The 65,330-nt window shown below is 54.5% G+C and overlaps 1 protein-coding gene across 9 annotated transcripts; it reads right to left on the reverse strand.

Annotated features, from left to right (window-relative positions):
* Window positions 1–14,646: 14,646 nt before the first annotated feature.
* dnai1 (dynein, axonemal, intermediate chain 1) lies at window positions 14,647–60,570 on the reverse strand. Of its 9 annotated transcripts, none has more exons than XM_031894402.1 (21): window positions 60,538–60,570; window positions 58,193–58,265; window positions 56,463–56,534; window positions 55,647–55,745; window positions 54,579–54,659; window positions 50,800–50,926; window positions 49,925–50,004; window positions 49,481–49,597; window positions 49,339–49,398; window positions 47,809–47,940; window positions 47,589–47,673; window positions 46,614–46,731; window positions 44,154–44,197; window positions 43,255–43,502; window positions 42,615–42,704; window positions 42,340–42,427; window positions 40,575–40,654; window positions 40,251–40,399; window positions 39,978–40,077; window positions 19,029–19,214; window positions 14,647–14,988 (listed from the first exon to the last, which is right to left on the reverse strand). In XM_031894402.1, the coding sequence occupies exons 2-21, from the start codon at window positions 58,211–58,213 to the stop codon at window positions 14,854–14,856; spliced, it is 2,112 nt and encodes a 703-aa protein (XP_031750262.1). In that variant the 5' UTR covers window positions 58,214–58,265; window positions 60,538–60,570; the 3' UTR covers window positions 14,647–14,853.
* Window positions 60,571–65,330: the final 4,760 nt, after the last annotated feature.

The following is a 65,330-nucleotide window of genomic DNA, read 5'->3' on the forward strand; positions in this document are numbered from 1 at the left end:
GGGGGGGGATCCCACAACTTCCCAGCCCCCCTGTAACTCCCCTTCCTTGTACCTATCTAATGTATCTGCCAGTACCACTGATTCAGGGGGGGATCCCACAACTTCCCAGCCCCCCCTGTAACTCCCCTTCCTTGTACCTATCTAATGTATCTGCCAGTACCACTGATTCAGGGGGGGGTCCCACAACTTCCCAGCCCCCCTGTAACTCCCCTTCCTTGTACCTATCTAATGTATCTGCCAGTACCACTGATTCAGGGGGGGTCCCACAACTTCCCAGCCCCCCTGTAACTCCCCTTCCTTGTTCCTATCTAATGTATCTGCCAGTACCACTGATTCAGGGGGGGATCCCACAACTTCCCAGCCCCCCTGTAACTCCCCTTCCTTGTACCTATCTAATGTATCTGCCAGTACCACTGATTCAGGGGGGGGTCCCACAACTTCCCAGCCCCCCTGTAACTCCCCTTCCTTGTACCTATCTAATGTATCTGCCAGTACCACTGATTCAGGGGGGGGTCCCACAACTTCCCAGCCCCCCTGTAACTCCCCTTCCTTGTTCCTATCTAATGTATCTGCCAGTACCACTGATTCAGGGGGGATCCCACAACTTCCCAGCCCCCCTGTAACTCCCCTTCCTTGTACCTATCTAATGTATCTGCCAGTACCACTGATTCAGGGGGGTCCCACAACTTCCCAGCCCCCCTGTAACTCCCCTTCCTTGTACCTATCTAATGTATCTGCCAGTACCACTGATTCAGGGGGGGGGGATCCCACAACTTCCCAGCCCCCCTGTAACTCCCCTTCCTTGTACCTATCTAATGTATCTGCCAGTACCACTGATTCGGGGGGGGGGTATCCCACAACTTCCCAGCCCCCCTGTAACTCCCCTTCCTTGTACCTATCTAATGTATCTGCCAGTACCACTGATTCAGGGGGGGGGATCCCACAACTTCCCAGCCCCCCTGTAACTCCCCTTCCTTGTACCTATCTAATGTATCTGCCAGTACCACTGATTCAGGGGGGGGATCCCACAACTTCCCAGCCCCCCCTGTAACTCCCCTTCCTTGTACCTATCTAATGTATCTGCCAGTACCACTGATTCAGGGGGGGGGGGGATCCCACAACTTCCCAGCCCCCCTGTAACTCCCCTTCCTTGTACCTATCTAATGTATCTGCCAGTACCACTGATTCAGGGGGGGGATCCCACAACTTCCCAGCCCCCCTGTAACTCCCCTTCCTTGTACCTATCTAATGTATCTGCCAGTACCACTGATTCAGGGGGGGGGGGATCCCACAACTTCCCAGCCCCCCCCCCTGTAACTCCCCTTCCTTGTACCTATCTAATGTATCTGCCAGTACCACTGATTCAGGGGGGGGATCCCACAACTTCCCAGCCCCCCCCCCTGTAACTCCCCTTCCTTGTACCTATCTAATGTATCTACCAGTACCACTGATTCAGGGGGGGGGATCCCACAACTTCCCAGCCCCCCCTGTAACTCCCCTTCCTTGTACCTATCTAATGTATCTGCCAGTACCACTGATTCAGGGGGGGGGATCCCACAACTTCCCAGCCCCCCCCCTGTAACTCCCCTTCCTTGTACCTATCTAATGTATCTGCCAGTACCACTGATTCAGGGGGGGGGTCCCACAACTTCCCAGCCCCCCCTGTAACTCCCCTTCCTTGTACCTATCTAATGTATCTGCCAGTACCACTGATTCAGGGGGGGATCCCACAACTTCCCAGCCCCCCCTGTAACTCCCCTTCCTTGTACCTATCTAATGTATCTGCCAGTACCACTGATTCAGGGGGGGGGGGTCCCACAACTTCCCAGCCCCCCCTGTAACTCCCCTTCCTTGTACCTATCTAATGTATCTGCCAGTACCACTGATTCAGGGGGGGGGGTCCCACAACTTCCCAGCCCCCCCTGTAACTCCCCTTCCTTGTACCTATCTAATGTATCTGCCAGTACCACTGATTCAGGGGGGGATCCCACAACTTCCCAGCCCCCCCTGTAACTCCCCTTCCTTGTACCTATCTAATGTATCTGCCAGTACCACTGATTCAGGGGGGGGGTCCCACAACTTCCCAGCCCCCCCTGTAACTCCCCTTCCTTGTACCTATCTAATGTATCTGCCAGTACCACTGATTCAGGGGGGGATCCCACAACTTCCCAGCCCCCCCTGTAACTCCCCTTCCTTGTACCTATCTAATGTATCTGCCAGTACCACTGATTCAGGGGGGGGTCCCACAACTTCCCAGCCCCCCTGTAACTCCCCTTCCTTGTACCTATCTAATGTATCTGCCAGTACCACTGATTCAGGGGGGGGATCCCACAACTTCCCAGCCCCCCTGTAACTCCCCTTCCTTGTACCTATCTAATGTATCTGCCAGTACCACTGATTCAGGGGGGGGGGATCCCACAACTTCCCAGCCCCCCCTGTAACCCCCCTTTCCCTCCTTAATATGGAACCTCCTTTCCTCTAATCTAATTGGCTCCCTTATGTCTGCTGGGAGGGGCTACTGGGGAATAAAGCATCAGAGAGGTTATTGGATGGCCCCCTTATATATTTATATATAGTGACCCCCCCCCCTTAACTGCCCCCCCCCAGTGTAACCAATCCCAACTGGGCCAGCCTTTCCCCATAACTGAGCCCATTCCCTTTATCAGCTTAGTCGCTCTTCCCTGTACTTTCTCTATTTCATTACTGCCCCCCCTTATATATTTATATATAGTGACCCCCCCTAACTGCCCCCCCCCCCCCCCCCAGTGTAACCAATCCCAACTGGGCCAGCCTTTCCCCATAACTGAGCCCATTCCCTTTATCAGCTTAGTCGCTCTTCCCTGTACTTTCTCTATTTCATTACTGCCCCCCCTTATATATTTATATATAGTGACCCCCCCTTAACTGCCCCCCCCCCCCCAGTGTAACCAATCCCAACTGGGCCAGCCTTTCCCCATAACTGAGCCCATTCCCTTTATCAGCTTAGTCGCTCTTCCCTGTACTTTCTCTATTTCATTACTGCCCCCCCTTATATATTTATATATAGTGACCCCCCCTTAACTGCCCCCCCCCCCCCCAGTGTAACCAATCCCAACTGGGCCAGCCTTTCCCCATAACTGAGCCCATTCCCTTTATCAGCTTAGTCGCTCTTCCCTGTACTTTCTCTATTTCATTACTGCCCCCCCTTATATATTTATATATAGTGACCCCCCCCTTAACTGCCCCCCCCCAGTGTAACCAATCCCAACTGGGCCAGCCTTTCCCCATAACTGAGCCCATTCCCTTTATCAGCTTAGTCGCTCTTCCCTGTACTTTCTCTATTTCATTACTGCCCCCCCCTTATATATTTATATATAGTGCCCCCCCTTAACTGCCCCCCCCCCAGTGTAACCAATCCCAACTGGGCCAGCCTTTCCCCATAACTGATTGATTGGGGGATGGGAGGGGGAGGAGTTATGTCTCTAAATCGCCTTTGGGGCCTCAGATTTGGGGCTGATTGGGGGGCCCTTAATTCCCCTCCCCCCCATTACAGATCAGTAACTTCCTATTGGCATCCGTAGAGCATGCACCCCCCCCCCGGCACTACGGTGCCCCGTTGGGCCAATTTCTGTGCATCGGGTTCCTTGCAAACAAGCAGGTTATGGGCAGAGGTGGCGCTGATTGTTTCGTTGTAGACCCCTGGGGGTCAGTACCAGGGGGGTCAGTACCAGGGGGGTCAGTACCAGGGGGGTCAGTACCAAGGGGTCAGTACCAGGGGGGTCAGTACCAAGGGGGTCAGTACCAGGGGGGTCAGTACCAGGGGGGTCAGTACCAGGGGGGTCAGTACCAAGGGAGTCAGTACCAGGGGGGTCAGTACCAAGGGGTCAGTACCAAGGGGGGTCAGTACCAAGGAGGGTCAGTACCAAGGGGGTCAGTACCAAGGGGGGTCAGTACCAAGGGGTCAGTACCAGGGGGGTCAGTACCAGGGGGGTCAGTACCAGGGGGGTCAGTACCAAGGGGTCAGTACCAGGGGGGTCAGTACCAGGGGGGTCAGTACCAGGGGGGGTCAGTACCAGGGGGGTCAGTAACAAGGGGGTCAGTAACAAGGGGGTCAGTAACAAGGGGGTCAGTACCAGGGGGGTCAGTACCAGGGGGGTCAGTAACAAGGGGGTCAGTAACAAGGGGGTCAGTAACAAGGGGGTCAGTAACAAGGGGGTCAGTACCAGGGGGGTCAGTACCAGGGGGGTCAGTAACAAGGGGGTCAGTACCAGGGGGGTCAGTACCAAGGGGTCAGTACCAAGGGGGTCAGTACCAGGGGGGTCAGTACCAAGGGGGTCAGTACCAGGGGGGTCAGTCCCAGGGGGGTCAGTACCAGGGGGGTCAGTACCAGGGGGGTCAGTACCAAGGGGTCAGTACCAAGGGGGTCAGTACCAGGGGGGTCAGTCCCAAGGGGGTCAGTACCAGGGGGTCAGTACCAGTACCAAGGGGTCAGTACCAAGGGGGTCAGTACCAAGGGGGTCAGTACCAGGGGGGTCAGTACCAGGGGGGTCAGTAACAAGGGCGTCAGTACCAGGTGGGTCAGTACCAAGGGGTCAGTACCAGGGGTGTCAGTACCAAGGGGTCAGTACCAAGGGGTCAGTACCAGGGGGGTCAGTACCAGGGGGTGTCAGTACCAGGGGGTGTCAGTACCAGGGGTGTCAGTACCAGGGGGGTCAGTACCAAGGGGGGGTCAGTACCAGGGGGGTCAGTACCAAGGTTGTCAGTACCTGGGGGTCAGTACCAAGGGGTCAGTACCAGGGGTCCGTACCAAGGGGTCAGTACCAGGTGGGTCAGTACCAGCCGGTCAGTACCAGGGGTCCGTACCAAGGGGTCAGTACCAGGTGGGTCAGTACCAGCCGGTCAGTACCAGGGGTCCCTACCAAGGGGTCCGTACCAAGGGGTCAGTACCAGGGGGGTCAGTACCAGGGGGGTCAGTACCAAGGGGGTCAGTAGCAGGGGTCCGTACCAAGGGGTCAGTACCAGGGGGGTCAGTACCAGGGGGGTCAGTACCAAGGGGTGTCAGTACCAGGGGGGTCAGTACCAAGGGGTCAGTACCAGGGGTGTCAGTACCAAGGGGTCAGTACCAGGGGGGTCAGTACCAAGGGGTCAGTACCTAGGGGTCAGTACCTAGGGGTCCGTACCAAGGGGTCCGTACCAGGGGTCCGTACCAGGGGGGTCAGTACCAAGGGGTCAGTACCTAGGGGTCAGTACCAAGGGGTCAGTACCTAGGGGTCAGTACCAGGGGGGTCAGTACCAGGGGGGTCAGTACCAAGGGGTCAGTACCAGGGGGGTCAGTACCAAGGGGTCAGTACCTAGGGGTTAGTACCAGGGGTCAGTACCAAGGGGTCAGTACCAAGGGGTCAGTACCTAGGGGTCAGTACCAGGGGTCAGTAACAAGGGGTCAGTACCAAGGGGTCAGTACCAGGGGGGTCAGTACCAAGGGGTCAGTACCAAGGGGTCAGTACCAGGGGGGTCAGTACCAAGGGGTCAGTACCAGGGGGTCAGTACCAGGGGGTCAGTACCAAGGGGTCAGTACCAAGGGGTCAGTACCAGGGGGGTCAGTACCAGGGGGGTCAGTACCTAGGGGTCAGTACCAGGGGTCAGTACCAAGGGGTCAGTACCAAGGGGGTCAGTACCAAGGGGTCAGTACCAGGGGGGTCAGTACCAAGGGGTCAGTACCTAGGGGTCAGTACCAGGGGTCAGTACCAGGGGGTCAGTACCAGGGGGTCAGTACCAGGGGGTCAGTACCTAGGCATCAGACCATAATAACCATAAAGCTATGAGTGTGCCCGCTGGGGTATGATGGTACCATCCTGGCACCAGTGACCCATGTTGCTCAGATTGGGGCAGGTAAGTGCCCCCCATTATAATCTAATTACCATTGGGTTCCATCTGTTCTGCCTTTATCTTATTCATGTCATTGCCCCGTTAGTACTGGTTCTGTTCCGGTAACAATGCCACTCTCTCTTGCAGGGTGTCCCAGGCTCCCCCCGGGGGTAATAATGGAGAGATTGTACTGACCGACCCAAAAGAACCAGCAACCCACCCCCCGTGCACTTACCTTTCATTCCCACCAAGACGAAAGGGAGATCAGAGCAAGAAGTAGGTGATACCCCATCTGCCCGAGGTACTGATACCCCATCTGCCCCAGGATACCGATACCCCATCTGCCCCAGGATACCGATACCCCATCTGCCCCAGGATACCGATACCCCATCTGCCCCAGGATACCGATACCCCATCTGCCCCAGGATACCGATACCCCATCTGCCCCAGGATACCGATACCCCATCTGCCCCAGGATACCGATACCCCATCTGCCCCAGGATACCGATACCCCATCTGCCCCAGGATACCGATACCCCATCTGCCCGAGGATACCGATACCTCATCTGCCCCAGGATACCGATACCTCATCTGCCCCAGGATACCGATACCCCATCTGCCCCAGGATACCGATACCCCATCTGCCCCAGGATACCGATACCCCATCTGCCCCAGGATACCGATACCCCATCTGCCCGAGGATACCGATACCCCATCTGCCCGAGACTACTGATACCCCATCTGCCCCAGGATACTGATACCCCACCTGCCCGAGGTACTGATACCCAATCTGCCCCAGGATACTGCCCGAGGATACTGATACCCCATCTGCCCCAGGTACTGATACCCGAAGAGTGCTGCGGCACAGGAATCCCCACTGGGGGGGTAACAATGTTCTAGTGCCCCTGCACTGTCGGACCCCTGGTTCTGCAATGGGTTCTGGGCTGTCGACCGGAGCGGTTGTGGCCATTTCCTTTAACTGCCTAATTGCCCTCCTGATAGTGATCCTGTTCCTGATCCTGTGCCGGGCGTGTCAGACCCCCTCGTGCCCCGGCTCCTTGCCCTGCTCAGGGGCAGATCACGCGAATGAGGAGAGGTATCTGTTACAGCCATAGGGGCAGGAACCCCATCATTTGCACTAAATCCACTCACTGTACCCCACTTACCCCGGCACCAAATTCACTTTCCAGCCACAGGGGGCGCCATGTTTAGCCGCACAAAGGGCCACAGAACCGAGTCTCCCCTTCTGCACTGGGTCGGCCCTGGCAATGAGATGTGGTGGGTGGGGGACGGGCCCTTGGGTACGGGGAAGGGTGCTGCCCACCTAGGGGCCCCGGCTCCCACACTAAGGAGCACTGGGGAGCAGGGGGACGCGGGGGCAACATTCCTGCAGCAGGAGGGCCCCGGGGCCTGGGTTCCTGAGAGAGGGAGGGGGAGGGGACACTGTTGCCCCAATGGTGCTCACATTTATTTAGTGCTGGGTTATTAGGGCATCAGGGCAGATGGAGAGGGGCTCATTTACAGACATGCAGTTGTCAGTAGCAACCAATCAGGTCTCTGCTTTCACTTTCTAACAGCATTGTCCCTCCCAGTTATACCCCTGTATAATTAACTGCCCCCTATCTGTAAGCCTGAGGCACAGTGGCACCGAGGGGCATTGTCCCTCCCAGTTATACCCCTGTATAATTAACTGCCCCCTATCTGTAAGCTCTGGGCACAGTGGCACCGAGGGGCATTCTCCGTCCCAGTTATACCCCTGTATAATTAACTGCCCCCTATCTGTAAGCCTGAGGCACAGTGGCACCGAGGGGCATTCTCCCTCCCAGTTATACCCCTGTATAATTAACTGCCCCCTATCTGTAAGCTCTGGGCACAGTGGCACCGAGGGGCATTCTCCGTCCCAGTTATACCCCTGTATAATTAACTGCCCCTATCTGTAAGCCTGAGGCACAGTGGCACCGAGGGGCATTCTCCCTCCCAGTTATACCCCGGTATAATTAACTGCCCCCTATCTGTAAGCCTGAGGCACAGTGGCACCGAGGGGCATTCTCCCTCCCAGTTATACCCCTGTATAATTAACTGCCCCCTATCTGTAAGCCTGAGGCACAGTGGCACCGAGGGGCATTCTCCCTCCCAGTTATACCCCTGTATAATTAACTGCCCCCTATCTGTAAGCCTGAGGCACAGTGGCACCGAGGGGCATTCTCCCTCCCAGTTATACCCCTGTATAATTAACTGCCCCCTATCTGTAAGCCCCGGGCACAGTGGCACCGAGGGGCATTCTCCCTCCCAGTTATATCCCGGTATAATTAACTGCCCCCTATCTGTAAGCCTGAGGCACAGTGGCACCGAGGGGCATTCTCCCTCCCAGTTATACCCCTGTATAATTAACTGCCCCCTATCTGTAAGCCTGAGGCACAGTGGCACCGAGGGGCATTCTCCCTCCCAGTTATACCCCTGTATAATTAACTGCCCCCTATCTGTAAGCTCTGGGCACAGTGGCACCGAGGGGCATTCTCCCTCCCAGTTATACCCCTGTATAATTAACTGCCCCCTATCTGTAAGCTCTGGGCACAGTGGCACCGAGGGGCATTCTCCCTCCCAGTTATACCCCGGTATAATTAACTGCCCCCTATCTGTAAGCCTGAGGCACAGTGGCACCGAGGGGCATTCTCCCTCCCAGTTATACCCCTGTATAATTAACTGCCCCCTATCTGTAAGCCTGAGGCACAGTGGCACCGAGGGGCATTCTCCCTCCCAGTTATACCCCTGTATAATTAACTGCCCCCTATCTGTAAGCCTGAGGCACAGTGGCACTGAGGGGCATTCTCCCTCCCAGTTATACCCCTGTATAATTAACTGCCCCCTATCTGTAAGCCTGAGGCACAGTGGCACCGAGGGGCATTCTCCCTCCCAGTTATACCCCTGTATAATTAACTGCCCCCTATCTGTAAGCCCCGGGCACAGTGGCACCGAGGGGCATTCTCCCTCCCAGTTATACCCCTGTATAATTAACTGCCCCCTATCTGTAAGCCTGAGGCACAGTGGCACCGAGGGGCATTGTCCCTCCCAGTTATACCCCTGTATAATTAACTGCCCCCTATCTGTAAGCCTGAGGCACAGTGGCACCGAGGGGCATTCTCCCTCCCAGTTATACCCCTGTATAATTAACTGCCCCCTATCTGTAAGCCTGAGGCACAGTGGCACCAAGGGGCATTCTCCCTCCCAGTTATACCCCTGTATAATTAACTGCCCCCTATCTGTAAGCCCCGGGCACAGTGGCACCGAGGGGCATTCTCCCTCCCAGTTATACCCCTGTATAATTAACTGCCCCCTATCTGTAAGCCCCGGGCACAGTGGCACCGAGGGGCATTCTCCCTCCCAGTTATACCCCTGTATAATTAACTGCCCCCTATCTGTAAGCCTGAGGCACAGTGGCACCGAGGGGCATTCTCCCTCCCAGTTATACCCCTGTATAATTAACTGCCCCCTATCTGTAAGCCTGAGGCACAGTGGCACCGAGGGGCATTCTCCCTCCCAGTTATACCCCGGTATAATTAACTGCCCCCTATCTGTAAGCCCCGGGCACAGTGGCACCGAGGGGCATTCTCCCTCCCAGTTATACCCCTGTATAATTAACTGCCCCTATCTGTAAGCCTGAGGCACAGTGGCACCGAGGGGCATTCTCCCTCCCAGTTATACCCCTGTATAATTAACTGCCCCCTATCTGTAAGCCTGAGGCACAGTGGCACCGAGGGGCATTCTCCCTCCCAGTTATACCCCGGTATAATTAACTGCCCCCTATCTGTAAGCCCCGGGCACAGTGGCACCGAGGGGCATTCTCCCTCCCAGTTATACCCCTGTATAATTAACTGCCCCCTATCTGTAAGCCTGAGGCACAGTGGCACCGAGGGGCATTCTCCCTCCCAGTTATACCCCTGTATAATTAACTGCCCCCTATCTGTAAGCCTGAGGCACAGTGGCACCGAGGGGCATTCTCCCTCCCAGTTATACCCCTGTATAATTAACTGCCCCCTATCTGTAAGCCTGAGGCACAGTGGCACCGAGGGGCATTCTCCCTCCCAGTTATACCCCGGTATAATTAACTGCCCCCTATCTGTAAGCCCCGGGCACAGTGGCACCGAGGGGCATTCTCCCTCCCAGTTATACCCCTGTATAATTAACTGCCCCCTATCTGTAAGCCTGAGGCACAGTGGCACCGAGGGGCATTCTCCCTCCCAGTTATACCCCTGTATAATTAACTGCCCCCTATCTGTAAGCTCTGGGCACAGTGGCACCGAGGGGCATTCTCCGTCCCAGTTATACCCCGGTATAATTAACTGCCCCCTATCTGTAAGCCTGAGGCAGCGTGGCACCGAGGGGCATTCTCCCTCCCAGTTATATCCCGGTATAATTAACTGCCCCCTATCTGTAAGCCCCGGGCACAGTGGCACCGAGGGGCATTCTCCCTCCCAGTTATACCCCTGTATAATTAACTGCCCCCTATCTGTAAGCTCTGGGCACAGTGGCACCGAGGGGCATTCTCCCTCCCAGTTATACCCCGGTATAATTAACTGCCCCCTATCTGTAAGCCCCGGGCACAGTGGCACCGAGGGGCATTCTCCCTCCCAGTTATACCCCTGTATAATTAACTGCCCCTATCTGTAAGCCTGAGGCACAGTGGCACCGAGGGGCATTCTCCCTCCCAGTTATACCCCTGTATAATTAACTGCCCCCTATCTGTAAGCCTGAGGCACAGTGGCACCGAGGGGCATTCTCCCTCCCAGTTATACCCCTGTATAATTAACTGCCCTATCTGTAAGCCTGAGGCACAGTGGCACCGAGGGGCATTCTCCCTCTCAGTTATACCCCTGTATAATTAACTGCCCCCTATCTGTAAGCCTGAGGCACAGTGGCACCGAGGGGCATTCTCCCTCCCAGTTATACCCCTGTATAATTAACTGCCCCCTATCTGTAAGCCTGAGGCACAGTGGCACCGAGGGGCATTCTCCCTCCCAGTTATACCCCGGTATAATTAACTGCCCCCTATCTGTAAGCCCCGGGCACAGTGGCACCGAGGGGCATTCTCCCTCCCAGTTATACCCCTGTATAATTAACTGCCCCCTATCTGTAAGCCTGAGGCACAGTGGCACCGAGGGGCATTCTCCCTCCCAGTTATACCCCTGTATAATTAACTGCCCCCTATCTGTAAGCCTGAGGCACAGTGGCACCGAGGGGCATTCTCCCTCCCAGTTATACCCCTGTATAATTAACTGCCCCCTATCTGTAAGCCTGAGGCACAGTGGCACCGAGGGGCATTGTCCCTCCCAGTTATACCCCTGTATAATTAACTGCCCCCTATCTGTAAGCCTGAGGCACAGTGGCACCGAGGGGCATTCTCCCTCCCAGTTATACCCCGGTATAATTAACTGCCCCCTATCTGTAAGCCCCGGGCACAGTGGCACCGAGGGGCATTCTCCCTCCCAGTTATACCCCTGTATAATTTACTGGCCCCCCTATCTGTAAGCCTTGTAGGCACAGTGGCACCGAGGGGCATTCTCCCCCCAGTTATACCCCTGTATAATTAACTGCCCCCTATCTGTAAGCCTGAGGCACAGTGGCACCGAGGGGCATTCTCCCTCCCAGTTATACCCTGTATAATTAACTGCCCCCTATCTGTAAGCCTGAGGCACAGTGGCACCGAGGGGCATTCTCCCTCCCAGTTATACCCCTGTATAATAACTGCCCCCTATCTGTAAGCCTGAGGCACAGTGGCACCGAGGGGCATTCTCCCTCCCAGTTATACCCCTGTATAATTAACTGCCCCCTATCTGTAAGCCCGAGGCACAGTGGCACCGAGGGGCATTCTCCCTCCCAGTTATACCCCTGTATAATTAACTGCCCCCTATCTGTAAGCCTGAGGCACAGTGGCACCGAGGGGCATTCTCCCTCCCAGTTATACCCCTGTATAATTAACTGCCCCCTATCTGTAAGCCCTGAGGCACAGTGGCACCGAGGGGCATTCTCCCTCCCAGTTATACCCCTGTATAATTAACTGCCCCCCTATCTGTAAGCCTGAGGCACAGTGGCACCGAGGGGCATTCTCCCTCCCAGTTATACCCCTGTATAAATTAACTGCCCCCTATCTGTAAGCCTGAGGCACAGTGGCACCGAGGGGCATTCTCCCTCCCAGTTATACCCCTGTATAATTAACTGCCCCCTATCTGTAAGCCTGAGGCACAGTGGCACCGAGGGGCATTCTCCCTCCCAGTTATACCCCTGTATAATTAACCCCCTATTGTAGCCTGAGCACAGGCCCGGGGGCATTCTCCCTCCCAGTATACCCTGTAATTAACTGCCCCCTATCTGTAAGCCCCGGGCACAGTGGCACCGAGGGGCATTCTCCCTCCCAGTTATACCCCTGTATAATTAACTGCCCCCTATCTGTAAGCCTGAGGCACAGTGGCACCGAGGGGCATTCTCCCTCCCAGTTATACCCCTGTATAATTAACTGCCCCCTATCTGTAAGCCTGAGGCACAGTGGCTCTTTAGGAAGGGGGTGGAAGGGGTAGAAACAGTTACCCCTGCAGGACACATGTGGGTAGTTGAACAGAGATGTTTATTTGTCCTTTATTAACATGGGTGAGGGGGGTTCTGGGTGCCAGGGGTAGGTGCCTAGTGTGCCAGGGCTCTGCCCAGTAAGTGCCCAGGTCGGGGCCAATACTCACTCACACACTTTATTCACCAACAGAACCAGGGGGCGCCGGGTCCCCAATCTACATAAGAGATTTGGCCAAATACAGATCCTCCCCCTCATTTGCATATTCAGATTTCAGCCAAATAAAATCATTACCCATAGTTACCCTGGAGCTGAACCCAAATCCTGCTATAAGGGCTAAATGTGGGGGCATTGCGAACAGAAACTGCACCCCCACATTGCGCATGTTGTACCATGTGACCACTCAGCAATAAAGTCAGTTATTCTACCTGTGCGTCTGTCTGTACCCCCTGCCCTAGGAATTGCCCCATGTGGCATCAACCCTTCATTTTATCTACAGGAAACCCAACTCCTTTAGGCCCTGACATGGGCATCTACCCCCTAATACCCAGTCATGCACTTTGCAGTAGGGCAAGATGGGGACAGTAGGGCAAGATGGAGACAGTAGGGCAAGATGGGGACAGTAGGGCAAGATGGAGACAGTAGGGCAAGATGGAGACAGTAGGGCAAGATGGGGACAGTAGGGCAAGATGGAGACAGTAGGGCAAGATGGAGACAGTAGGGCAAGATGGAGACAGTAGGGCAAGATGGAGACAGTAGGGCAAGATGGAGACAGTAGGGCAAGATGAAGACAGTAGGGCAAGATGGGGACAGTAGGGCAAGATGGGGACAGTAGGGCAAGATGGGGACAGTAGGGCAAGATGGAGACAGTAGGGCAAGATGGAGACGGTAGGACAAGATGGAGACGGTAGGGCAAGATGGAGACGGTAGGGCAAGATGGAGACAGTAGGGCAAGATGGAGACAGTAGGGCAAGATGGAGACAGTAGGGCAAGATGGAGACAGTAGGGCAAGATGGAGACAGTAGGGCAAGATGGAGACAGTAGGGCAAGATGGGGACAGTAGGGCAAGATGGGGACAGTAGGGCAAGATGGAGACAGTAGGGCAAGATGGGGACAGTAGGGCAAGATGGGGACAGTAGGGCAAGATGGAGACAGTAGGGCAAGATGGAGACAGTAGGGCAAGATGGAGACAGTAGGGCAAGATGGAGACAGTAGGGCAAGATGGAGACAGTAGGGCAAGATGGAGACAGTAGGGCAAGATGGAGACAGTAGGGCAAGATGAAGACAGTAGGGCAAGATGGGGACAGTAGGGCAAGATGGGGACAGTAGGGCAAGATGGAGACGGTAGGGCAAGATGGGGACGGTAGGGCAAGATGGAGACGGTAGGGCAAGATGGAGACGGTAGGGCAAGATGGGGACGGTAGGGCAAGATGGAGACGGTAGGGCAAGATGGAGACGGTAGGGTAAGATGGAGACGGTAGGACAAGATGGAGACAGTAGGGCAAGATGGGGACGGTAGGGCAAGATGGAGACGGTAGGGCAAGATGGGGACAGTAGGGCAAGATGGGGACAGTAGGACAAGATGGAGACAGTAGGACAAGATGGGGACAGTAGGGCAAGATGGGGACAGTAGGGCAAGATGGAGACAGTAGGACAAGATGGGGACAGTAGGGCAAGATGGAGACAGTAGGACAAGATGGAGACGGTAGGGCAAGATGGAGACGGTAGGGCAAGATGGAGACGGTAGGGCAAGATGGAGACGGTAGGGCAAGATGGAGACGGTAGGGCAAGATGGAGACGGTAGGGCAAGATGGAGACGGTAGGGCAAGATGGAGACGGTAGGGCAAGATGGAGACGGTAGGGCAAGATGGAGACGGTAGGGCAAGATGGAGACGGTAGGGCAAGATGGAGACGGTAGGGCAAGATGGAGACAGTAGGACAAGATGGAGACAGTAGGACAAGATGGAGACGGTAGGGCAAGATGGAGACGGTAGGGCAAGATGGAGACGGTAGGGCAAGATGGAGACGGTAGGGCAAGGTGCCCTGGTGATACAGACATTTCAGGGGCAATGGGGGGAATTGCTGGGCTCATTACAGGGCAGTTTCCAGGGCGACATACATTGGGGCAGTACCTACAGGGCTCAGTGGGGAGGGGTGGGGCCAGTACTGGGAATGGGTTACTTGGCTTTACATATATTTATCCTATGAATTGTATTTACAAGCAGTAACTGTTCAAGGGCAACTAAACCAAACATTTACTTTAATAGGAAGAGATGTGAGTGTGAGACAAATACATTTTTACAGTCGGCCAAATGCTGGAGATAAAGAAGGGGGGCCCCTGGCAAATCTGGGGCCAAATCAATCACCAATGTCCATCCTGTGGCCCCCGGCTATTGGCCCTCACTGGCCCAGAAGACAAGTTTATACCTGGGCACTTGGGACCCGGAGGCCTAATACTCTGCTCTGTGAGTTGGAGACTCGGTTTCCCCCTGTTGGATATCGGGTTCTCTCACAAGGGCAAGCAGTTTGTCCAGTTTGGCCACCTCCACCTCTGGCCCCTTCTGGGCCTCCTGGCCTTTCTTTTCCTAGGAGAAAAAGCAAAGTAATGAGTTTAATAAGAGGGGGGTGAGGTGGGGTATAACTCAGGGGCACATTGTGTCTCATCACCTCGGCCCAATAACCTAGTGACCCTCCCCTGAAGAACCTCCAACATATATCCCTGAGTGACCCTCCCCCGAGGAACCTCCAACATGTATCCCTGAGTGACCCTCCCCCGAGGAACCTCCAACATGTATCCCTGAGTGACCCTCCCCCGAGGAACCTCCAACATGTATCCCTGAGTGACCCTCCCCCGAGGAACCTCCAACATGTATCCCTGAATGACCCTCCCCCGAGGAACCTCCAACATGTATCCCTGAGTGACCCTCCCCCGAGGAACCTCCAACATGTATCCCTGAGTGACCCTCCCCCGAGGAACCTCCAACATGTATCCCTGAGTGACCCTCCCCCGAGGAACCTCCAACATGTATCCCTGAGTGACCCTCCCCCGAGGAACCTCCAACATGTATCCCTGAGTGACCCTCCCCCGAGGAACCTCCAACATGTATCCCTGAGTGACCCTCCCCCGAGGAACCTCCAACATGTATCCCTGAGTGACCCTTCCCCGAGGAACCTCCAACATGTATACCTGAGTGACCCTCCCCCGAGGAACCTCCAACATGTATCCCTGAGTGACCCTCCCCCGAGGAACCTCCAACATGTATCCCTGAGTGACCCTCCCCCGAGGAACCTCCAACATGTATCCCTGAGTGACCCTCCCCCGAGGAACCTCCAACATGTATCCCTGAGTGACCCTCCCCTAAGGAACCTATAACATGTATCCCTGAGTGATACTCAGAGTTCCCTGTGAACCCAGAACCCCTCAGTGACTGCTAATATCCTTATCATTTACAGTAGGGGGTACAGTATCCCTTATAATACATGAGTGATACTCAGAGTTCCCTGTATAACTCAGCCTGCAGCCTTGTGCCTTTATATGGGGGGCACAGAACCCCTCAGTGACTGCTAATATCCTTATCATTTACAGTAGGGGGTACAGTATCCCTTATAATACATGAGTGATACTCAGAGTTCCCTGTATAACTCAGCCTGCAGCCTTGTGCCTTTATATGGGGGGCACAGAACCCCTCAGTGACTGCTAATATCCTTATCATTTACAGTAGGGGGTACATTATCCCTTATAATACATGAGTGATACTCAGAGTTCCCTGTATAACTCAGCCTGCAGCCTTGTGCCTTTATATGGGGGGCACAGAACCCCTCAGTGACTGCTAATATCCTTATCATTTACAGTAGGTAGTAGGGGTACATTATGGGCAGTATAATTGCATTAGGGGTAATGTAATGGGGTGAGAGGATGACAGTAGAGGGATGGGAGTGCTGTGTAAGAATGTGCCAGTGAGTGGGGGGGGGGGGGGGAAATGTGCTGAGTGGGACTGACCCAATGGAGCGGGGTGGGGGGGGGGGGAGTAATTAGGGGAGGCTGACGCTGCTGGGAATGTAGCAGGTAAGGGATTTGTGCCCCCAGTCTATATAAATGCTGCAGTAAGGAGAGGAGGGCAGTGATCAGGAACATATTCCTTCCCATGAGGCCAATAATGGTGGGGGTGGGCAGTTTATTCTGTATGGGGGAGGGGCTCTTATTTTTTTCCCAGAATTGCCCGGTTGCCCAGGGTTCCGATGGCCCATGTAGGGCTGGGAGGGAGCCTTAATCTGGGGTCCGACACACTCACCGACACACTCACTCACCGACACACTCACTCACCGACACACTCACTCACTCACCGAAACACTCACCGACACACTCACTCACCGACACACTCACTCACTCACCGAAACACTCACCGACACACTCACTCACTCACCGAAACACTCACCGACACACTCACTCACCGACACACTCACTCACCGACACACTCACTCACTCACCGACACACTCACCGACACACTCACTCACTCACCGAAACACTCACCGACACACTCACTCACTCACCGAAACACTCACCGACACACTCACTCACTCACCGAAACACTCACCGACACACTCACTCACCGACACACTCACTCACGACACACTCACTCACTCACCGACACACTCACCGACACACTCACTCACTCACCGAAACACTCACCGACACACTCACTCACCGACACACTCACTCACCGACACACTCACTCACTCACCGACACACTCACCGACACACTCACTCACTCACCGACTCACTCACCAACACACTCACTCACTCACCGAAACACTCACCGACACACTCACTCACTCACCGACTCACTCACCGACACACTCAAACACTCACCGACACACTCACTCACTCACCGACACACTCACCGACACACACTCACCGACACACTCAAACACTCACCGACACACACTCACCGACACACTCAAACACTCACCGACACACACTCACCGACACACTCACTCACCGACACACTCACTCACCGACACACTCACTCACCGACACACTCACTCACTCACCGACACACTCACTCACTCACCGAAACACTCACCGACACACTCACTCACTCACCGAAACACTCACCGACACCACTCACTCACTCACCGAAACACTCACCGACACACTCACTCACCGAAACACTCACCGACACACTCACTCACCGACACACTCACTCACTCACCGAAACACTCACCGACACACTCACTCACCGACTCACTCACCGACACACTCACTCACTCACCGAAACACTCACCGACACACTCACTCACTCACCGAAACACTCACCGACACACTCAAACACTCACCGACACACTCACTCACTCACCGACACACTCACCGACACACACTCACCGACACACTCAAACACTCACCGACACACACTCACCGACACACTCAAACACTCACCGACACACTCACTCACCGACACACTCACTCACCGACACACACACTCACCGACACACACACTCACCGACACACACACTCACCGACACACACACTCACCGACACACACACTCACCGACACACACACTCACCGACACACACACTCACCGACACACTCAAACACTCACCGACACACTCAAACACTCACCGACACGCTCACTCACCGACACGCTCACTCACCGACACGCTCACTCACCGACACGCTCACTCACCGACACGCTCACTCACCGACACGCTCACTCACCGACACGCTCACTCACCGACACGCTCACTCACCGACACACACACTCACCGACACACTCACTCACCGACACACTCACTCACCGACACACTCACTCACCGACACTCTCACTCACTCACCGATACACTCACCAAAACACTCACAGACACACACTCACCCACACACTCACCCACACACTCACTGTTAACCCCCTGAGAGATGCACTAAATACCCCCGGTGTTATTGCCAGCTCTGTTGCCCCTATAGGGGTGGCTGTAGGGCTGTAGGGCAGGGTCTCCCCCTTATTCCCACGGAACAAAGTGCTGTTGTGCTTCTCCCTCTGTTCCAGTTGCCTGGGGGGGGGCACACAAATAAATACCCTTTATTCTCCCCTCTTGTTGCTCTGAAAGCCGAGAGGGGGCACTTACACTGGGCCTATGGGGGGGCTAATCACATGACTGCGCCTTTCAGCGGCTGTGCCCCCCCCCAGTTTCTCAGGAATCCTTATAGCGTGAGGGCGGGGGGGCTGAATGACAAGGGCTTGCCCCCGCCGTGCCATCTCCAAGGCTCCGCCAGTGCCAGCTCCCAGGGTGCCTTTCTGCATACAAATCAGATTTCCTTAAAGGGGAAGCTACGGACATAGAATTAACCCTATCAATGCTTCTGCCTAATGAAATGCCACTAATAGAGGGGAACCCCAAGCTTCATGTCTTTGTGCGGTGTTACTACATACGGCCCCTCCATAACCCCCGGGGGCACAGAATTAACCCTGTCAATAGTCCCTTATCTATGGCACTTACAGGGTTACACTGAATCAGAACCAACCCACACAGCCTGCCTGCGGCACTGCTCAAACGGGCCCCCCCCCCTTGCAGGTGTGAGCAGCTGAGCATTGTGGGAGTTGTAGTGCAGCGGGGGAAGTGACACGTACCTTGGGCATTTTGCGCAGATTGGGCGACAGCTTCAGGCTGGTGACGTACCCCCGGTCGTCCCCCACAATAAGTATGGGATATACAGGGTTAAACTCTACGTGGGTTAACTTGGTCTTTTTCTTGGCCACCACTGGCTGTTGGCACAGCGCCTCGTATTTGTTTACGGACAAATCAAACACATGGACCTGAAAGGGAACATGAAGAAAATATAAATGGCAGATTTATGGGAAGGGTTAAGAACCCCCAATTCTGGGGAGGATCTCACCATCAGCATAGGAAGGGGTTCCTTACTGTAAGGGCAGTCAGGTTATGGGGTTCCCTACCCAGAGAGGGGGAATGAGTGATACATTGGGGGTGGGGAGGAAAGGGGATCTCACCATCAGCATAGGAAGGGGTTCCTTACTGTAAGGGCAGTCAGGTTATGGGGTTCCCTACCCAGAGAGGGGGAATGAGTGATACACTGGGGGTGGGGAGGAAAGGGGATCTCACCATCAGCATAGGAAGGGGTTCCTTACTGTAAGGGCAGTCAGGTTATGGGGTTCCCTACCCAGAGAGGGGGAATGAGTGATACATTGGGGGTGGGGAGGAAAGGGGATCTCACCATCAGCATAGGAAGGGGTTCCTTACTGTAAGGGCAGTCAGGTTATGGGGTTCCCTACCTAGAGAGGGGGAATGAGTGATACATTGGGGGTGGGGAGGAAAGGGGATCTCACCATCAGAATAGGAAGGGGTTCCTTACTGTAAGGGCAGTCAGGTTATGGGATTCCCTACCCAGAGAGGGGGAATGAGTGATACATTGGGGGGGGGAGGAAAGGAGATCTCACCATCAGCATAGGAAGGGGTTCCTTACTGTAAGGGCAGTCAGGTTATGGGATTCCCTACCCAGAGAGGGGGAATTAGTGATACATTGGGGGTGGGGGGGAAAGGGGATCTCACCATCAGCATAGGAAGGGGTTTCTTACTGTAAGGGCAGTCAGGTTATGGGGTTCCCTACCCAGAGAGGGGGAATTAGTGATACATTGGGGGTGGGGGGAAAGGGGATCTCACCATCAGCATAGGAAGGGGTTCCTTACTGTAAGAGCAGTCAGGTTATGGGGTTCCCTACCCAGAGAGGGGGAATGAGTGATACATTGGGGGGTGGGAAGGAAAGGGGATCTCACCATCAGCATAGGAAGGGGTTCCTTACTGTAAGGGCAGTCAGGTTATGGGGTTCCCTACCCAGAGAGGGGGAATGAGTGATACATTGGGGGTGGGGAGGAAAGGAGATCTCACCATCAGCATAGGAAGGGGTTCCTTACTGTAAGGGCAGTCAGGTTATGGGGTTCCCTACCCAGAGAGGGGGAATGAGTGATACATTGGGGGTGGGGGGGAAAGGGGATCTCACCATCAGCATAGGAAGGGGTTTCTTACTGTAAGGGCAGTCAGGTTATGGGGTTCCCTACACAGAGAGGGGGAATAAGTGATACATTGGGGGTGGGGGGAAAGGGGATCTCACCATCAGCATAGGAAGGGGTTCCTTACTGTAAGAGCAGTCAGGTTATGGGGTTCCCTACCCAGAGAGGGGGAATGAGTGATACATTGGGGGTGGGGAGGAAAGGGGATCTCACCATCAGCATAGGAAGGGGTTCCTTACTGTAAGGGCAGTCAGGTTATGGGGTTCCCTACCCAGAGAGGGGGAATGAGTGATACATTGGGGGTGGGGAGGAAAGGGGATCTCACCATCAGCATAGGAAGGGGTTCCTTACTGTAAGAGCAGTCAGGTTATGGGGTTCCCTACCCAGAGAGGGGGAATGAGTGATACATTGGGGGTGGGGAGGAAAGGGGATCTCACCATCAGCATAGGAAGGGGTTCCTTACTGTAAGGGCAGTCAGGTTATGGGGTTCCCTACCCAGAGAGGGGGAATGAGTGATACATTGGGGGGGGGGGGGAAAGGGGATCTCACCATCAGCATAGGAAGGGGTTCCTTACTGTAAGGACAGTCAGGTTATGGGATTCCCTACCCAGAGAGGGGGAATGAGTGATACATTGGGGGTGGGGGGGAAAGGGGATCTCACCATCAGCATAGGAAGGGGTTCCTTACTGTAAGGACAGTCAGGTTACGGGGTTCCCTACCCAGAGAGGGGGAATGAGTGATACATTGGGGGTGGGGGGGAAAGGGGATCTCACCATCAGCATAGGAAGGGGTTCCTTACTGTAAGGGCAGTCAGGTTATGGGGTTCCCTACCCAGAGAGGGGGAATGAGTGATACATTGGGGGGGGGGAGGAAAGGGGATCTCACCATCAGCATAGGAAGGGGTTCCTTACTGTAAGGGCAGTCAGGTTATGGGGTTCCCTACCCAGAGAGGGGGAATGAGTGATACATTGGGGGGGGGGGGGAAGGGGATCTCACCATCAGCATAGGAAGGGGTTCCTTACTGTAAGGGCAGTCAGGTTATGGGATTCCCTACCAAGAGAGGGGGAATGAGTGATACATTGGGGGGGGGGGGGGGGGGGGAGGGGATCTCACCATCAGCATAGGAAGGGGTTCCTTACTGTAAGGGCAGTCAGGTTATGGGGTTCCCTACCCAGAGAGGGGGAATGAGTGATACATTGGGGGTGGGGAGGAAAGGGGATCTCACCATCAGCATAGGAAGGGGTTCCTTACTGTAAGGGCAGTCAGGTTACGGGGTTCCCTACCCAGAGAGGGGGAATGAGTGATACATTGGGGGGGGGGGGAAGGGGATCTCACCATCAGCATAGGAAGGGGTTCCTTACTGTAAGGGCAGTCAGGTTACGGGGTTCCCTACCCAGAGAGGGGGAATGAGTGATACATTGGGGGTGGGGGGGAAAGGGGATCTCACCATCAGCATAGGAAGGGGTTCCTTACTGTAAGGGCAGTCAGGTTACGGGGTTCCCTACCCAGAGAGGGGGAATGAGTGATACATTGGGGGTGGGGAGGAAAGGGGATCTCACCATCAGCATAGGAAGGGGTTCCTTACTGTAAGGGCAGTCAGGTTATGGGATTCCCTACCCAGAGAGGGGGAATGAGTGATACATTGGGGGTGGGGGGGGAAAGGGGATCTCACCATCAGCATAGGAAGGGGTTCCTTACTGTAAGGGCAGTCAGGTTATGGGGTTCCCTACCCAGAGAGGGGGAATGAGTGATACATTGGGGGGGGGGAGGAAAGGGGATCTCACCATCAGCATAGGAAGGGGTTCCTTACTGTAAGGGCAGTCAGGTTATGGGGTTCCCTACCCAGAGAGGGGGAATGAGTGATACATTGGGGGGGGGGGGAAGGGGATCTCACCATCAGCATAGGAAGGGGTTCCTTACTGTAAGGGCAGTCAGGTTATGGGATTCCCTACCAAGAGAGGGGGAATGAGTGATACATTGGGGGGGGGGGGGGAGGGGATCTCACCATCAGCATAGGAAGGGGTTCCTTACTGTAAGGGCAGTCAGGTTATGGGGTTCCCTACCCAGAGAGGGGGAATGAGTGATACATTGGGGGTGGGGAGGAAAGGGGATCTCACCATCAGCATAGGAAGGGGTTCCTTACTGTAAGGGCAGTCAGGTTACGGGGTTCCCTACCCAGAGAGGGGGAATGAGTGATACATTGGGGGGGGGGGGGAAGGGGATCTCACCATCAGCATAGGAAGGGGTTCCTTACTGTAAGGGCAGTCAGGTTACGGGGTTCCCTACCCAGAGAGGGGGAATGAGTGATACATTGGGGGTAGGGGGGAAAGGGGATCTCACCATCAGCATAGGAAGGGGTTCCTTACTGTAAGGGCAGTCAGGTTACGGGGTTCCCTACCCAGAGAGGGGGAATGAGTGATACATTGGGGGGGGGGGGGAAGGAGATCTCACCATCAGCATAGGAAGGGGTTCCTTACTGTAAGGGCAGTCAGGTTACGGGGTTCCCTACCCAGAGAGGGGGAATGAGTGATACATTGGGGGGGGGGGGGGAAGGAGATCTCACCATCAGCATAGGAAGGGGTTCCTTACTGTAAGGGCAGTCAGGTTATGGGGTTCCCTACCCAGAGAGGGGGAATGAGTGATACATTGGGGGTGGGGAGGAAAGGGGATCTCACCATCAGCATAGGAAGGGGTTCCTTACTGTAAGGGCAGTCAGGTTATGGGATTCCCTACCAAGAGAGGGGGAATGAGTGATACATTGGGGGTGGGGGGGGAAAGGGGATCTCACCATCAGCATAGGAAGGGGTTCCTTACTGTAAGGGCAGTCAGGTTATGGGGTTCCCTACCCAGAGAGGGGGAATGAGTGATACATTGGGGGTGGGGAGGAAAGGGGATCTCACCATCAGCATAGGAAGGGGTTCCTTACTGTAAGGGCAGTCAGGTTATGGGATTCCCTACCCAGAGAGGGGGAATGAGTGATACATTGGGGGTGGGGGGAAAGGGGATCTCACCATCAGCATAGGAAGGGGTTCCTTACTGTAAGGGCAGTCAGGTTACGGGGTTCCCTACCCAGAGAGGGGGAATGAGTGATACATTGGGGGGGGGGGGGGAAGGAGATCTCACCATCAGCATAGGAAGGGGTTCCTTACTGTAAGGGCAGTCAGGTTACGGGGTTCCCTACCCAGAGAGGGGGAATGAGTGATACATTGGGGGTGGGGAGGAAAGGGGATCTCACCATCAGCATAGGAAGGGGTTCCTTACTGTAAGGGCAGTCAGGTTACGGGGTTCCCTACCCATACAGATATACAGAAGCAGAGCCTTTCGGTCAGTTAAAGGGGAAGTTCACCATTAAAGGAACAGTCAGTAGGAGGCAGACAGTGATACTGTGAGTGCAGTTGCCCCTAGCAACCAGGCCGGGGTGTGAGTGACAGAGTGGGACAGGCCTGCAACAATAACACTGTAGCCACGCAGGGCAATAGGGCAATAGGGCAATAGGGTTTAGCTGTTGGGGTCAGTGACCCCATATGAAAGCGGAAAGATGTAGGAGAGGAAGGCAAATCATTTAAACAATAAACAAAGAAAGAAGACCAACTGCAAAGTTAGTAGGAATAGGAGAAGTTTTCTTAAAGGTGAACCGCCCCTTTAATCAGCAGAAGGGCAATTAACTGAGTGGGGCAGATCTGTTAGCCATAAGCCCACGGGGCACAAACACAGTATTTGCAATGTATCCAAGCGCCCCGCCCCTAGCGACGCAAGGGTTTGGCCGAACCCCAAATCCAATCCAAATGCTAATTTGCATATGCAAATCATTTCAACTTCTGTGTTTATTTCCCGAAAAGTCACATGATTTTAAGTATTTGGATTGGGTTCAGTCAGGGCCATGGATTGGGCAGTTGGCCTGTCCCTCAGCACCGGGCCCAACCCCAATGCACCCTGGGAAATTAAGCAAAGGGGTTTGGCACTGCCCTGGGGCGGGTCTGGTCCCGGAGCTTAGTTTCCCCTGAGTGACCCATGGATCAGAACCAGAACCTCCATTAGCTGCTTCCTCTCATTAACTGCCCCCCCTCATACTAAGGGTCCCGCCCCTTCCTGCTTCATTCCCTGCTCTCATTAACTGCCCCCCCCTCATACTAAGGGTCCCGCCCATTCCTGCTTCATTCCCTGCTCTCATTAACTGCCCCCCCTCATACTAAGGGTCCCACCCCTTCCTGCTTCATTCCCTGCTCTCATTAACTGCCCCCCCTCATACTAAGGGTCCCACCCCTTCCTGCTTCATTCCCTGCTCTCATTAACTGCCCCCCCCTCATACTAAGGGTCCCGCCCCTTCCTGCTTCATTCCCTGCTCTCATTAACTGCCCCCCCTCATACTAAGGGTCCCACCCCTTCCTGCTTCATTCCCTGCTCTCATTAACTGCCCCCCCTCATACTAAGGGTCCCACCCCTTCCTGCTTCATTCCCTGCTCTCATTAACTGCCCCCCCCTCATACTAAGGGTCCCGCCCCTTCCTGCTTCATTCCCTGCTCTCATTAACTGCCCCCCCCTCATACTAAGGGTCCCACCCCTTCCTGCTTCATTCCCTGCTCTCATTAACTGCCCCCCCCTCATACTAAGGGTCCCACCCCTTCCTGCTTCATTCCCTGCTCTCATTAACTGCCCCCCCTCTGATACTAAGGGTCCCACCCCTTCCTGCTTCATTCCCTGCTCTCATTAACTGCCCCCCCTCTGATACTAAGGGTCCCACCCCTTCCTGCTTCATTCCCTGCTCTCATTAACTGCCCCCCCTCTGATACTAAGGGTCCCACCCCTTCCTGCTTCATTCCCTGCTCTCATTAACTGCCCCCCCTCTGATACTAAGGGTCCCACCCCTTCCTGCTTCATTCCCTGCTCTCATTAACTGCCCCCCCTCTGATACTAAGGGTCCCACCCCTTCCTGCTTCATTCCCTGCTCTCATTAACTGCCCCCCCCTCATACTAAGGGTCCCGCCCCTTCCTGCTTCACTCCCTGCTCTCATTAACTGCCCCCCCTCATACTAAGGGTCCCACCCTTCCTGCTTCATTCCCTGCTCTCATTAACTGCCACCCCCTCATACTAAGGGTCCACCCTTCCTTCATCCCGCCCCTCTCCTGCTCATCCCTCTCATTAACTGCCCCCCCCTCATATCTAAGGGGTCCCGCCCCTTCCTGCTTCATTCCCCTGCTCTCATTAACTGCCCCCCTTCATACTAAGGGTCCGCCCCTTTCCTGCTTCATCCCTGCTCTCATTAACTGCCCCCCTCATACTAAGGGTCCCGCCCCTTCCTGCTTCATTCCCTGCTCTCATTAACTGCCCCCCCTCATACTAAGGGTGCCCTCCCCTTCCTCGCTTCATTCCCTGCCTCTCATTAACTGCCCCCCCTTATACTAAGGGTCCCGCCCCTTCCTGCTTACATTCCCCTGCTCTCATTACCTGCCCCCCCCTCATACTGAAGGGTCCGCGCCCCTTCCTGCTCATTCCCTGCTCTCATTAACTGCCCCCCCTCATACTAGGGTCCCGCCCCTTCCTGCTTCATTCCCTGCTCTCATTAACTGCCCCCCCCTCATACTAAGGGTCCGCCCCTTCCTGCTTCATTCCCTGCTCTCATTAACTGCCCCCCCTCATACTAAGGTCCCGCCCCTTCCTGCTTCATTCCCTGCTCTCATTAACTGCCCCCCTCATACTAAGGGTCCCGCCCCTTCCTGCTTCATTCCCTGCTCTCATTAACTGCCCCCCCTCATACTAAGGGTCCCGCCCCTTCCTGCTTCATTCCCTGCTCTCATTAACTGCCCCCCCCTCATACTAAGGGTCCCGCCCCTTCCTGCTTCATTCCCTGCTCTCATTAACTGCCCCCCTCATACTAAGGGTCCCGCCCCTTCCTGCTTCATTCCCTGCTCTCATTAACTGCCCCCCCCTCATACTAAGGGTCCCGCCCCTTCCTGCTTCATTCCCTGCTCTCATTAACTGCCCCCCTCATACTAAGGGTCCCGCCCCTTCCTGCTTCATTCCCTGCTCTCATTAACTGCCCCCCCTCATACTAAGGGTCCCGCCCCTTCCTGCTTCATTCCCTGCTCTCATTAACTGCCCCCCCTCATACTAAGGGTCCCGCCCCTTCCTGCTTCATTCCCTGCTCTCATTAACTGCCCCCCCTCATACTAAGGTCCCGCCCCTTCCTGCTTCATTCCCTGCTCTCATTAACTGCCCCCCCTCATACTAAGGGTCCCGCCCCTTCCTGCTTCATTCCCTGCTCTCATTAACTGCCCCCCCTCATACTAAGGGTCCCGCCCTTCCTGCTTCATTCCCTGCTCTCATTAACTGCCCCCCCCTCATACTAAGGGTCCCGCCCCTTCCTGCTTCATTCCCTGCTCTCATTAACTGCCCCCCCCTCATACTAAGGGTCCCGCCCCTTCCTGCTTCATTCCCTGCTCTCATTAACTGCCCCCCCTCATACTAAGGGTCCCGCCCCTTCCTGCTTCATTCCCTGCTCTCATTAACTGCGCCCCCCTCATACTAAGGGTCCCGCCCCTTCCTGCTTCATCCCTCTCTCATTAACTGCCCCCCATACTAAGGGTCCCGCCCCTTCCTGCTTCATTCCCTGCTCTCATTAACTGCCCCCCCCCTCATACTAAGGGTCCCGCCCCTTCCTGCTTCATTCCCTGCTCTCATTAACTGCCCCCCCTCATACTAAGGGTCCCGCCCCTTCCTGCTTCATTCCCTGCTCTCATTAACTGCCCCCCCTCATACTAAGGGTCCCGCCCTTCCTGCTTCATTCCCTGCTCTCATTAACTGCCCCCCCTCATACTAAGGGTCCGCCCCTTCCTGCTTCATTCCCTGCTCTCATTAACTGCCCCCCCTCATACTAAGGGTCCCGCCCCTTCCTGCTTCATTCCCTGCTCTCATTAACTGCCCCCCCTCATACTAAGGGTCCCGCCCCTTCCTGCTTCATTCCCTGCTCTCATTAACTGCCCCCCCCTCATACTAAGGGTCCCGCCCCTTCCTGCTTCATTCCCTGCTCTCATTAACTGCCCCCCTCATACTAAGGGTCCCGCCCCTTCCTGCTTCATTCCCTGCTCTCATTAACTGCCCCCCCTCATACTAAGGGTCCCGCCCCTTCCTGCTTCATTCCCTGCTCTCATTAACTGCCCCCCCTCATACTAAGGGGTCCCGCCCCTTCCTGCTTCATTCCCTGCTCTCATTAACTGCCCCCCCTCATACTAAGGGTCCCGCCCCCTTCCTGCTTCATTCCCTGCTCTCATTAACTGCCCCCCCTCATACTAAGGGTCCCGCCCCTTCCTGCTTCATTCCCTGCTCTCATTAACTGCCCCCCCTCATACTAAGGGTCCCGCCCCTTCCTGCTTCATTCCCTGCTCTCATTAACTGCCCCCCCTCATACTAAGGGTCCCGCCCCTTCCTGCTTCATTCCCTGCTCTCATTAACTGCCCCCCCCTCATACTAAGGGTCCCGCCCCTTCCTGCTTCATTCCCTGCTCTCATTAACTGCCCCCCCTCATACTAAGGGTCCCGCCCCTTCCTGCTCATTCCCTGCTCTCATTAACTGCCCCCCAACTAGGTCCCCCCCTGCTTCCCTCATTAATGCCCCTCATACTAAGGGTCCCGCCCCTTCCTGCTTCATTCCCTGCTCTCATTAACTGCCCCCCCTCATTACTAAGGGTCCCGCCCCTTCCTGCTTCATTCCCTGCTCTCATTAACTGCCCCCCCCTCATACTAAAGGGTCCCCGCCCCTTCCTGCTTCATTCCCTGCTCTCATTAACTGCCCCCCTCATACTAAGGGTCCCGCCCCTTCCTGCTTCATTCCCTGCTCTCATTAACTGCCCCCCCTCATACTAAGGGTCCCGCCCCTTCCTGCTTCATTCCCTGCTCTCATTAACTGCCCCCCCCTCATACTAAGGGTCCCGCCCCTTCCTGCTTCATTCCCTGCTCTCATTAACTGCCCCCCCCTCATACTAAGGGTCCCGCCCCTTCCTGCTTCATTCCCTGCTCTCATTAACTGCCCCCCTCATACTAAGGGTCCCGCCCCTTCCTGCTTCATTCCCTGCTCTCATTAACTGCCCCCCCTCATACTAAGGGTCCCGCCCCTTCCTGCTTCATTCCCTGCTCTCATTAACTGCCCCCCCCTCATACTAAGGGTCCCGCCCTTCCTGCTTCATTCCCTGCTCTCATTAACTGCCCCCCCTCATACTAAGGGTCCCGCCCCTTCCTGCTTCATTCCCTGCTCTCATTAACTGCCCCCCCTCATACTAAGGGTCCCGCCCCTTCCTGCTTCATTCCCTGCTCTCATTAACTGCCCCCCCTCATACTAAGGGTCCCGCCCCTTCCTGCTTCATTCCCTGCTCTCATTAACTGCCCCCCCTCATACTAAGGGTCCCGCCCCTTCCTGCTTCATTCCCTGCTCTCATTAACTGCCCCCCCTCATACTAAGGGTCCCGCCCCTTCCTGCTTCATTCCCTGCTCTCATTAACTGCCCCCCCTCATACTAAGGGTCCCGCCCTTCCTGCTTCATTCCCTGCTCTCATTAACTGCCCCCCCTCATACTAAGGGTCCCCGCCCTTCCTGCTTCATTCCCTGCTCTCATTAACTGCCCCCCCTCATACTAAGGGTCCCGCCCCTTCCTGCTTCATTCCCTGCTCTCATTAACTGCCCCCCCTCATACTAAGGGTCCCGTCCCCTTCCTGCTCATTCCCTGCTCTCATTAACTGCCCCCCCTCATACTAAGGGTCCCCGCCCCTTCCTGCTTCATTCCCTGCTCTCATTAACTGCCCCCCTCATACTAAGGGTCCCGCCCCTTCCTGCTTCATTCCCTGCTCTCATTAACTGCCCCCCTCATACTAAGGGTCCCGCCCCTTCCTGCTTCATTCCCTGCTCTCATTAACTGCCCCCCCTCATACTAAGCGGTCCCGCCCCTTCCTGCTTCATTCCCTGCTCTCATTAACTGCCCCCCCCTATACTAAGGGTCCCGCCCCTTCCTGCTTCATTCCCTGCTCTCATTAACTGCCCCCCCTCATACTAAGGGTCCCGCCCTTCCTGCTTCATTCCCTGCTCTCATTAACTGCCCCCCCTCATACTAAGGGTCCTGCCCTTCCTGCTTCATTCCCTGCTCTCATTAACTGCCCCCCCCTCATACTAAGGGTCCGCCCCTTCCTGCTTCATTCCCTGCTCTCATTAACTGCCCCCCCCTCTTACTAAGGTCCCGCCCCTTCCTGCTTCATTCCCTGCTCTCATTAACTGCCCCCCCCCCTCATACTAAGGGTCCCGTCCCCTTCCTGCTTCATTCCCTGCTCTCATTAACTGCCCCCCCTCATACTAAGGGTCCCGCCCCTTCCTGCTTCATTCCCTGCTCTCATTAACTGCCCCCCCCTCATACTAAGGATCCCGCCCCTTCCTGCTTCATTCCCTGCTCTCATTAACTGCCCCCCCTCATACTAAGGGTCCCGCCCCTTCCTGCTTCATTCCCTGCTCTCATTAACTGCCCCCCCTCATACTAAGGGTCCCGCCCCTTCCTGCTTCATTCCCTGCTCTCATTAACTGCCCCCCCTCATACTAAGGGTCCCGCCCCTTCCTGCTTCATTCCCTGCTCTCATTAACTGCCCCCCCTCATACTAAGGGTCCCGCCCCTTCCTGCTCATTCCCTGCTCTCATTAACTGCCCCCCCCCTCATACTAAGGGTCCCACCCCTTCCTGCTTCATTTCCCTGCCTCTTCATTTTAACTGCCCCCCCTCATACTAAGGGTCCCGCCCCTTCCTGCTTCATTCCCTGCTCTCATTTAACTGCCCCCCTCATACTAAGGGTCCCGTCCCTTCCTGCTTCATTCCCTGCTCTCATTAACTGCCCCCCGCTCATACTAAGGGTCCCGCCCCTTCCTGCTTCATTCCCTGCTCTCATTAACTGCCCCCACTCTGATACTAAGGGTCCCGCCCCTTCCTGCTTCATTCCCTGCTCTCATTAACTGCCCCCCCTCTTTCCCTGCTTCATTCCCTGCTCTCATTAACTGCCCCCCCTCATACTAAGGGTCCCGTCCCTTCCTGCTTCATTCCCTGCTCTCATTAACTGCCCCCCCCTCATACTAAGGGTCCCGCCCCTTCCTGCTTCATTCCCTGCTCTCATTACTGCCCCCCCCTCATACTAAGGGATCCCGCCCCTTCCTGCTTCATTCCCTGCTCTCATTAACTGCCCCCCCCCTCATACTAAGGGTCCCGCCCCTTCCTGCTTCATTCCCTGCTCTCATTAACTGCCCCCCCTCATACTAAGGGTCCCGCCCTTCCTGCTTCATTCCCTGCTCTCATTAACTGCCCCCCCTCATACTAAGGGTCCCGCCCCTTCCTGCTTTGTTCCCTGCTCTCATTAACTGCCCCCCTCATACTAAGGGTCCCGCCCCTTCCTGCTTCATTCCCTGCTCTCATTAACTGCCCCCCAGCATACTAAGGGTCCCGCCCCTTCCTGCTTCATTCCCTGCTCTCATTAACTGCCCCCCCCTCATACTAAGGGTCCCGCCCCTTCCTGCTTCATTCCCTGCTCTCATTAACTGCCCCCCCCTCATACTAAGGGTCCCGTCCCTTCCTGCTTCATTCCCTGCTCTCATTAACTGCCCCCCCTCATACTAAGGGTCCCGCCCCTTCCTGCTTCATTCCCTGCTCTCATTAACTGCCCCCCCTCATACTAAGGGTCCCGCCCCTTCCTGCTTCATTCCCTGCTCTCATTAACTGCGCCCCTCTCATACTAAGGGTCCCGCCCCTTCCTGCTTCATTCCCTGCTCTCATTAACTGCCCCCCTCTCATACTAAGGGTCCCGCCCCTTCCTGCTTCATTCCCTGCTCTCATTAACTGCCCCCCCCTCATACTAAGGGTCCCGCCCCTTCCTGCTTCATTCCCTGCTCTCATTAACTGCCCCCCCTCATACTAAGGGTCCCGCCCATTCCTGCTTCATTCCCTGCTCTCATTAACTGCCCCCCCCTCATACTAAGGGTCCCGCCCCTTCCTGCTTCATTCCCTGCTCTCATTAACTGCCCCCCCTCATACTAAGGGGTCCCGCCCCTTCCTGCTTCATTCCCTGCTCTCATTAACTGCCCCCCCCCTCATACTAAGGGTCCCGCCCCTTCCTGCTTCATTCCCTGCTCTCATTAACTGCCCCCCCTCATACTAAGGGTCCCGCCCCTTCCTGCTTCATTCCCTGCTCTCATTAACTGCCCCCCCCCTCATACTAAGGGTCCCGCCCTCCTGCTTCATTCCCTGCTCTCATTAACTGCCCCCCTCATACTAAGGGTCCCGCCCATTCCTGCTTCATTCCCTGCTCTCATTAACTGCCCCCCTCATACTAAGGGTCCCGCCCTTCCTGCTTCATTCCCTGCTCTCATTAACTGCCCCCCTCATACTAAGGGTCCCGCCCCTTCCTGCTTCATTCCCTGCTCTCATTAACTGCCCCCCCTATACTAAGGGTCCCCGCCCCTTCCTGCTTCATTCCCTGCTCTCATTAACTGCCCCCCCTCATACTAAGGGTCCCGCCCCTTCCTGCTTCATTCCCTGCTCTCATTAACTGCCCCCCCTCATACTAAGGGTCCCGCCCCCTTCCTGCTTCATTCCCTGCTCTCATTAACTGCCCCCCCTCATACTAGGGTCCCGCCCCTTCCTGCTTCATTCCCGTGCTCTCATTAACTGCCCCCCCTCATACTAAGGGTCCCGCCCCTTCCTGCTTCATTCCCTGCTCTCATTAACTGCCCCCCTCATACTAAGGGTCCCGCCCCTTCCTGGCTTCATTCCCTGCTCTCATTAACTGCCCCCCCTCATACTAAGGGTCCCGCCCCTTCCTGCTTCATTCCCTGCTCTCATTAACTGCCCCCCTCATACTAAGGGTCCCGCCCCTTCCTGCTTCATTCCCTGCTTTCATTAACTGCCCCCCCTCATACTAAGGGTCCCGCCCATTCCTGCTTCATTCCCTGCTCTCATTAACTGCCCCCCCTCATACTAAGGGTCCCGCCCCTTCCTGCTTCATTCCCTGCTCTCATTAACTGCCCCCCCTCATACTAAGGGTCCCGCCCCTTCCTGCTTCATTCCCTGCTCTCATCAACCAATTTACCCCCCTCTGATGCAATACCCCTTTCCATTTCCTAAATGCCCCCCACTCACACATACATATTCTCAAAGTGAGTTTGGTTACTACACATGCACCACCCCCCCCCACACACACACACCGGCCTCCCCATGCAATGCCCCACCCCATGCACCGCCCCACCCACACACCGGCCTCCCCATGCAATGCCCCCCCCATGCACCGCCTCCCCCACACACCGGCCTCCCAATGCAATGCCCCCCCCCATGCACCGCCTCCCCCACACACCAGCCTCCCCATGCAATGCCCCCCCCCATACCGGCCTCCCCATGCAATGCCCCACCCCATGCACTGCCTCCCCCACACACCGGCCTCCCCATGCAATGCCCCCCCCCATACCGGCCTCCCCATGCAATGGCCTCCCCATGCAATGCCCCCCCATGCACCGCCTCCCCCACACACCGGCCTCCCCATGCAATGCCCCCCCCCATACCGGCCTCCCCATGCAATGCCCCCCCCCCATGCACCGCCTCCCCCACACACCGGCCTCCCCATGCAATGCCCCCCCCCATACCGGCCTCCCCATGCAATGCCCCCCCCCCATGCACCGCCTCCCCCACACACCGGCCTCCCCATGCAATGGCCCCCCCCACACAACGGCCTCCCCATGCAATGGCCCACACACCAGTCCCACATGCGCCGGCCCCTCATACCCCCCATACACTGCCCACAATTTCCCGCCAGGCCCAACCCAATAGCCAAGCAATATTCCCAGTACACGGACGGGTAAGTGCCCCCTCTGTGGCAATATACAGTTACCCCTTACATCCCTGTATGTACAGACAAGCTGTACTCACTGCCAGCTGGGTGTCCGGCCAATAGCAGGCCTGGCATGGGTAGGTGTCAGCACTGAGACAATAACAGGCCTGGCATGGGTAGGTGTCAGCACTGAGACAATAACAGGCCTGGCATGGGTAGGTGTCAGCACTGAGACAATAACAGGCCTGGCATGGGTAGGTGTCAGCACTGAGACAATAACAGGCCTGGCATGGGTAGGTGTCAGCACTGAGACAATAACAGGCCTGGCATGGGTAGGTGCCAGCACTGAGACAATAACAGGCCTGGCATGGGTAGGTGCCAGCACTGAGACAATAACAGGCCTGGCATGGGTAGGTGCCAGCACTGAGACAATAACAGGCCTGGCATGGGTAGGTGCCAGCACTGAGACAATAACAGGCCTGGCATGGGTAGGTGTCAGCACTGAGACAATAACAGGCCTGGCATGGGTAGGTGTCAGCACTGAGACAATAACAGGCCTGGCATGGGTAGGTGCCAGCACTGAGACAATAACAGGCCTGGCATGGGTAGGTGTCAGCACTGAGACAATAACAGGCCTGGCATGGGTAGGTGTCAGCACTGAGACAATAACAGGCCTGGCATGGGGAGGTGCCAGCACTGAGACAATAACAGGCCTGGCATGGGTAGGTGTCAGCACTGAGACAATAACAGGCCTGGCATGGTAGGTGTCAGCACTGAGACAATAACAGGCCTGGCATGGGTAGGTGTCAGCACTCAGACAATAACAGGCCCGGCATGGGTAGGTGTCAGCACTGAGACAATAACAGGCCTGGCATGGGTAGGTGTCAGCACTGAGACAATAACAGGCCTGGCATGGGTAGGTGTCAGCACTGAGACAATAACAGGCCTGGCATGGGTAGGTGTCAGCACTGAGACAATAACAGGCCTGGCATGGGTAGGTGCCAGCACTGAGACAATAACAGGCCTGGCATGGGTAGGTGCCAGCACTGAGACAATAACAGGCCTGGCATGGGTAGGTGCCAGCACTGAGACAATAACAGGCCTGGCATGGGTAGGTGCCAGCACTGAGACAATAACAGGCCTGGCATGGGTAGGTGTCAGCACTGAGACAATAACAGGCCTGGCATGGGTAGGTGTCAGCACTGAGACAATAACAGGCCTGGCATGGGTAGGTGCCAGCACTGAGACAATAACAGGCCTGGCATGGGTAGGTGTCAGCACTGAGACAATAACAGGCCTGGCATGGGTAGGTGTCAGCACTGAGACAATAACAGGCCTGGCATGGGGAGGTGCCAGCACTGAGACAATAACAGGCCTGGCATGGGTAGGTGCCAGCACTGAGACAATAACAGGCCTGGCATGGGTAGGTGTCAGCACTGAGACAATAACAGGCCTGGCATGGGTAGGTGTCAGCACTCAGACAATAACAGGCCCGGCATGGGTAGGTGCCAGCACTGAGACAATAACAGGCCTGGCATGGGTAGGTGTCAGCACTGAGACAATAACAGGCCTGGCATGGGTAGGTGTCAGCACTGAGACAATAACAGGCCTGGCATGGGTAGGTGTCAGCACTGAGACAATAACAGGCCTGGCATGGGTAGGTGTCAGCACTCAGACAATAACAGGCCTGGCATGGGTAGGTGCCAGCACTGAGACAATAACAGGCCTGGCATGGGTAGGTGCCAGCACTGAGACAATAACAGGCCTGGCATGGGTAGGTGCCAGCACTGAGACAATAACAGGCCTGGCATGGGTAGGTGCCAGCACTGAGACAATAACAGGCCTGGCATGGGTAGGTGCCAGCACTGAGACAATAACAGGCCTGGCATGGGTAGGTGCCAGCACTGAGACCCACAACTCCCTGCGCCCCGAGCTGCCCAGAGAAGGTACTTGGCAGTATTTGTGCCGTTTGGCTGTAGGGGAATCAGCCAGAACATAAGGAGCAGAGATCTGCCCCCCCCCGATCTGCCCTCCCGGCTGAGCAATCTCATGATCCTTATGTGAAGTGACTGGGGCCCGAGGCCCAGGGAATAACACACAGAACAGACTCCCTGCACCTCCCGCGCCGTCTGCAGCACAAACCAGCTTGCTGTGGGGTTGGGGGGGCTCACCATCATGTGTAACAATCACGGTGTATAAATACCCCCCCCTAATGTGTAACAATCACGGTGTATAAATACCCCCCCCCCCTAATGTGTAACAATCACGGTGTATAAATACCCCCCCTAATGTGTAACAATCACGGTGTATAAATACCCCCCCCTAATGTGTAACAATCACTGTGTATAAATACCCCCCCCTAATGAGTAACAATCACGGTGTATAAATACCCCCCCCTTATGTGTAACAATCATGGTGTATAAATACCCCCCCCCTAATGTGTAACAATCACGGTGTATAAATACCCCCCCCCCTAATGTGTAACAATCACGGTGTATAAATACCCCCCCCCCTAATGTGTAACAATCACGGTGTATAAATACCCCCCCCCCTAATGTGTAACAATCATGGTGTATAAATACCCCCCCCTAATGTGTAACAATCATGGTGTATAAATACCCCCCCCCCTAATGTGTAACAATCACGGTGTATAAATACCCCCCCCTAATGTGTAACAATCATGGTGTATAAAAGGTGCTGGGGGGCAGGTAGTTAGGGGCAAGGTGCTGGGGGGCAGGTAGCTAGGGGCAAGGTGCTGGGGGGGCAGGTAGTTAGGGGCAAGGTGCTGAGGGGCAGGTAGTTAGGGGCAAGGTGCTGGGGGCCGGCAGGTAGTTAGGGGCAAGGTGCTGGGGGGCCGGCAGGTAGTTAGGGGCAAGGTGCTGGGGGGCAGGTAGCTAGGGCAAGGTGCTGGGGGGGCAGGTAGTTAGGGGCAAGGTGCTGGGGGGGCAGGTAGTTAGGGGCAAGGTGCTGGGGGCCGGCAGGTAGTTAGGGGCAAGGTGCTGAGGGGCAGGTAGTTAGGGGCAAGGTGCTGGGGGGGCAGGTAGTTAGGGGCAAGGTGCTGGGGGCCGGCAGGTAGTTAGGGGCAAGGTGCTGGGGGGGCAGGTAGTTAGGGGCAAGGTGCTGGGGGGCAGGTAGTTAGGGGCAAGGTGCTGGGGGCCGGCAGGTAGTTAGGGGCAAGGTGCTGGGGGGCAGGTAGTTAGGGGCAAGGTGCTGGGGGGCAGGTAGTTAGGGGCAAGGTGCTGGGGGGCAGGTAGTTAGGGGCAAGGTGCTGGGGGGCAGGTAGTTAGGGGCAAGGTGCTGGGGGGCAGGTAGTTAGGGGCAAGGTGCTGGGGGGCCGGCAGGTCAGTACATTGGGGATTTCCCTCCCAGACAGGTACCAAAGCCCTGCCAGCTGGTGAGGCAACACAAGGCTGGAGTAGGAGACCTACAGTAACGCTAACAGGAGAGTCATTTGACCCTGTCATGTGATCATTTGCAGACCCCCAAACATACACATACCGACACCTGCAATCCCTAAACACGTCACATCTCTCTCCTTCCTTTGACTCTCTTCATTCTAACATCCAAACTGTCTCTTGTCCTAATCAGGCCCCTCTGTCTCCTACAGCCACTCGCCCCTGCCCTCAATGTGCTGCTCCTGCCAAGACTAAACGTGTGAGGCCCAAACCGCTCCAACCCTAGCACCCTGCTCATACCCGCCCTGGCACCCTGCTCATACCCGCCCTGGCACCCTGCTCATACCCACCCTGGCACCCTGCTCATACCCGCCCTGGCACCCTGCTCATACCCGCCCTGGCACCCTGCTCATACCCGCCCTGGCACCCTGCTCATACCCACCCTAGCACCCTGCTCATACCCGCCCTGGCACCCTGCTCATACCCGCCCTGGCACCCTGCTCCTACCCACCCTGGCACCCTGCTCATACCCGCCCTGGCACCCTGCTCATACCCACCCTGGCACCCTGCTCATACCCACCCTGGCACCCTGCTCATACCCGCCCTGGCACCCTGCTCATACCCACCCTGGCACCCTGCTCATACCCGCCCTGGCACCCTGCTCATACCCGCCCTGGCACCCTGCTCATACCCACCCTGGCACCCTGCTCATACCCGCCCTGGCACCCTGCTCATACCCGCCCTGGCACCCTGCTCATACCCACCCTGGCACCCTGCTCATACCCGCCCTGGCACCCTGCTCATACCCGCCCTGGCACCCTGCTCATACCCACCCTGGCACCCTGCTCATTCCCGCCCTGGCACCCTGCTCATACCCGCCTGGCACCCTGCTCATACCCGCCCTGGCACCCTGCTCATACCCACCCTGGCACCCTGCTCATACCCGCCCTGGCACCCTGCTCATACCCACCCTGGCACCCTGCTCATACCCACCCTGGCACCCTGCTCATACCCACCCTGGCACCCTGCTCATACCCACCCTGGCACACTGCTCATACCCACCCTGGCACACTGCTCATACCAAATCCCTCCAAAAACAGTCAGGTGCACTTGAGCGCCGCTGGCACAAATCAAGGTCAGAGTCAGATTTCTGCAGCTACAAATCTGCTCTCCTACAACACCCCCCTCTGCCAAGCTAAACAAACCTACTTCCCTGCACTTATTAACCCCTCTCTAACCAACCTGCACAACTCTTCTCTCCCTTTAACTCTCTGCTGTCCCCCCCCCCCTCCGTGTGCTTCAGTCACTGCTCAAGCTATTGCTGAGCACTTTAAAAATAAAATTGACACCATCCGAAGTGACATTGCACAACTTCATCCCCATAACCATTCCCCTCCCTCCCTACATGCCCCCCAGTCTCTTCTTGGCTCCTTCTCCCCTGTGACTGAAGTCTCAAAACTGTCGGCTTCCTCCCACCTTACTACCTGCCCGCTTGATCCCATTCCTACCAAACTTCTACGCAATGCCAACCCCTGTCTTATCAAAGCCTTAACTCATCTATTCAATCTCTCACTCTCTACTGGAATCTTTCCCTCCCAACTGAAACATGCACTGGTAACCCCTATTCTGCACTGGTAACCCCTATTCTGAAAAAACCCTCCCTAGATCCTTCCAATCCTACTAACCTCCGACCTATCTCTCTGCTCCCATTCATCCCCAAACTGCTTGAGCGCCTAGTATACAACCGACTGACGCTATTCCTCTCTGACAATAACCTCCTGGATCCCCTACAATCTGGTTTTAGACAACAACATTCCACCGAAACTGCTCTAACCCGACTAACAAATGACCTACTTTCAGCTAAAGCCAAAAAACACTACTCGCTACTGATACTTCTCGATCTCTCTGCTGCTTCTGACACTGTGGATCCCCCTCTTCTCCCCCAGACTCTCCGCTCTCTTGGCCTTCGTGACACTGCCTTATCCTGGTTTCCATCTTATCTCTCAGATCCTTCAGTGTCTCTTACAATGGGGAATCCCCTTCTCCCCTGCCTCTCCCTGTCGGGGTTCCTCAAGGCTCTGCCCTGGGCCCCTTACTATTTTCTCTCTATACCTCCTCACTTGGCAAACTAATCAGTTCTTTTGGCTGTCAGTCCCACCTCTATGCTGGGGATACTCACATCTATCTTTCCTCTCCTGATCTCAACCCAGAGCTTCTAACTGGCGTCTCTCCCTGCCTGGCCGCTATCTCCACTTGGATGTCCCAGCGTTACCTGAAATTAAACCTCTCTAAAACTGAACTGGTTCTCTTTCCCCCATCCAACCCATCTTCCCAGGCCCGGTGCCTTGGGGTTATCCTTGATTCTGCCCTGTCCTTCACCCCTCATATCCAATCACTTATCAAATCCTGTCACTTTCACCTAAGAAATATCTCCAAAATCTGATCATTTATCACCCACTCTTATAATATCTCGCCTGGACTACTGTAACTCCCTATTAATTGGCCTTCCCCTCCAAAGCCTGTCCCCTCTCCAGTCCATAATGAATACTGCTGCCAGGCTCATACACCTCTCCGACCGCTCCTCCTCTGCCGTGCTACACTGCCAATCCCTGCCATGCCCCTCTGCCAGTCCCCCTGCCATGCCGCTCTGCCAATCCCTGCACTGGCTTCCCCTACCATCCAGGATAAAATTCAAGCTATTGACCCTCACATTTAAAGCAGCCCATAACTCTGCCCCACCCTACATCTCTGAACTCATCTCTAGGTACCACCCAACCCGCTTGTTACCCCCCTACTGACCTGCCCCCCAACTCCTCTCTCATTCCCTCCTCACACGCTCGCATTCAAGCCTGTGCAAGGGCTGCCCCCCTTCTCTGGGATTCGCTCCCACAAACTGTCAGACTTTCTACCAATCTCTCTGCCTTCAAGAGATCTCTAAAAACACATTTATTTAGAGAGGCTTACCCTAATCTAGTTTAGCAATACCCTGTGCCCCCCCCTCTCACAACTCTGGTCATGCCCATTCCCACACCTTGTGTCTCAACCCTTTCTCCTTGTAGAGTGTAAGCTCTTTGGGGCAGGGCTCCCTTCCCCTCCTGTATCGGTTACTGATTGCTTTATATGTTACTCCTTGTAGAGTGTAAGCTCTTTGGGGCAGGGCTCTCTTCACCTCTTGTATCGGTTATTGATTGCTTTATATGTTACTCTGTATGCCCAATGTATGTAACTCACTTATTGTACAGCGCTGCGGAATATGTTGGCGCTTTATAAATAAATGTTAATGTAATGTAATGTAATTTGCAGACACACCCCCCCAGGGGTACTTACCTTCCCATCAACAGTGACAGCAGCAAACACCGTGGAAGAGTACGGGGCCCAGGCAACATCTGCCACCGGGGCGCTCAGGTCAAACACAAACATTGGGCTCCTGAGGAAGGAACATCTTTATTATTATTATTAGTATTGTTATTATTGTTATTATTATTATTAGTTTTATTATTAAATACATAACGACAGAATGGAAAGGGAAGCCCAGTATAACATGGAGTGAGCTGCTGTGAGGCCGGTACGTTCCCATCATCCCTTGCATGACACACTCACTTGACATCATGTTGCCAGATCTTGACTGTCCAATCAGAGCTGCAGGAGATGAAGACCTTGGGGTGAAAAGGGTTCCAGCGCACCGTATCCACCGCCATGCTGTGTGCCTCGTACGTGTCCAGGAACTTGCTGGAGTAAGCCTTCGAGCACTGCGCAGTAACGAGTAACACTCAGTGTGAGTGGCCCAATATTAGCCCCGCCCATGTAACAGGTAGGTAGGTGACTGCCATAAAGCAGGGCAGGACTGCTGCTTACAATGGGGGGATGAGATGGAGGGCACCAAGGCCTGCCCATTATTCCCTATAAAGCTGAGCCCACTGTTACCTTATGGATGTTTCCCTCTTCAGTCCCAACGAGGTACAGGTACTCAGTCTGCCAGTGGAAGTCAAAGGCTGTTCCGCTACCTGGGGGCAACAGGAGGTGGGAGGGGGTAGGTTGGAGCTTATGTGCCACACACAGTTACTGAGGGGCCCCCACCCTCATGTCCACTATATGTGAGTGCAGGGGGGGTCGAGTGCCAGTACCATGTATATGTGAGTGCGGGGGGGAGTGCCAGTACCATGTATATGTGAATGCGGGGGGGGGGGGGAGTGCCAGTACCATTGTATATGTGAATGCGGGGGGGGGGGGGGTTTAGTGCCAGTACCATGTATATGTGAATGCGGGGGGGGAGGTGCCAGTACCATGTATATGTGAATGCGGGGGGGAGCAGAGTGCCAGTACCATGTATATGTGAGTGCGGGGGGGGAGTGCCAGTTCCATGTATATGTGAATGCGGGGGGGGGAGTGCCAGTTCCATGTATATGTGAATGCGGGGGGGGGAAGTGCCAGTACCATGTATATGTGAGTGGGGGGGGAGTGCCAGTACCATGTATATGTGAATGCGGGGGGGGGGGGTGGAGTGCCAGTACCATGTATATGTGAGTGCGGGGGGGGGGGGGGGGAGTGCCAGTACCATGTATATGTGAGTGCGGGGGGGGGGGGGAGTGCCAGTACCATGTATATGTGAATGCGGGGGGGGGGGGAAGTGCCAGTACCATGTATATGTGAGTGGGGGGGGGAGTGCCAGTACCATGTATATGTGAATGCGGGGGGGGGGGGGGGGGTGGAGTGCCAGTACCATGTATATGTGAGTGCGGGGGGGGGAGTGCCAGTACCATGTATATGTGAGTGCGGGGGGGGGGGGGAGTGCCAGTACCATGTATATGTGAGTGCGGGGGGGGGGGGAGTGCCAGTACCATGTATATGCGAATGGGGGGGGGGTGGAGTGCCAGTACCATGTATATGTGAGTGCGGGGGGGGGGGGGGGAGTGCCAGTACCATGTATATGTGAGTGCGGGGGGGGAGTGCCAGTACCATGTATATGTGAGTGCGGGGGGTATGTGAGTGCGGGGGGGGAGTGCCAGTACCATGTATATGTGAGTGCGGGGGGGGAGTGCCAGTACCATGTATATGTGAGTGCGGGGGGAGTGCCAGTACCATGTATATGTGAGTGCGGGGTGGGGAGTGCCAGTACCATGTATATGTGAGTGCGGGGGGGGAGTGCCAGTACCATGTATATGTGAGTGCGGGGGGGGGGAAGTGAGTGCGGGGGGGGGAGTGCCAGTACCATGTATATGTGAGTGCGGGGGGGGGGGGAGTGCCAGTACCATGTATATGTGAGTGCGGGGGGGGAGTGCCAGTACCATGTATATGTGAGTGCGGGGGGGGGGGGGAGTGCCAGTACCATGTATATGTGAGTGCGGGGGGGGGGAGTGCCAGTACCATGTATATGTGAGTGCGGGGGGGGGATGTGAGTGCGGGGGGGGAGTGCCAGTACCATGTATATGTGAGTGCGGGGGGGGGAGTGCCAGTACCATGTATATGTGAGTGCGGGGGGGGGGGGGAGTGCCAGTACCATGTATATGTGAGTGCGGGGGGGGGAGTGCCAGTACCATGTATATGTGAGTGCGGGGGGGGGGGGGAGTGCCAGTACCATGTATATGTGAGTGCGGGGGGGGATGTGAGTGCGGGGGGGGATGTGAGTGCGGGGGGGGGATGTGAGTGCGGGGGGGGATGTGAGTGCGGGGGGGGGGGGGAGTGCCAGTACCATGTATATGGAGCCTGAGACCCTCAGGGCCACTTGCAGTTGTTCCACTGAAGGACAACTTGATGACATCGGAGTGAACCAACTCGTCCTGCGGGGGGAGAAGGAGGGCAATTAGTGGCAGACAAATCAGACAAATAGCCCAGAGCCCAAGGCAGAAGCCTCCATGTTGGTGGTTTGTTACCCCTTCTATCCTTGGGGTAAGTGCATTCATGTACAGGACTCCCATGTTGCACCCTCCCGGGGTATTACTGGGGTAAGAGCAGCCAAATACCCACCTTTACTAATGTCCAGGACACCACCCTCCCGTCTGACGAGACGGAAAAAAAGTTTGGATTATTGTCCATGTCGTCTCTCTGCCACTTCACCTGAACATAGAGAGAAACATATGTGAGTATGAGTGTGAGTGCAGGCTAATGAGGGACATACAGGGAGTCCCCCTGCCCTACTGACCCCACTGAGGGGCCCCCTGCCCTACTGACCTGACGGAGGGTCCCCCTGCCCTACTGACCCGACTGAGGGTCCCCCTGCCCTACTGAACAGACTGAGGGGCCCCCTGCCCTACTGACCCGACTGAGGGGCCCCCTGTCCTACTGAGGGGCCCCCTGCCCTACTGAGGGGCCCCCTGCCCTACTGAGGGGCCCCCTGCCCTACTGACCCGACTGAGGGGCCCCCTGCCCTACTGCCCTGATTGAGGGGCCCCCTGCCCTACTGACCCAACTGAGGGGCCCCCTGCCCTACTGACCTGACTGAGGGCCCCCTTCCCTACTGACCCGACTGAGGGGCCCCCTGCTCTACTGACCTGACTGAGGGGCCCCCTGCCCTACTGACGCAACTGAGGGGCCCCCTGACCTACTGACCTGACTGAGGGCCCCCTTGCCCTACTGCCCTGACTGAGGGCCCCCCTGCCCTACTGACCTGCCACACAGGGTCGGTGTGTTTGCCGGATTTTGCCGAACTAATGAAACTTGGCTGTGGCGTGTCTGCTTTGAGATTATAAATGGCCACGTTGCCATCATAGAAGCCGGCGGCCACCAGATAGGGGTGGTCTCTGTGTAAGTCCAAGCACATGACGCCACTGTCTGCGCTGAACAGATATTCGGGGAACGAGGGGTTCTTGAGCGAGTAGAAGAGCACCAAGCCTCGGTTCTGTTTCATAAAGTCATCTGTGGGGTCAAATCAGTCATGTCACCCTCACTTACCCACTGCACCCCAGGGGAGGAAATGGGGGGGGGTTAATTTAAAGGGAAACAGCCGGTATTACAGTACAAATGCACAGGGGGGCAGTTGTTTTATATAAAGGGGCCCCTATAAAGCCCACAAATCAGTATGGCAGCCGTACTTTGCCCCTGCCTCATGGGCCAGGAATCCCCAATAAAAGGACAACTCTATCACAATTTGGCTAATTTCCCATTTCCCAGCATTACAGTTTTGGCTCCAATGCTGCCCAACAGCTCCCTCATGTGGCGGCTCCCAGTCACTACAAGGGGCACACACGTCCGCAAGTGCAGTGAGCAAAGTGCAATTTCAGTTCCCACAATGCAACATTTCTATCCAGGCGCCATTGCGTCTGATTCACCCAAATTAATGCAACTATCCATCCATTTTGTTGCAAATCAGATCCCTCCCCTGCAGAACCCAGAGCTGCCATAGTCACAGAGCAGAAAGGGAATAATTACCCCCTTCCCAAGATTCTAGCCAGCGGGCAGCACACACAGGGTTGGGCACTGCCTTGAGCTGATATGTACAGATATTCTGCCCCCTCCATGCTGGAAGGAGATGGGGGGCACACACAGACATGGGGGCCAGGTACTTACAAGAGCCGTGGGCAACTGCAAAGAGATCCTTGTAATTTGGGTTCCTGTAAGAGACAAATGAGAAGTGTTGGGGGCTGATGGCAGGTAAGTTGTTAGGGGACACGAGTGCAGGTCGGGACTGGGATACACAATAAGCCTCATACAGTGTCGCCAATACATAACCCTGGAACTAGCCCAACCCCACAGCTTGCCAGTCTGGGCGGCATACACCCCCCACAGGTGGCACCTGAGAGACAGCCCAAGGCGGGGGGGGGGGGGGGGGATGTTACAATATTGTAAACAATAAACAAACCATTCTGTGCTCTATCCCTAGCCCTGCCCTGCAGCTTAGCAGCCCTTCATGCAGAACACCTTAGGGTGGGCTATCTCTGACCAATGGAATACTTTGGGTGGGCTAGCTCTGACCAATGGAATACTTTGGGTGGGCTAGCTCTGACCAATGGAATACTTTGGGTGGGCTAGCTCTGACCAATGGAATACTTTGGGTGGGCTAGCTCTGACCAATGGAATACTTTGGGTGGGCTAGCTCTGACCAATGGAATACTTTGGGTGGGCTAGCTCTGACCAATGGAATACTTTGGGTGGGCTAGCTCTGACCAATGGAATACTTTGGGAGGGCTAGCTCTGACCAATGGAATACTTTGGGAGGGCTAGCTCTGACCAATGGAATACTTTGGGTGGGCTAGCTCTGACCAATGGAATACTTTGGGAGGGCTAGCTCTGACCAATGGAATACTTTGGGTGGGCTAGCTCTGACCAATGGGATTCTTTAGGTTGGCTAGCTCTGACCAATGGGATTCTTTGTGTGGGCTTGTTCTGACCAATGAGATAGCTTTGGGTGGACTAGCTCTGACCAATGGGATTCTTTGGGTGGGCTTGCTCTGACCAATGAGATACCTTTGGGTGGGCTAGCTCTGACCAATGGAATTCTTTGGGTGGGCTAGTTCTGACCAATGAGATACCCTTGGGTGGGCTAGCTCTGACCAATGGGATTCTTTGGGTGGGCTAGTTCTGTCCAATGAGATAGCCTTGGGTGGGCTGGCTCTGACCAATGGGATTCTTTGGGTGGGCTAGTTCTGTCCATTGGGATTCTTTGGGTGGACTAGCTCTGACCAATGGGATTCTTTAGGTTGGCTAGCTCTGACCAATGGGATTCTTTGGGTGGGCTAGCTCTGACCAATGGGATACTTCGGGTGGGTTTAACTCTATAGGATTCTAATTAAGCAGCAGCCAATAAAGAGCCGTGAGTTGCAAAGCCACAAGGGAACTGCCGCTGAGGGAACCATGGAGCTACTTCCTGCTCAGGAGGGGCAGCGGCTCCAGGGCTCCCCTGTGCCAATGGGAAGGAAGGGCAGGAAGGAATGGGCGGAGCTGAGTGCAACTACACGGAAGGGCAAGGAGCGCATGTTGGTGCAAGTGAAAGACAATTAAAGGGGAAGTCATTCCTTAGTTCTTTCTTGCCGATCCCATTCTCAGTTCCTGCGTTTGGGCTACAGACAATCCCAATAGGAATGGTCAGCGCCAAAAGCACAGAGATCCCTATCCCAATTACAGACCCCTGACCTGGGGGGGCACAATAAATCCAAATGTGAGGGGAGTGGTTAAACCCCTGGGGCAACTCCCATTATGCCAGGGGAAGCCATTCCTACTGGAGTTGCTGGGGTCCCCTGTTTCAATGTGCTCCTCCCACTTCCCAAGTGACATCACGCCTGAGAGGTGATTTCCTTACCCCACGCTGTTTCCCTTATATCCTGGGCCCACCCCTGTTGTCATGGAAGCCTCCTTTGTCACTCCTCCCCAGTGTTGCCATGGCAGCACAACATTAACTCATTAAAACCTTGTGCTCATTTCCCAGAAGCCTTTGGTGCTGATCATTTGTACTGAGAAGATTTTGGCGCAAGTAACTTTAAAGGGGAGGGTCAGCTTTCAGTTAACTGTCAGTATGTTACAGAAAGGCCAAGTCTAAGCAACTTTTCAATTGGTCTTCATTATTTGTTTTTCATAGTTTTTGAATTATTTGCCTTCTTCTTCTAACTTTTTGCAGCTTTCAAATGGGGGTCACTGACCCCGGCAGCCAAACCCTATTGCTCTGTGAGGCTCTAGTTTTATTGTTACTTTTTATTATTTATTTTTCTATTCAGTCCCTCCCCGTATTCATATATCAGTCTTTCATTATATCCACACCCTGGTGGCTAAGGTCATTTGGACCCTAGCAACCAAACAGCTACTCCCAAGCTTGGAGAGCTGCCTAATAAAAACTGAAATAATGAAAAAGTATAAATAATAAAAAATGAAGACCAATTGCAAATTGTCTCAGAATATCACTCTCTACTTCACGCTAAGAGTTAACTCAGAGGCGGGCATCCCCCTTAATGAATGGGGTGTTATGGGCAACTGGGTGCGGGGTAATTGCGGGGGGCCATGTATAAGCGGAGGGTGGCAGAGGTACTGGGCACCTACCAGCAGAGGGCAGTCACTGCCAACCCCTTGGCTTGTTCTTGCTGGAACTTCCACAGTGGCATCAATGTTCCCTCTTGGCCTCTAAATTCATCCGCAGGATCCTCGAAATATTTGAAGTCTTCAGAGAAAAACAATGAAAGTGAATGTAATGAACTCTTGCCTGTGCCAGGGTGCTGATTGGGGGGCACAGGCACGTGCCAGGGTGCTGATTGGGGGGCACAGGCACGTGCCAGGGTGCTGATTGGGGGGCACAGGCATGTGCCAGGGTGCTGATTGGGGGGCACAGGCACGTGCCAGGGTGCTGATTGGGGGGCACAGGCACGTGCCAGGGTGCTGATTGGGGGGCACAGGCATGCGCCAGGGGTGCCTGGGTGCTGATTGGGGGACACAGGCACGCGCCAGGGGGTGCCAGGGTGCTGATTGGGGGGCACAGGCACGTGCCAGGGTGCTGACTGGGGGGCACAGACACGAGCCAGGGGGTGCCAGGGTGCTGATTGGGGGGCACAGACATGCCCTGGGGGGTGCCAGGGTGCTGATTGGGGGGCACAGGCATGCGCCAGGGTGCTGACTGGGGGGCATAGGCAAACGCTGGGGGTGCCGGGGGACTGATTCATGCAGGGAAAATGAGCGCTGTGGAGTGGTTTGGCTCGGCCTGGCACATGGAATAGGCACAATCTCACTGCCAGATCAGTGCCAGTTACTTCGCCATGATTCCTTCCTACCATGTGGTGGGCAAAGGTTACACCTCCTGCACTATATCTTTGGTAGAACTACAACTCCCAGCACCCTGTGCGTAACATGCAGCAAGCAAGCGACAGTCAAGAGACATGCGCTGTGCTGGGGGGGGGGGGGTACAGGCAATGGCTATGGGTGGCCCAGAGGGGTACTGTGGGTATGTCCCATTCTGAGCCACTGCCAACTGTGCCCACAGAAACATACAAATGCCCAATAGCAAGGAGCCAACCAATCACCTACCCTGAGTGACATCATCAAACGAGTTCTGATTCACCATCCTCTCCATGATTTTGCACGATTTCGCCAACTTGCTGATGTCATCACTCTGCGTAAATCCGACGAGAATGTGATTATAGAGCGACTAGTGAAATGTAACAGGGACCCACCCCTGGCACTGCCCGGGCACCCCTCCCTTACACCTCTGCCCAAACCCTATTGGCCCCTCATTTGTGTCACTCACCTGAGATTCGGTGGCGCCCATTCTGCGCCGGGATGGCGTCTCTTCTTCTTTCTTAGAGGCCGGAGCCTTCGGCTTCTCTTTCAGCTTCTGCTGCTTCTTCAGCTCCTCCACGTAAGCGTCATAGATCTCCCACTGCGCCCACAGAAGCTTCCGTCAGTCTCTGGGGCAACTCCCGGGGCCCGGGGGCAAAAGCTAGTAGGGCCCCCAATGTTTCTATATATCTGTAACCTTGTTATGGGCTAAGGGGGCCCAGCCTGAAGGCCAGTTAGGGGGGATTTGGGGTGAGTGCTTATTTGTGCCCTGGGTACCCCTGGAACTATAGCGGGGTGACTGTTACCCCAATGTTTCTATATATCTGTAACCTTGTTATGGGCTAAGGGGGCCCAGCCTGAAGGCCAGTTAGGGGGGATTTGGGGTGAGTGCTTATTTGTGCCCTGGGTACCCCTTGAACTATAGCGGGGTGACTGTTACCCCAATGTTTCTATATATCTGTAACCTTGTTATGGGCTAAGGGGGCCCAGCCTGAAGGCCAGTTAGGGGGGGATTTGGGGTGAGTGCTTATTTGTGCCCTGGGTACCCCTGGAACTATAGTGGGGTGACTGTTACCCCAATGTTTCTATATATCTGTAACCTTGTTATGGGCTAAGGGGGCCCAGCCTGAAGGCCAGTTAGGGGGGGATTTGGGGTGAGTGCTTATTTGTGCCCTGGGTACCCCTGGAACTATAGCGGGGTGACTGTTACCCCAATGTTTCTATATATCTGTAACCTTGTTATGGGCTAAGGGGGCCCAGCCTGAAGGCCAGTTAGGGGGGATTTGGGGTGAGTGCTTATTTGTGCCCTGGGTACCCCTGGAACTATAGCAGGGTGACTGTTACCCCAATGTTTCTATATATCTGTAACCTTGTTATGGGCTAAGGGGGCCCAGCCTGAAGGCCAGTTAGGGGGGGATTTGGGGTGAGTGCTTATTTGTGCCCTGGGTACCCCTGGAACTATAGCGGGGTGACTGTTACCCCAATGTTTCTATATATCTGTAACCTTGTTATGGGCTAAGGGGGCTCAGCCTGAAGGCCAGTTAGGGGGGGATTTGGGGTGAGTGCTTATTTGTGCCCTGGGTACCCCTGGAACTATAGCGGGGTGACTGTTACCCCAATGTTTCTATATATCTGTAACCTTGTTATGGGCTAAGGGGGCTCAGCCTGAAGGCCAGTTAGGGGGGGATTTGGGGTGAGTGCTTATTTGTGCCCTGGGTACCCCTGGAACTATAGCGGGGTGACTGTTACCCCAATGTTTCTATATATCTGTAACCTTGATATGGGCTAAGGGGGCCCAGCCTGAAGGCCAGGGAGATTTGGGGTGACCTAGAGGAGAAATTACTTTCAGCCCCCCCGGATCGGGATGGGTTGGGGGTCACAGACAAATTGCTTGTGCCTCCTGCTCACTAGAAATGATGGTGAATAAGGAACCAATAGTGCTGGGTATGACACCCCCCCCCCCCCCCCATAGAGGCCGCTTGGCACCCTTCCCGCTTACCTGATTGGCAGAGGCAGAAAAGACTTCCCGCGGGGGCGGTTCTGTCTGACAGGCACGTTCCTGCAACAAATGATACAAAGTGTTTAGTGACCCCCCAGGCCCACAGCGCCCCCAATCACACACAGCACAGGGGGGGGCTTACTCTCAGTGGGTTGTTCAGAGACTGGGAGGCTCTCTCGCTAAAGTTGAACTGATTGGTCAGTTTTCGTTCCTTGAGTTTGGGTGCGTCTTCTCCATCAGCCCCCTCGTCCCCTGCGGCCTATAGGAAGAAAGGGGAGGAGCTGCTCAAAGTCTGGCCCAGCTGGTACCTCCAGTAATTGCCCCCCAATCACACTCTACCTCTGATAATTACCCCCAATCGCATGGTACCTCAGCCTATTGCCCCCAGTCACACACAATCCACTAATTGCTCCACAATCCAAGGTATCTCAAGTAATTGCCCCCCAATCACATGGTACCTCAGTTAATTGCCCCCCAATCACACAGTACCTTAGCTATTTACCCCTCAGTCACATGGTACCTCAGCTTATTGCCCCCATTCACACAGTACTGCAGTGCCAGCTCCCTCCCATGGGTACAAACAAACCGGTACCGGAGTTCCTGGGTGCTCCTCTGTCTCCATATTGTCTGCTGGTTCTGCTGCAGGGGAGTCAATGTGAGTGGGCCCTGGGGAGGCAGACACATTAGTGACACTATATACTGATATATATATATATATACACACACTGCCCCACACTGCCCTACTGGTTCTGCTGCAGGGGTGTGGGTGTGAGTGGGCCCTGGGGAGGCAGACACATTAGTGACACTATATACTGATATATATATATATATATATACACACAGCCCCACACTGCCCTACTGGTTCTGCTGCAGGGGAGTCAATGTGAGTGGGCCCTGGGGAGGCAGACACATTAGTGACACTATATACTGATATATATATACTGCCCCACAGCCCCACACTGCCCTACTGGTTCTGCTGCAGGAGTGTGAGTGTGAGTGGGCCCTGGGGAGGCAGACACATTAGTGACACTATATACTGATATATATATATATATATATATATACACACACTGCCCCACACTGCCCTACTGGTTCTGCTGCAGGGGTGTGGGTGTGAGTGGGCCCTGGGGAGGCAGACACATTAGTGACACTATATACTGATATATATATATATATATACACACACACTGCCCCACACTGCCCTACTGGTTCTGCTGCAGGAGTGTGGGTGTGAGTGGGCCCTGGGGAGGCAGACACATTAGTGACACTATATACTGATATATATATATATACACACAGCCCCACACTGCCCTGCTGGTTCTGCCAATGGCAGACCATATTCCAGTGGATCTCCTGCTGACCCAGATGTGCCAGAGATACAAGAAGGGTTGGGCCCCCCAGACCCCCTCAGGAGCCCAGTCAGTGAGTGGGGCCTGAAGGAAAAGCAGGGAACAGACTCACCTTCCAGCCCCCCCATACGCAGTTTCTGCCTGCGGGCCTCGTCGGAGTCCTTGTGCAAGAGGTTCCCATCCAGGGAGAAGTGCACGGCCAGCTGTTCCACCATGCTCACCGCCTTGTACGCTCGCTCCTGCAACACAGAGACCCCCGCATTTCTACTCGCGCCTCTGGGGAGGGCTAACAATCAGCTCCCGGGGGCACTTTCCTGAGAAGTAGGGGGGGGGGTAACTATATCTATATATAACATCATCTTGCTGAGGGGCCCAATAACCAGTCAGAAGCAGTTCATATAAGTAGTTCCATTAATTAGTGTGCTAATAAAGCAGTCAGCTCATTGGGGGGCAGTCGAGGTTGCCCCAAGTTTAACCCCTACCCACCTACCTGCCCCTTCTTACACAGCCCTGCGCTGTCATTGCTGGATAAGTAACAAACAGAACACACGTTACATTCCCAATGCTAGGAAATGATCTAGAACCCCTCAGTGACTTCTAATATCCTTATCATTTACAGTAGGGGGTACATTATCCCTTATAATACATGAGTGATACTCAGAGTTCCCTGTATAACTCAGCCTGCAGCCTTGTGCCTTTATATGGGCACAGAACCCCTCAGTGACTGCTAATATCCTTATCATTTACAGTAGGGGGTACATTATCCCTTATAATACATGAGTGATACTCAGAGTTCCCTGTATAACTCAGCCTGCAGCCTTGTGCCTTTATATGGGGGGCACAGAGCCCCTCAGTGACTGCTAATATCCTTATCATTTACAGTAGGGGGTACATTATCCCTTATAATACATGAGTGATACTCAGAGTTCCCTGTATAACTCAGCCTGCAGCCTTGTGCCTTTATATGGGCACAGAACCCCTCAGTGACTGCTAATATCCTTATCATTTACAGTAGGGGGTACATTATCCCTTATAATACATGAGTGATACTCAGAGTTCCCTGTATAACTCAGCCTGCAGCCTTGTGCCTTTATATGGGGGGCACAGAACCCCTCAGTGACTGCTAATATCCTTATCATTTACAGTAGGGGGTACATTATCCCTTATAATACATGAGTGATACTCAGAGTTCCCTGTATAACTCAGCCTGCAGCCTTGTGCCTTTATATGGGGGGCACAGAGCCCCTCAGTGACTGCTAATATCCTTATCATTTACAGTAGGGGGTACAGTATCCCTTATAATACATGAGTGATACTCAGAGTTCCCTGTATAACTCAGCCTGCAGCCTTGTGCCTTTATATGGGGGGCACAGAACCCCTCAGTGACTGCTAATATCCTTATCATTTACAGTAGGGGGTACATTATCCCTTATAATACATGAGTGATACTCAGAGTTCCCTGTATAACTCAGCCTGCAGCCTTGTGCCTTTATATGGGGGGCACAGAACCCCTCAGTGACTGCTAATATCCTTATCATTTACAGTAGGGGGTACATTATTCACTATATATATATATATATATATACAGTGGAGGAAATAATTATTTGACCCCTCACTGATTTTGTAAGTTTGTCCAATGACAAAGAAATGAAAAGTCTCAGAACAGTATCATTTCAATGGTAGGTTTATTTTAACAGTGGCAGATAGCACATCAAAAGGAAAATCGAAAAAATAACTTTAAATAAAAGATAGCAACTGATTTGCATTTCATTGAGTGAAATAAGTTTTTGAACCCTCTAACAAAAAAAGACTTAAAAAACCCTTGTTTGCAAGCACAGAGGTCAAACGTTTCTTGTAATTGATGAGCAAGTTTGCGCCCATTTTAGGAGGAATGTTGGTCCACTCCTCTTTGCAGATCATCTCTAAATCCCTAAGGTTTCGAGGCTGTCTCTGTGCAACTCTGAGCTTGAGCTCCCTCCATAGGTTTTCTATTGGATTAAGGTCCGGAGACTGACTAGGCCACTCCATGACCTTAATGTGCTTCTTCTTGAGCCACTCCTTTGTTGCCTTTGCTGTATGTTTTGGGTCATTGTCGTGCTGGAACACCCATCCACCACCCATTTTCAGTTTCCTGGCAGAGGGAAGGAGGTTGTCGTTCAGGATTTCACGATACATGGCTCCGTCCATTTTCCTGTTAATGCGAATAAGTTGTCCTGTGCCCTTAGCAGAAAAACACCCCCAAAGCAAAATGTTTCCACCCCCATGCTTGACGGTGGGGACGGTGTTTTGGGGGTCATAGGCAGCATTTTTCTTCCTCCAAACACAGCGAGTTGAGTTAATGCCAAAGAGCTCTATTTTGGTCTCATCAGACCACAGCACCTTCTCCCAGTCACTCACAGAATCATTCAGGTGTTCATTGGCAAACTTCAGGCCTGCACATGTGCCTTCTTGAGCAGGGGGACCTTGCGAGCCCTGCAGGATTTTAATCCATTGCGGTGTAATGTGTTTCCAATGGTTTTCTTGGTGACTGTGGTCCCTGCTAATTTGAGGTCATTAACTAACTCCTCCCGTGTAGTTCTAGGATGCTTTTTCACCTTTCTCAGAATCATTGACACCCCACGAGGTGAGATCTTGCGTGGAGCCCCAGAGCGAGGTCGATTGATGGTCATTTTGTGCTCCTTCCATTTTCGAACAATCGCACCAACAGTTGTCACCTTCTCTCCCAGCTTCTTGCTAATGGTTTTGTAGCCCATTCCAGCCTTGTGCAGGTCTACAATTTTGTCTCTGACATCCTTGGGCAGCTCTTTGGTCTTTCCCATGTTGGAGAGTTTGGAGTCTGCTTGATTGATTGATTCTGTGGACAGGTGCCTTTTATACAGGTGACTAGTTAAGACAGGTGTCCTTAATGAGGTTGACTAATTGAGTAGAAGTGTCTAACCACTCTGTGGGAGCCAGAACTCTTAATGGTTGGTAGGGGTTCAAAAACTTATTTCACTCAATGAAATGCAAATCAGTTGCTATCTTTTATTTAAAGTTATTTTTTCGATTTTCCTTTTGATGTGCTATCTGCCACTGTTAAAATAAACCTACCATTGAAATGATACTGTTCTGAGACTTTTCATTTCTTTGTCATTGGACAAACTTACAAAATCAGTGAGGGGTCAAATAATTATTTCCTCCACTGTATATATATATTAGCCTCTCAGATATTGCAGCCATTTTGTCCTGTGTTTCAGGTTGTAAGCCCCGCTCATGAGATTGCCGGGGGGCACCCAGACAAGAGATTGCCGGGGGGCACCCAGACAAGAGATTGCCGGGGGCACCCAGACAAGAGATTGCCGGGGGGCACCCAGAGAAGAGATTGCCGGGGGGCACCCAGACAAGAGATTGCCGGGGGGCACCCAGACAAGAGATTGCCGGGGGGCACCCAGACAAGAGATTGCCGGGGGGCACCCAGACAAGAGATTGCCGGGGGGCACCCAGACAAGAGATTGCCGGGAGGCACCCAGACAAGAGATTGCCGGGGGGCACCCAGACAAGAGATTGCCGGGGGGCACCCAGACAAGAGATTGCCGGGGGGCACCCAGACAAGAGATTGCCGGGGGGCACCCAGACATGAGATTGCCGGGGGGCACCCAGACATGAGATTGCAGGGGGGCACCCAGACATGAGATTGCCGGGGGGCACCCAGACATGAGATTGCCGGGGGGCACCCAGACATGAGATTGCAGGGGGGCACCCAGACATGAGATTGCCGGGGGGCACCCAGACATGAGATTGCCGGGGGGCACCCAGACATGAGATTGCCGGGGGGCACCCAGACATGAGATTGCTGGGGGGCACCCATTCAGTACTTGGCACGGGGCACTGGGGGAGCAGAAAGGTTCTTACCTTAAAGCTGTATCTGACGATGTTCTGGGGAGCATGGGGATTATTGGCTGTCAAAATGCGAGTAAATTCTTCATTCAGTTCCTGGGGAAACAGAACCATCAGGGCCCAGTGGCACAGGCAGGGAAATGGGAAACAGAACCATCAGGGCCCAGTGGCACAGGCAGGGAAATGGGAAACAGAACCATCAGGGCCCAGTGACACAGGCAGGGAAATGGGAAACAGAACCATCAGGGCCCAGTGACACAGGCAGGGAAATGGGAAACAGAACCATCAGGGCCCAGTGACACAGGCAGGGAAATGGGAAACAGAACCATCAGGGCCCAGTGACACAGGCAGGGAAATGGGAAACAGAACCATCAGGGCCCAGTGACACAGGCAGGGAAATGGGAAACAGAACCATCAGGGCCCAGTGACACAGGCAGGGAAATGGGAAACAGAACCATCAGGGCCCAGTGACACAGGCAGGGAAATGGGAAACAGAACCATCAGGGCCCAGTGACACAGGCAGGGAAATGGGAAACAGAACCATCAGGGCCCAGTGACACAGGCAGGGAAATGGGAAACAGAACCATCAGGGCCCAGTGACACAGGCAGGGAAATGGGAAACAGAACCATCAGGGCCCAGTGACACAGGCAGGGAAATGGAAACAGAACCATCAGGGCCCAGTGACACAGGCAGGGAAATGGGAAACAGAACCATCAGGGCCCAGTGACACAGGCAGGGAAATGGGAAACAGAACCATCAGGGCCCAGTGACACAGGCAGGGAAATGGGAAACAGAACCATCAGGGCCCAGTGACACAGGCAGGGAAATGGGAAACAGAACCATCAGGGCCCAGTGACACAGGCAGGGAAATGGGAAACAGAACCATCAGGGCCCAGTGAGTGACACAGGTAGGGAAATGGGAAACAGAACCATCAGGGCCCAGTGAGTGACACAGGTAGAGAAATGGGAAACAGAACCACGTGCATCTGGGCAAGTAGAGCAATAAAGCATCAGCGTTTCCATATCTCACAGCTGCATGGAGCCATTAGCAGCGATAGGTACTGATCCAATAGGGCACTTACTGCTTCTGTCAGTTCCAGTTGGTCGCGGGGTTTAATCAAAGTCTTGGCCTGAGTCCATTCTTCTACTCCATCTCCGACATCTGTGGAGTCATCGTCATCCTATAGAAACTCACATTAACCCTCATTCAGAAATGCCCAGAGCCTGCCCTTACTCACCTGTTACCCTACCTGTACACCCAGAGCCTGCCCTTACTCACCTGTTACCCTACCTGTACACCCAGAGCCTGCCCTTACTCACCTGTTACCCTACCTGTACACCCAGAGCCTGCCCTTACTCACCTGTTACCCTACCTGTACACCCAGAGCCTGCCCTTACTCACCTGTTACCCTACCTGTTCAGAAATGCCCAGAGCCTGCCCTTACTCACCTGTTACCCTACCTGTACAGAAATGCCCAGAGCCTGCCCTTACTCAACTGTTACCCTACCTGTACAGAAATGCCCAGAGCCTGCCCTTACTCTTCTGTTACCCTACCTTTACAGAAATGCCCAGAGCCTGCCCTTACACACCTGTTACCCTACCTGTACAGAAATGCCCAGAGCCTGCCCTTACTTTCCGGTTACCCTACCTGTACAGAAATGCCCAGAGCCTGCCCTTACTTTCCGGTTACCCTACCTGTACAGAAATGCCCAGAGCCTGCCCCTACTCACCTGTTACCCTACCTGTACAGAAATGCCCCATGTATGGCCACTGTGTTGGCAGGATGAATATTCTGTGCTCTGTGCCTGGCATTCCTGTTTCCCACATGCACTGGGGGTACCAGGGTAGGTTTTGGGCAGCCGAACAACCCGCCCCCCACACCTTCTCCCTTACTCACCTTCTTTTTGGATGCCGCCTTAGAAGGTTTCAGGACATTTGGTTTCGGGATCTGACCCACAGCTGCCACGTTCTGTAAGGGAAGCACAGGGGGATCAACTCCACAGTTCTGCTCTCACCCACTTATAATGCCCCGCCTTGGGGGGGGCACCAGGTCTGTGGGGGGAGGGTTGGCAGGGGTGGTAGGGTTTTATGCCCCCCCATACAATGCCCAGCCTTGGGGGGGGGGGGCACCAGATCTGTTATTATTTCCTGTAAATATATAGTGCCACACATTTCTGCTGCACTTTACTCTGTATAACAGATTTGGGGTGTCTCTGCCCCTCACTGTATATAATGGATTTGGGGTGTCTCTGCCCCTCACTGTATATAATGGATTTGGAATGTCTCCTCCCCTCACTGTATATAATGGATTTGGGGTGTCTCTGCCCCTCACTGTATATAATGGATTTGGGGTGTCTCTGCCCCTCACTGTATATAATGGATTTGGGGTGTCTCCTCCCCTCACTGTATATAATGGATTTGGGGTATCTCCACCCCTCACTGTATATAATGGATTTGGGGTGTCTCCACCCCTCACTGTATATAATGGATTTGTGGTGTCTCCACCCCTCACTGTATATAATGGATTTGGGGTGTCTCCTCCCCTCACTGTATATAATGGATTTGGGGTATCTCCACCCCTCACTGTATATAATGGATTTGGGGTGTCTCCACCCCTCACTGTATATAATGGATTTGTGGTGTCTCCACCCCTCACTGTATATAATGGATTTGTGGTATCTCCACCCCTCACTGTATATAATGGATTTGGGGTGTCTCCTCCCCTTACTGTTTATAATGGATTTGGGGTATCTCATCCCCTCACTGTATATAATGGATTTGGGGTATCTCTGCCGCTCACTGTATATGATGGATTTGGGGTATCTCAGCCGCTCACTGTATATGATGGATTTGGGGTATCTCCGCCGCTCACTGTATATGATGGATTTGGGGTATCTCCGCCGCTCACTGTATATAATGGATTTGGGGTGTCTCCTCCCCTCACTGTTATGTAACGGATTTGGGGTGTCTCTGCCCCTCACTGTATATAATGGATTTGGGGTGTCTCTGCCCCTCACTGTATATAATGGATTTGGGGTGTCTCCGCCCCTCACTGTATATAATGGATTTGGGGTATCTCCTCCCCTCACTGTATATAATGGATTTGGGGTGTCTCCACCCCTCACTGTATATAATGGATTTGTGATGTCTCCACCCCTCACTGTATATAATGGATTTGTGGTATCTCCACCCCTCACTGTATATAGTGGATTTGGGGTATCTCCACCCCTCACTGTATATAGTGGATTTGGGGTGTCTCCTCCCCTTACTGTTTATAATGGATTTGGGGTGTCTCCTCCCCTCACTGTATATAATGGATTTGTGGTATCTCCACCCCTCACTGTATATAGTGGATTTGGGGTATCTCCACCCCTCACTGTATATAGTGGATTTGGGGTGTCTCCTCCCCTTACTGTTTATAATGGATTTGGGGTGTCTCCTCCCCTCACTGTATATAATGAATTTGGGATGTTTCCACTGGGGGTGCTACTGCCGCCCTGTTTAGTAGAACCAATCAGACGAAGCGTTAGTGAGTTGCCCCCGGATGTAGGTGCCCCAGTAAGCAGCTGCGGGTATGTGGGGCACAGTTGGCGGGCAGTACCATGACAGGGCAGGAGGGGGGGTTACCTGTCGCTGCTTAGTTGGCATGGCTCTCCCACACTCTCTCTGTGCCAAGGCTGGAGCCCCTCTCACTCTGGTTCTGGAAGTAGAAATCGGATCTTTAGATGCCACAAATCTCCTATTGTGCCCCACACTCACTCTCCTGCCCCCACTCACTCTCCTGCCCACACTCACTCTCCAGCCCCACTCACTCTCCTGCCCACACTCACTCTCCTGCCCCCACTCACTCTCCTGCCCCCACTCACTCTCCTGCCCCACACTCACTCTCCTGCCCACACTCACTCTCCTGCCCACACTCACTCTCCTGCCCCCACTCACTCTCCTGCCCCCACTCACTCTCCTGCCCCACACTCACTCTCCTGCCCACACTCACTCTCCTGCCCCCACTCACTCTCCTGCCCCCACTCACTCTCCTGCCCACACTCACTCTCCTGCCCCACTCACTCTCCTGCCCCCACTCACTCTCCTGCCCCCACTCACTCTCCTGCCCACTCACTCCTGCCCACTCCTCTCCTGCCCCCACTCACTCTCCTGCCCCACTCACTTCCTGCCCCACTCACTCTCCTGCCCCACTCACTCTCCTGCCCCACTCACTCTCCTGCCCCCACTCACTCTCCTGCCCCACACTCACTCTCCTGCCCCACTCACTCTCCTGCCCCACTCACTCTCCTGCCCCCACTCACTCTCCTGCCCACACTCACTCTCCTGCCCCACTCACTCTCCTGCCCCCACTCACTCTCCTGCCCCACACTCACTCTCCTGCCCACACTCACTCTCCTGCCCCACTCACTCTCCTGCCCCCACTCACTCTCCTGCCCCACTCACTCTCCTGCCCCACTCACTCTCCTGCCCCACTCACTCTCCTGCCCCCACTCACTCTCCTGCCCACACTCACTCTCCTGCCCCACTCACTCTCCTGCCCCACTCACTCTCCTGCCCCCACTCACTCTCCTGCCCACACTCACTCTCCTGCCCCACTCACTCTCCTGCCCCACTCACTCTCCTGCCCCACACTCACTCTCCTGCCCACACTCACTCTCCTGCCCACACTCACTCTCCTGCCCCACTTCACTCTCCTGCCCCCACTCACTCTCCTGCCCCCACTCACTCTCCTGCCCCACACTCACTCTCCTGCCCACACTCACTCTCCTGCCCCCACTCACTCTCCTGCCCCACACTCACTCTCCTGCCCCCACTCACTCTCCTGCCCCCACTCACTCTCCTGCCCCACTCACGGTGCCGCTCACAGTCCCGGCTCCAGGCGGAATCTCCCGGTCGGTGGATCACTCACACTCACACTCACACTCACACTCACACTCACACACAGTTAGGGAACAGCGGAAGTTTCTGGCTTGTTGCTATAGATACTGAGGCGCCGCGACCTAACCGGAAGCTTACCCCCGTTGTTATAGCGACACAACCCGGAAGTTGATAGCTGTTGCTATGGTGACGTTGCAGCAAGTTCAGTTCCGACATAGTTGGTGCGGTGCCCTAATCCCGCATGGAGATTTGGGGCTCGGCTAGAGGGTGTGAGGGGAATAATGTGGGGCGCAGGGTACCCCGCTGTGTTTGTAGCCCCCCTCCCCCCGCTCTTCTCTCCCTCACACCCCCAGGCCCCGCCCCCCTCCCGCTGTGTTTGTAGCCCTTCCCCCCGCTCTTGTTTCCCTCACACCCCCAGGCCCCGCCCCCCCTCCCGCTGTGTTTGTAGCCCCTCCCCCGCTCTTGTTTCCCTCACACCCCCAGGCCCCGCCCCCCCTCCCGCTGTGTTTGTAGCCCTTCCCCCCGCTCTTGTTTCCCTCACACCCCCAGGCCCCGCCCCCCCTCCCGCTGTGTTTGTAGCCCCTCCCCCCGCTCTTCTCTCCCTCACACCCCAGGCCCCGCCCCCAGGCCCGGAGGGCAGACTGTGGGGCTGCTGCAAAGCGCTATACTCGCTCATTATCGGCTTTGTGCGCTTGGAATGGGGGGGAATCTGGATCTTACCCCCCCCCCCCCCCCCCAATGTTATTATTGTGGCTTCCCATTGAACAGAGGGGCCCGCAGGATTCAGCAGCCCTACTGGTTATATATATATATATATAGTTACCGGAGTGTAACACCTATTGGGCCTAGTTCAGGACAAACCCGGGCTAGTAGTGTAAGGGAGAGTATGGGTTACACACGGCACTTAATACAAAGGGGTGAGTCTCCGCTATATGGGAGAATTAGATGGAGCGAGGGTGTAGTGGAACTACAACTAGCTCAGGTGTGTGGTACAAATAGAAAAAGATGGAGGAGGATTCTTTATGATGAACTATAGTACAGGTTTATTGGATACAGGCACATATAGAATAGTGCAGCAGGGTTATACTCACAGACACAGCAGGGGAGGGTCACAGAGAACACAGCAGAAGTGACACTCAAGGTAACAGTATAGCCCACTGGGAGGATATGCAGAGTATTAGCTGTATGCCAGGAATGGATGCCCTTTACTGGAACGGATCCCCTCCAGCCGACTATGGTTCAGGGTAAGGAACTGCCTGAATCCTGCGTCTTAACTGTGGTCCCTACAGCAAGGCATACAGAGCCTGGGTTAGACTAAACCCTTACAGTCTCCTTTGGTGGGGCTAGTGCTGCCCTTACTAACTAAGCTATCTATGCTCACCACTCCTAGAGGGCGCTATTACATATACTGACTGTGCTGGCTTGTTCTCATTCACGGGGCCCTGTCCCCGACTTACAGATTGGCAGGTCTCCTTACTGGGGCCAATGCCTCAGGCTCAGTGACTTGTAGCCCAGAGACACCAGCAGCCAGAGAGGAAGCCACTTCCTTGTGCCAGGCACTATATAGTCTGCACAAGGGGAGGAGCCAACCTGGGCTAAACCTATAGGGGGCAGCCTAATAACTGTAATCTGAGTGTAGGGGGCTCTGCCCTATTAAGATTAGATAAGGGATAACACCATAGGGAGCTTAACCCTATGGGTCCCTACAGTAGAATACATTAATACAAACAGGGGTATTAAAATAGATAAATACAAAGTATTACAATAAACACAAATAAATAAAAGATACAGTTGCAATAAGATAAGATTCAAAGACACAAGAGGATGGAGGTCCCTGCCCCGTAGAGCTTACAATCTATATGGGATGGGTAACTTACAGATACAAATAGGCAAATATAAGGGCTGTAGGTGACAGTGGGTGACACTGCAATATAAGGGCTGTGGGTGACAGTGCAATATAAGGGCTGTGGGTGACAGTGGGTGACAGTGCAATATAAGGGCTGTGGGTGACAGTGGGTGACAGTGCAATATAAGGGCTGTGGGTGACAGTGGGTGACACTGCAATATAAGGGCTGTGGGTGACAGTGCAATATAAGGGCTGTGGGTGACAGTGGGTGACAGTACAATATAAGGGCTGTAGGTGACAGTGCAATATAAGGGCTGTAGGTGACAGTGGGTGACAGTACAATATAAGGGCTGTAGGTGACAGTGGGTGACAGTACAATATAAGGGCTGTAGGTGACAGTGCAATATAAGGGCTGTAGGTGACAGTGGGTGACAGTACAATATAAGGGCTGTAGGTGACAGTGGGTGACAGTACAATATAAGGGCTGTAGGTGACAGTGGGTGACAGTACAATATAAGGGCTGTAGGTGACAGTGCAATATAAGGGCTGTAGGTGACAGTGGGTGACAGTGCAATATAAGGGCTGTAGGTGACAGTGGGTGACAGTGCAATATAAGGGCTGTGGGTGACAGTGGGTGACAGTACAATATAAGGGCTGTAGGTGACAGTGCAATATAAGGGCTGTGGGTGACAGTGGGTGACAGTACAATATAAGGGCTGTAGGTGACAGTGCAATATAAGGGCTGTGGGTGACAGTGGGTGACAGTACAATATAAGGGCTGTAGGTGACAGTGCAATATAAGGGCTGTAGGTGACAGTGGGTGACAGTGCAATATAAGGACTGTAGGTGACAGTGGGTGACAGTGCAATATAAGGGCTGTAGGTGACAGTGGGTGACAGTGCAATATAAGGGCTGTAGGTGACAGTGGGTGACAGTGCAATATAAGGGCTGTAGGTGACAGTGGGTGACAGTGCAATATAAGTGCCAGTTCCCAGGTCAGGTGCTGGGCGAGTGCCCAATAGGGAGTTATTACTGCTAATGGGCGGAGTCCTATGTGTAACCCCTTTTTGGCTAAAAAGCACTTTAACACAAGGCTAGGGTTAGAGCATGGGGACTCTCTTTCAAAGGAGTGGGCCTTCGCTAAGTGGAAGGTAACTTGTACGATGTTGTTGTACTACAACTCCCACTGGTACTGTATAATGTGTTAAGTAATAGGACGCCAGGAGCTCTTGCAGATGAACTAATTAACTCTTTATTGTACAAGACAGATGATATTATCACAGGGATCAGTAAATACTCACAGCAGTTGAGGTAGGTTGGTACAGTTGGTGATAGCAGATGTAAAGCACAGACCAGCACAGCACCAGAAATGGAGATTAGAAGGGAGGTACTAGCCAGAAGTCCCAGGGTTGAATACCCTTTACTGAATCCCTACAGCCAACGGTGGATCAGGGGTTAATACTAGCCTGATACCTTTGTCTGAACAGTGGTCCCTACAGCAAGGCATACCGAGCCTGGGGAATGCCAAACCCCCTAAATTCCTTGCTAGGCACTATATCAGCCTGCAGGGGGCGTATTACTGCACCCAGGCTCAGGGGGAGCTGTGCTTAGGGAACAGGCAGCCAAAGGGGAAGCCACGCCTCCTTGCTAGGCACTATATCAGCCTGCAGGGGGCGTGTTACTGCACCCAGGCTCAGGGGGAGCTGTGCTTAGGGAACAGGCAGGCAGCCAAAGGGGAAGCCACGCCTCCTTGCTAGACATTATATCAGCCTGCAGGGGGCCTGTTACTGCACCCAGGCTCAGGGGGAGCTGTGCTTAGGGAACAGGCAGCCAAAGGGGAAGCCACGCCTCCTTGCTATACACTATATCAGCCTGCAGGGGGTGTGTTACTGCACCCAGGCTCAGGGGGAGCTGTGCTTAGGGAACAGGCAGCCAAAGGGGAAGCCACGCCTCCTTGCTAGACACTATATCAGCCTGCAGGGGGCGTGTTACTGCACCCAGGCTCAGGGGGAGCTGTGCTTAGGGAGCAGGCAGGCAGCCAAAGGGGAAGCCACGCCTCCTTGCTAGACACTATATCAGCCTGCAGGGGGTGTGTTACTGCACCCAGGCTCAGGGGGAGCTGTGCTTAGGGAACAGGCAGCCAAAGGGGAAGCCACGCCTCCTTGCTAGGCACTATATCAGCCTGCAGGGGGCGTGTTACTGCACCCAGGCTCAGGGGGAGCTGTGCTTAGGGAGCAGGCAGGCAGCCAAAGGGGAAGCCACGCCTCCTTGCTAGACACTATATCAGCCTGCAGGGGGTGTGTTACTGCACCCAGGCTCAGGGGAGCTGTGCTTAGGGAACAGGCAGCCAAAGGGGAAGCCACGCCTCCTTGCTAGGCACTATATCAGCCTGCAGGGGGCGTGTTACTGCCACCCAGGCTCAGGGGGAGCTGTGCTTAGGGAGCAGGCAGGCAGCCAAAGGGGAAGCCACGCCTCCTTGCTAGACACTATATCAGCCTGCAGAGGGTGTGTTACTGCACCCAGGCTCAGGGGGAGCCGTGCTTAGGGAGCAGGCAGGCAGCCAAAGGGGAAGCCACGCCTCCTTGCTAGACACTATATCAGCCTGCAGGGGGCGTGTTACTGCACCCAGGCTCAGGGGGAGCTGTGCTTAGGGAGCAGGCAGCCAAAGGGGAAGCCACGCCTCCTTGCTAGACACTATATCAGCCTGCAGGGGGCGTGTTGCTGTACCCAGGCTCAGGGGGAGCTGTGCTTAGGGAACAGGCAGCCAAAGGGGAAGCCACGCCTCCTTGTTACTAGTTCAGCAAGAACCTTTCTGGTGTCCATTCTTACCAACTGCACTTGCACAGCTCAGTGAGTTGTAGTTCAGCTACACCCTCAGCTCCATTAAGGTCTCTTCCACCTAAGCGAAGGCCCATCCTAACAGAGAGAGTCACATGTAATACCTGCTCTCCTATCCCTACTAGCCTGGTTTAACCATATCCTAGCCAAAATAGTGTTACAAAAGAACCTTCCCCCTCTGCCCCTCACTGCATCCCTTCCCTTGTGTCTCTGTACCTTCCTGGCTGACTCCTCCCCCTCACATCCAAGATTGATGAGTAATGCCCTGCCTGTAGGTGGCGCCGTGGCACAGTATGTCCCTTCCCATGGAAATGCCTCTGACCAGGCCTGTAGGTGGCGCTGTGGCACAGTATGTCCCTTCCCATGGAAATGCCTCTGACCAGGCCTGTTTGTGCCACGGTGGGGCATTTGCCATTTATCTGAATAGGAAGGGGTTGGGGGGGGGTCTGACCATTACCCTCCGTGCAATAAGAAATCTTTAGAAATTACCCCGTGATTTGCCCCCCCCCCCAGGCACTGTAGAAACAGAAGAAAATCCTGCCGTAGCTTCCAGTATATTCAGTAGGCACTCATCAACAGGTAGCAGTCCCCGTGCTGGCTGTATATCTTATAAATAAAATTCCAAAAACCCGGAGAGTACACTTATTTGCAGTGAATCAGTGTCGTTTTATTGAGACATCTTTAAGCAGTACATGTTTCGGCTCACCAGCCTTCCTCAGGTGCATGTATTAGTGAGAATAGCAAAGGAAATAAATACCCTATACCCACCAACAAGTTTTCACCAGCTCCACAGTGTGGCCAGGTGTATAGGTACACAGTAAACGAAATTGTACTGCCATCTAGTGGCCTACTATCAGAATAACACCTTAGAAGTAGTTATAGTATAGCAACAATGTATTCAATATTTATAACTGACACCCCGGCGCTGCCCTTGGGTGAATAGGAAGGCGCAGACATTCATTTAGTCACTAATTGTCATTAACTGCATTTTATTCTCTCTAATCATTGGTCTCCCCGCGGTGTGGCCCCGAGTAGGGAAGCCCCAGGGGGGATAACCCGGTGTGGCCCCGAGTAGGAAAGCCCCAGGGGGGATACCCAGTGTGGCCCCGAGTAGGAAAGCCCCAGGGGGGATACCCAGTGTGGCCCCGAGTAGGGAAGCCCCAGGGGGGATAACCCGGTGTGGCCCCGAGTAGGAAAGCC

This window comes from Xenopus tropicalis, chromosome 1, assembly GCF_000004195.4.
Source record: "Xenopus tropicalis strain Nigerian chromosome 1, UCB_Xtro_10.0, whole genome shotgun sequence".
NCBI classification, from domain to species: Eukaryota; Metazoa; Chordata; class Amphibia; order Anura; family Pipidae; genus Xenopus; species Xenopus tropicalis.

What these genes read in the sequence shown, in the direction of transcription:
- dnai1 (XM_031894402.1), bottom strand. Translation starts at nt 58,213, where the DNA reads ATGCCAACTAAGCAGCGACAG. An exon ending in TCTCAGGCTCCATATACATG is followed by an intron (nt 40,655 to 42,339) that starts GTACTGGCACTC and finishes TGTTGCCCCCAG; the next exon opens with GTAGCGGAACAGCCTTTGAC. An exon ending in AAGAGGGAAACATCCATAAG is followed by an intron (nt 40,400 to 40,574) that starts GTAACAGTGGGC and finishes GTTACTGCGCAG; the next exon opens with TGCTCGAAGGCTTACTCCAG.